This window comes from Colius striatus, chromosome 1 (assembly GCF_028858725.1).
Source record: "Colius striatus isolate bColStr4 chromosome 1, bColStr4.1.hap1, whole genome shotgun sequence".
Taxonomy (NCBI): domain Eukaryota; kingdom Metazoa; phylum Chordata; class Aves; order Coliiformes; family Coliidae; genus Colius; species Colius striatus.
The window spans coordinates 170285237-170357325 of record NC_084759.1 but is presented as its reverse complement, the minus strand read 5'-3'; the positions used below and the strand labels follow the sequence as shown (position 1 = coordinate 170357325).

Genomic DNA, 72089 nt, shown 5'->3' with positions numbered 1-72089 from the left:
AAAGGCACTGCTGGAGTAGGGGCTAGCACATAGTTCTGATCCCAACAGAGGCAGACTGTAATCTGGATTCACTTCATGCTTTCTCCTCTTCAGGATGCTGGGCAGTGATTTGCAAGTTCAAAGAAGAGATGTTGCTCCTCTCTCTCCTCCACCCTCACCAACCACTAAAGGCCTCAAAACTGCCTCACTAGCAGGAGTGGTGTCCTTTTCATGAGTGCAGGTGTGGGAATGGCTAGGCTATCACCTATGGCTCTGTACCTCCTGTGAAGGGAACCCAGAGAGTTTATGAGTGGTCCCTGAAGGAATAAAAATAAAGGTGCACTGAGCATAACCTGATCAGAGACCATGTGTGGTTGAACTCTGGACCCAAAAGATAACCTTTCAGAGACCAGCCTCCACTCCTGGGTCTCAGAAGGCCACAAGCAAAAAGGAAGAACTGGCTCAGGCTCTTTGGTGTCAACACATCAGTGTATTCATTGCACTCAAAGTATTAGCACTATGAGATCTGAAATTTCACCGAATCTCATCTCTGTGGAAGTGCAGACATACAACTTGGTATTATTTTCATCACCTAAAGAGTTTCTTCTGGTAAATCTTTAAAAATGTGGGAAAACTAGAACTCCATTCTGTACTATATGAAAGATATTTTGGAAACCACTATCATCATTTGAGTAACAACTTCCCATAAATCTCTGCAACCATTTTGGTATCCTAATCAGAGGCATTCCGTTGATTGTGTTTTATGTATTGTGTGATCTCAAGTAGAGCATGTGACATCTGAAGGTTGTACATGAGTCATAGACCAAAGTTTTGACATTATTTGGAGTATGTTTATTAGGGATCAATTACTACCTTAAATTACTAATAATGGTAGGCGGTACGTAGTTATTTGTCTTATTTATATATAGAATGGCTTGTGCATACTGTTATGTGCTATAACAAAAAATAAAAGAAGTAGGGCTTAGGGGAGGGATTTTCAGAAGTCATCCTCATTGCTTTGAATCGTAAACACAGAGAGCAGCACAAGGCATCACTAGAGCATGCTCATGACATGTGTGACATTGTGTTCAATCCACACTGTAGCAGACTTCAAGTTACTCTCGTGGATTGTGTCCAGGGGCTGCTGTCAGGCATGCAAAACCAGAAGGACATCAGCATGCTGAAACTGCCCCAGAGGCTGCTCAAACACTGCAGGACGGGCGTAGCTGCTGTGCCAGGCCAACCATGAAAGCTCTTGAAAACTCCCTCTTTATGCCGCTGAAGGCTCTCCTTCACTGGGATGGAGGTAGTGCCAGGCCTGTTGTATGCCTGGCTGAGCTGGGTTAGAATTTGTTCTTAGCACAGCATGTTGTCTGTTGCTTCCTTGTTCTTCATACAATGGTTTGTATGTAGGCCTGAATCCAGGGAAGGAGAATATCCAGCTCATGAATGGCCTTGTAGATTCCCTTCTCTCCAAGCTGTTAAGAAGGTAAAGACATTAGAAAAGAAACCCCCCACAGCCTTTTAACAGTGTGGCTGTGAACCAGCACGTCCTCATCTTACCTTAAGAAACGTTTTCTTTACTTTTTTGACAGCAGAAGTTAACCTTGTGGATGGAGCACATGGAAGCTGAAGGGATGAAAAGAAACCAAAAAACCTTGTTGCAGCAAAGGTGCTGATAACATAGTGATGAGGAAGACTCCAACCCACAGTGTGGCACCATAGGACTACTGATAAAATGTGTGAATTCAGCATCATTTCAGTATCTCCTGCTACTATATAAGTGCTATTTTACCTGTACACTTCATAGGAAATTTTCTTTACAGCACAAAAAAACTGTAATGTGAATACCCCCAAGTCTTCTTGTTAAACATATGTTGCAATTATAGCTTTTGCACAATGCATCCTAGCTCTAAGACCAAAGGCCATTTAAATTTGAAAACGCAGAGAAGGTAAGGCTAAGGGCCAAAGACCTTTGCAGAGCACAGAGTACAATTTTGTTTGTTTCTAGAAATCCTTCAAATTTGTTTATAATATTAATTTATGCTTCCCTCTATTTTCCTGCCCATTTCTCCACTGTCTGGCAAATTACAGGCTAATCCTGCAATCTTTTGTCAAGCCATGTTTTCCATTGAGATCACCGTGAATTTTGCCAACAAGACCCTACTGAGCTCCCAGACATCCCATCTAAACCACTCTACAATATCTTACTTGCAAATTCTACTCCTACTCTAGTACCAGAAACATAAGACTCTATTATTACTACAAGATTTTAGTTGAGAGCTAGTTTGGGGAAGGAAAGAGACAAACCATTCATCCTACAGGACCCAAAAGATGTACTTCAGGTTTAACCCAGCTGTGGCAGGGCTGGATGTGTCAGCAAGTCAGAGCTTCATCCCAGAGGATCACCAGGAGCAGGAATACCAGGGAACCTGCAGCCCTGCACCCAGCACTCTCAGGGCCCAGCTCAGCCTGTCCCCACCACCTAACTCCCGCAGACCAGAACTGGACTGCCAAAAAGGGTTTGGCTGTGGGTTTTGGAACTACCTGACTGAGCTTTCTGAGCAACACGGTTTGCTGACTCTCCAGATTCCCAGGGAAGAATCATTATTTCGGGGAAAAAATAGAAAAAAAACCCAGAAGTTTTCCCACCTACCAACAGAACATGTTTGAAAAGGAAAAAGGCAAAGAGTCTCAACTTTTAGGAAAAGAGATGACTTCATTGAAATTGATGGTGAGTCCTTCTTTACTCACAAGGTGTACAAACACTTCAAAGTTACCTTTTGTGCTTCTTAAACTCCTGTTGGAGAACGAAAGTGTAAATAAAAGCTAATATGTGAACCTTTAAAAACCTTCTAACTATAGCAGTTCTTTCTGACTTGGAGCTTTTTTTTTTCCTAAGGTCAACTTGTATGATGTAGATTTCCACAGAAATCATTTGGCAGCCCAACTGACTTTAAAGGTCCATGCTGGCTTGAGTGGTAATACACATTACAAATTGTTCTTCCTGAGTAAACAGCAAGTAAACAAATGAGAAAACAAGCTCATTGCAAGTGATGCTGGAATCTCTGCTCAAGGTCTACACGCTCTGCCTATGACAATTAAAAATCCTGCAGTGAATTTGTTGCCTTTCCCCAGTCAAATACAAGAAAAAAAACCTTAGATAATCTACTACTGATGTAGGAACAGAAATCTGGTCTAAGAAGCAACTTCATACTTTCATTCCGTTTGCAGTAATGGACAAGTGAGCAAGTAAACAGGTAATTGGTGCTGCAGGCAGATGCTCCCAGTATCTGAAGAAAAAGACCTGTTCCTCTTACCATGCTGTCATATTGTAAATGAAAGAGACAGATTTCACTGCAGAAGAGGGATTTAGAGATTTTAGTATCTATGTTGTTTTTGAAAAACAGGACCTGAGCTTTTAACTTGTTGCCAAAGATTAATCTTTCCTTGTGTGAACAAAACCAGGAACTAGTAGAGTGACAGTAACAATATCAATAATATCAATAATATCATTAATAATCATAATAGTAGTAATAATAATAATAATAATAACGTTAAAAGTCTTTGAAAGTCCATTAGAGACAAATGCTGTTTGTATTTTTAAATAGCATGCATGTCTGTAGCTGACTGAGCCTGAATTTCCAAAAGAGTATAGAGTGGGTAAAGGTATCACTCTTTCCCTCAGTTGTATAAAGAACTTTATCCTTGAAAGGTAGCAAATTCATTACACAAGTATGTTGCCATAGCAAAAATCCCTTCTAATAAACATAACCCAACTAGATAATTAAAATTAAAGAGCTTATGTAGATGGATCAATGAGTTTGCTAATTTATTGAGAAATAATATGATGGAGAAATCCCAGACTTGGTATTAGCAAACAGTTCATTACTTTCATTCTGTTCACAGTTTCCATTATTCTTTCACGTGGTTTATTATTGGCTTTGAACTAATACAAATACTTTTAAAACATTGGTTTCCAGAAACAAGATGTCTCCTAGAATATCATGATAAGCCATCATTTCTCAAAGAGCTATTGTTTTTCTACTTCCAGAGGAAGTCTTTTCTCTCCTACCAGTATTTTCTAAGAATCTGAAATGTAAATTGTTATGTTTAGACTGGTGTTAGGTAAAAAAGTGGCACTAATTATGAAAAATAATGTGGGAGCTTTGAGAAATCTGCAGCATTTTTTCTACATAAAACACAAAAGCAAATGTGTTAATAAGTTATATAGCAAGCTCCAGTCACTGATGCTATTTCAGAACAACCGATATTCCGATTTCAGTCCCAACTGACAGTATGAACTCCTCAGTGTCTACTGGCACTTGTATAGGGGGTAATTGCTTGGTGAAATATGTCATGACATATAATACCTGGAACTCTAACAGACATAGATAACCACATCCCTGTGTTGAATACTGTCAATAATGACTGTAAATTGAAACTGTTCAGCATTGTTTTAAATGCAGAATCTGAAAGCTGGTAGAGTTTTTCTCCCATTGAGATTCAAATCTTTTTGCATTATACAAATAATCTGGTTGTGTTCTGAGCTATAACTCTACAAAGAGATTTCTGAAGGTGTTTATTTTTTAATTGCAAATATTTGTGTTCGTGTAGAAACAATGTCCTTTTCTTTTATGCTACCATACAATTCAGAGTAGACAAAGATTTAGTACATTAACACTTTGCTGACTTCTTATCCTGACTTCACTTTTCAAAATTAACGTAGACGTTCATCTGGATATCCATGGCTGTATTTCATCCTAAGTCACACTCCATATTTTGTACATTGTACATTAGCATGTATGTTTGCATTTAAAAAAAGTGTGCTTTAACTGTTGTCTGGTTGTTATTTACAGGGTGGGAAGTTGACGTGGTGTTGGTAAAAGTGTCTCCTCCCTAGATCCCCTCTAGGAACATTTTGTCAGTGGTCAGTCTCACTCCCTGACAACCTGCTCTGACTTCAGGCATAGCTAACACGTGGCAACTGCTCCAATGTGCTTCATAATTGCAGTCCCTGCTTACTCAAGAGACACCACTAGCTCTTTCAGTATGGAGGAGCAGAGATGACATGTGAGCAAAGATTAGACACGTCCAGTGAGTATGCTGTTGAAGAAGGAAAGCATAACCAGAGTTAATGTTGCGGAAACTTGAGGAGCCATATTTCTCACTGTGATTACCCCGTCTCTCTGCACCTTTGGTGCTGAAAGAGCAGCACAAGGTGACATCACCAGCAGGGAAGTGGCTTTTCTCTATGGTGTCTCCACCACCTTGCCCACTTCCCACAGGCTCTCTCTGGGAGGAAACGTATGGTGTTAAACCTCCCTGGTCCCAGTGGGGAAGCTCTTGGGAAGTTGGGTTTTCACACGTGAGGTACATTGTGTCTCTGAATCACACTCTCTATCTGCTAAAAAACTGTGATGGAGTCCTTCCCTATCCTTTCAGATGGACAAAGTTAGTTTGGCTCTCAGGTGTATACTCACACAGGCGTTCATGTTCGCTTGTAGGACCTGAAAGGCATTAATAATGTACAACTTGTCACTTCCTACTCCAAGATGACTAAAAACGTTTTTCACGTAGAAGGAGAGGAGCTGGTCTCGAACACTGCAGTTTGTCTGAAAACAAACCAGGTAAAGGGTTGCCAAATGAAACTTTGCAAGTTAACTTCAGCCTCATAAAAATATGCATGTTTAGAAAGTGTACGACCAGTAAAAAACCCGTTTTCATGAATTTTAGTATTCTATTGGGTTGCTTCCTTTTTTCTTAAACAGCTCGATGTACCCCTGCAGTTTCTGAAGGAAAAGCAGGAGGATACCATGCTGGCAGCCAAGCAAGTATTGGTAAGATCAACCATGAACTGAAGTGACAACAACAAATCTATTAAATACACAAAAAATAAATGGAAAATAAATTGGGGAGTTGAGTTAAACCATCTTGGCCAAATCATAGGAGTCATTGGGTCATTGTTCCATTCCTCCACATCAGCGTCTCATACCATTTAAGATACTTTAGGATATCCTGCCCATCCCAAACTGCTGCTCCAGAAGAGACCAGTCACCCTGTACACTCTGTGTCATATCTGTCTGGCCTGTGCCATCTCTTGGGTACCCAAAGGTATTTCAAATCCTATAAGCCTGTTTTCAGCAATGGAACCAATTATTAGGTGTGAAATTCCCACCAGGAGCTTAATGCAGTTGCAAATTAAGCAAAAAAAACCACAGGTGTCCATCCATAGGTCCCACAGGCGAGTGAAGAGCTTTCACTCCCAAGGTAATCAATGAGATCCGTTAGGTCTCAAGGATAAATTGACTCAGGTGGCTGACTAGATCTCCGCATTAAGGTGACTAAAATATCTCACAGGCCTGTAGTCATTTACAAATAGGCACCTCAAGTTTAGTGTCTCATTCCCATGCTGAATTGCACTGAGAACTCTCATCTCATGCTTCCAGTGCACCAGCAGAGGTCAAAGTCCAAAGCAGCTCCTTGGATGTTCCAGCTACTCTGCAGCATCCCCTGCAGAAGGTCCTTCAGCTTCCAGGATAGTGGCTGTGGCCTGAGACCTCGTCTGACTTAACTGGTGTCTGAAAGCATTGCTGGGAAAGATCACACTCAGCCAGGTGCTCACATGAGGAGCAACTGCTACAATGAGCACAATCCTCCCCAACACAGCAGACATCCTCACCCCAGGTCTCCTGGCAGACCACCACTATAACTGCCTAGAAAATCTTCAACTAGGCTTTCAAATCCTTCTCTACTCACCCCTTGTGTCCCAGGAGAATATCCCTTTCTATGGAGCAGAGATAACACTCATCCAAGTGGAGGACTTTGTTAAACACATTGTTTGCATAAATATAATGTCCTTCCCAATTAAGCACAAGTTATCTTTGTCTCAGCTGTTACTCCTTTTGACCATCATTCCTACCTCTACTGACTAAAGGAAAATCAAAACAAGAAAATGGAAAACCGGTAGTATAATTCTTACCATAAAGAGCATTTTTGTTGTCTTTTTAAGCAGTCTTGTGTTCTTGATGAGATCCTTCTGTAAAATATAACGTGCTACTATTAATTAAGAAGAGGAAGGGAGCTGGAGTTTTAAGTCTGACTTGTACAAAACTTACTAGTAATCATCATCAACATCATCATCTTATTCAGATACAGGATGAGGACTCAGCAAAACTTTGGCCCAATCCCAGTCTAGTTACAAACTTCTTCTGTGGTAAACTCCTTGGCAAACTCACCCCACCATCTTCTTTTTTCCCATCTTTACAATAGGAGTAGCGGCATTACCCTGTCTCTCAGGACTGTAGAGATCTTATTAATGTTTCCAGGTGCTCAGTAATGAAGCTGGTAAAGAAGCATCTATAAACAAGATAAATTTTTCAACTAGTGGGATCAACTTACAGGAACGGATGATTTTAAACTAGTTGCCTTGATATACAGGTTCTCTGTCACTTGGGAGAGGAATCCTTTTCGGCAGATATGCTTTCCTGTAGGTGACTTTTTGCCTTCCGCAGTGAAAAGACAAAGCAGAACTAAAAAACGCCCAGATCTGAAAATAGAGTATACTTTCATCTTCACTCCCAAATCTTCGTGCTTCTATAGTCACAGCAGCGTATGTGATACAGCAAGACTGGTTAGATGACAGAGGTTAACCTAATTTTGTTAACCCTCAAAGCAGCTTCTGCACTGAGATGCTCATGTAGATAACCTATTGCTCATGTGCTGCCTGATCAGTGTTGTTGCTGTGCGTTTTTATGCATCTTGCTCCACTTTCAACAAATTTGACCACAATTATCTGTGACGTTTTTCTAAATGCTATCTCCATATTTACTGGCAGCAGGGTCAAGGTTTCCAAGAAAGAAGAACTTGCCTCTCATGTGAGAATTCTTCTTTCATTTAAGTGGCAGTCAAGTGAGGAAAAAGTAGTTGAGCTGCTCGGTTTGGTTTCGTAACAAAAGGTACTGTGTGACTTCTTTTTTTATTTTTCCACAAAACCTTATGGCAGCACTTTTCTGAAAGGTAATGGCCCTGAGAGAAAAAAAAAAATCTTTGCTAGCTTATCCTAAGAAGCATTAGAAAGCCAGTTATCTATGAGGAAGCTGGACTGCACCACCTTTAAAATATCCCTTTGCAGTCTTTGAGAAGTGTTTTGTTTGAGGGGTACAGCAGCTAGTAGCAAAGGAGTTTACTGTCCATTGTAATGTCTGTGATTATTCTTTTGCTGGGGCAGGATTTGGCTCAGTAGAAGCAGTGGGCTGTTTAATGTGAAACAGAGAGCTTCAGGGAAGGCTCTGTTCAAGGACCAGGCCATGCCTGGGTATCATGTTGCCTCATGAACCTACTAGGAGCCACAGGCACTCAGAAATAATGTGCAAGATCCCAGCGTACCCACCACAGATGTCAGAAAAGTAAAACCATAGAATCGGATGATCACCCTTCTGCAGAGCTACTCGAAGATGAGACAGTCTATATCTCTGGCCTTGTTTTGAGATGGCCAGATGTTGAGGGTTTCTCAGGTACCACTGCAGACACATAAGAAACATTACTCGGAGGATAGATTTGGAAATGCTGAAGTGACACCAGCAATGTGAGTCTGCTGAGCCAAAGAAGGTGGTAAATCACATGTCAAGACACCTGGGACTTGCTGAGGTATATGCAAGAAGATGGAGAAAGCAGCCATTGGTCCAGCATAGCAATACTGCAGCCTACAGCTATACCACTTGTGGTGGAAGTAAAAGCAAGATCTTGAAATGGTCACCCAGGAGACAGTTTTTTAATGCTTTAATTTCAAGAGAAAGACAGAAAGACTGAAACACAGGAAGACTTAAACAGAGCAGAGGAAATCATTTAAACTACAATAGATACCACTCAAAGGGACTTGCCATAGCCATCAGCACAGCTCTTTGGCACCATCAGCATGCCCATGCCAGGAACATCAACTGGCTTTAGGAGGAAGCAGCACAATGTGAGCTAGAAAATAAACTCACCCAGCCTTGATCCCACTAGTCATTTACAGAAAAAAACCATACATTCACTTACATTCTGAATTCACTTACATTCTGAATTCACTTACATTACTGAACTTACATTCAGCTTCAAGGATCTCACCTGTAATAGCTCTGGAAAAATGCTCTTTACCAAAGGACCATTCACAAATTCCAGTAGCTCCACCAGCACTGGTGGGGTCCAGGGCCAAAGAGGACCAACAAGTAGAAAGCTTAGACTTTTGGAAAGTGGAGATGATGGAAACTTGAGGCTCTATGTGCATTTTAGTGCTGATTTGAACCATGGTCTGTACTTAAGTCCTCTAAAAGATGTCAAGCTCACCAGATGAGGTGCACCAAACCTCAGAGTACAAGATGTGTAGACAGCAAATTAGCCACTTACTCCTACTTTGTTCCTAGAAGAGGATCTCAGGTGATACCAAGAGTACAGTCAGAATGTAAAACTACCTTGGGTTCCCCAAGGTGTGTTACTCCCTGGTCAACAGTTTTCCTCTGAATGGAATAAATGGGTCATGTAGCCAGTCTGTAGCAGCTTTTCACAAGACAATAAATAATATTCAACCTCTCTGAAACTTACAATGTTGCTGGAAAACCCTTGAGCTCACAAGTTTCATTTTGGCTGTTCTGTGAGCTCCTATTGCTGTGCTTATAGGGCTGTAGCAGTGACACTGTTGTATTTGGCTTTAGAGACCTCCACACGTGAACCAGCAAACATCATACTGATGTGTGGTGTGAAAGGAAGCAGATGGATGCAGATGCATGGTGATCATATTTATTTTAAAAAAGTAAACAATTAAATTAAAAGGAAATGGGACGTTCCTGTCTTTCTTGTCATAGAAGGGTGGTGGGTACCATTTAATAGCCAATCCTCTAAAGTCGGTTACAATTCCACCTTTTTTGGTATGCTGACTTAATTACTAGTCAGAGAATAGTCAAGTTCTTTACATTTCTCATCCACTACTTATTCAGAACAAAGATGACCTTTTGAGGTCTCATATATCACTTTGTACATTGGGTTTTAGTGCCACTTTGGCACTCAGACATAATTATTCTATGAATAATGTAGAACACTGAAGAACTGGTATTACTCAGTATTTAAAAGTTATATGAAGCAGAGGAAGAAACTAATTCAGAGACCCCATCCCTTTTAGCAATGAAGATAGGAAAGATCTGCAGAGCTCTGTATAGCCAGTGGAATTGATCTATCAAGAGTCAGTCTAAGGACAAGAAAACACACCACCAAGGGTGTTGACTTGCAGAACTAGGCTGGGAACCGTGGGAATTCAAGGAGCCTGCACCAAAGGAAATGAGGTCTTCAAATAGAAAATTTTAGATATACAAAATCAATGAATGCCTTAGGAACACTACAATATTGATAACGCATACATTACATTAATTACTGATAACACATACATTACATTAATATAAAATGTGGAATGTTTATGAACATAAGAATGAAAGAGAAAGAAAATAACTAAGAAGAATGAATAACTAACAGAGTAGCCAACTTATCGGAGAAGAGAATCTTGAAGAAGACTATCTTGAAGAAGTTTCAAAGAAGACTATGTGTGACCTATGCTCCACATGAGTCACCAGCCTGAAGAAGATCCTTTCTTCATCATCCTATTGAAAACCATGGAATTGTCTTGATCTGTATTACTTCAGTACATAGTATTAATTTGTAGTTCTCTTGGTCTATATAGAATGGATACATCTGCCAACGCTGCCAGGTTCCATTAGTCTTTTTAGGTAAAAATTGCATCTACTTGTTGTTTTGTGGCTTAATTGGCTGATTTTCATCCATAAAAAGCCTTGTCTAGTTTCTTACTTCTGAATCATCTCACCTTTCACATTTTCTGTTTATTTCCTGTTGGTATAGCTAGAACTAAATTAGCTATGTATTTCCTATAAAATTTACTCATTTTTGCTTATCTGCTGCTAATGTTACACTGTCTCCTAAGACCATCCTATCTCTTTTATTCCCTTATCCTAGTTAATTCCCTTTGCTCTTCTGAAAAATAGTAGATCTATGTGAAGAACTGGAATGTTTGTGCTCAGAAATGTACTTTGATAAGTAACAATGAAGTCTTGTGAGATTTTACAAAAACTGGGGGTGACAATACTACTGTAGGACATAAAAGACTGAGATACCCTAGTGCCTCCATTTGAGAAAGAAGTTTAGAGCAGAGCAGCTCCTAGTATCCAAAATTGATTCTGCAATTTTCTGAACATGGTTGTCACGAACATAGGTTCATAGGTAAGTACAAAATACCTACCAATGTTTAAATATTGTTTCTTGTAATCTTCTATTATTATAATAGGAACCCTTAGAGCTGCTGTAGGTTTTGCACAATTACTGAACAATTATGAGTCAATTTTTCAGACATAGCTACCCATGACCTGTTCAAATTCAGCACATAGGTACTCAATGATTCACTGCCATCAGCTTCAATAGTCATAAAAGGCAGGGGAACAGCAGAATACCACAAACAGATGTACCAGTAGCTCCGGTTTAAATATTGTACATACATTGCTCTGATTAGGAAAAAATCCTAAGCAGTTGAAACTGGGACAGCGACAAGAAGGCTAAAAACCATTGGATGTCTTGTATTGGATGTCAGTCTGGTGCCTTTCTCATTCCTAACTATGAAACCACCATACTTCTTCCCATCATACAACCACAGTACATGGTGAGTTTTCAGGTTCTTCTCTGCTGCCCTTGCTGAGGAACAACAAAGACTGATATTCAAAGGAACTTCTGAAAGCCATCTTGTCCAATCCTCCTGCTCAAGTGGGACTATTTAGAGTTGGTTGCCCAGGGTTGTGTTCAGTCAGGTTTTGAATATCTCCAAAGATGGCACTTCACAAACCCCCTGGTCAACCTGTGCCAATGTTTGGTCACCCTCATAGTAAAAAAAAAAAAAACAACTGTATCATTGTGTTCAGATGGAATTTCATGCATTTTAATTTTTGTTTGTTGCCTCTTGTCTGGTCACTGGGCACCACTGAGAGGAACTTGGCTCATTTCTTTACTCTCCTTCCCCTCGCTCCTCGCCAAGTATTTTATATACATTGATAAGATCTCCCTGACCTTTCTTTTCTCCAGGCTGAACAGTCTAAACTCTCACTGATCCTCCTCAGATGAAAGATTCTCCAGTCCCTTAGTTATCTCGGTGACCCTCCACCACGAGGGCTGCATATCCACCACATCCAGAATTTTTTCACTCTACACCTTAGACAAACTTCATAAAAATTTTAAGGCATTAAGTAAAGCAGAAAACAGACTCAAACCTAGACAAGGATGACAAACCAAACCAAAAACAAAACACCAAACCCAATTACATTTCCTTTGGACATTTGCATTTTTTTTCAGTTTGTGAGTAACATCTTTTGAGTAAGCCTCAAATGTGAATTGCTATAAAATGTACTTTTAATCTGCTCCCATCTTCAAGAACGGTCACAACACAGACTGGTTCAAGTGGTGGATTACTCTGTGCTACTGGCCTGGTTCTGTATTTTGGTTCAGTGACAGAAGGCTAACAATAGTTTGCCAAACCTAGCTTTACTTCAGCCATCTGATAGGAAGATCTTAGCACATTCAGTCTTCTCAGAAGATTATAGAGTATATTCAGGGTCCTATTTGAAATCACCAAGGTACTAAAACTAAGATTTTGCTTCTGTGTACAGAAAATAGACAACAGTTTCAATTTTCAAAGCAGTAGCAGTTTTTATGGCAAACGATTAGCTGCTTTGAAAGAATGCTTGGCACTCTGAATATCTCAAGATGCCTTTCAAATGTCTTCAGCTGTGTAATTAAAAATCAGTAATCGCTTCATAGCTAGACAAGGAGCTGAGTTTGACATAAAACCTTTATGTATATATAGCCTTACTAGTCACATTCTTGTAATCTCGTATTTGAGATTATGAAAGAGAGAAATATGAAGTGTTTGAGCATGTTCACGTCATTCTCATCAACCAGTCAAGTGATCTTACTTAACAACAGTGATTCAGTCCCCAAACTCTTTAAAAAACATTTGTCTGCTACCACTAAACTGGCGGTAGGAAATCTCTGTACAGCAATATTACTGCAGAGTGTACAGATGTGCTTGGCACTAACAGACAGCTCAGCTTGCCCATGTAGGCAGACAGATATTCCAAACTCTTTGTTTTCTCTTGCGACACAGAGGAGTGTTCAAGAGCCTGTGACCTGCTTTCTTTTATAATTTGATCATGGCTTTCTAAAAAGGTTGTTCTAAAATTATGAAAGGAAAAAGCAAACCGGATGGAAACCTGGGCCCAGTTCTGGGGGAGGAAGATGCTAGGCTGGCAGAAGTGGGTCAGTTTGCATGCCATCACCCTTATACTGAAAAGCTTCCCTCTCCTGCCTTTTTGCACTTTTTCAGTTTTCTCTCCCTGACTTTTTTACCCTTCTTACTTGCTTCTCTTTTCAAATTTAATTTTTAACGGCTTTTTTTCTCTCTGTTCTCTAAACCCAGGACATCCCTGAGCATCTTGGCAATGCCAACACTGGGTGATTTCCATTGGAGGTGCCATTCTCCCTCCAGTGAGCTTCAATCTATTGGTAATAAATGTGTTCCCCTCAGTTACCTTTCCCTCCGAGGTAGTCTTTTAGCCTTGAGAAGTATGTGACCTTCAGTCAGAGATTGCTGCCATGGTGCCATCTCCCTAGCTTTCGTTCAACTACCCCTTCACATCTCTGGAGTTCTTGGCCTCTCACTGTGTTTCTGTTGCTTTTGTGAAGTGGTGCTTTCAGTGATTATCATCAGTAGGGACATTTTTGTGAAAAATTTACTTATTTCATTATCAGATATGATCATATCTGGCATGTGTTTTCAAGAGAAGATACAGGAGCCAAATAATTAATTAATTATGAGACACTACTTTTCCAAAGCATGTAAAATCCCTTGACACAGGCCATTGGAGAAATAACTGGAGGTGCAGTAAAATCTGAGTTTCTTGTTGGCAGCATTTATGAAAGTTCAAGAAAAATAAAATATCACAAAATATACATAGCACTTAGAGACAAATAACAGACATCACATATCAAAATATGCACTGAGTTTTTCACTTCAGGTTAGGGACATTTTGAGGCTTTTTTCCAATGACAATAATGGGAAAATTTGGTTAATAAGACAACATTGCTTATTGCAATTAATATAATCAAATTTAATTCAGCAGATATTAATGATGATACTGGCTAAATCTAGAAACCAAGGAGATAACAGTGAAATTCACATTTCCAACATTATTTGTAATTTATTTTAGAAACTTAGGAAAAAGTAAAATATTGGTTATACCATTAGATATCTTACTTACCTGAAGTGTCACTCTTTAGCCTATTTTTAGACTTTATTGTGTAGCATAACACATAAAAATATGCACAATGTTTTAAATTATAGAAGAGATGTTTTAACAAACATCTTCTATAAGAACTTCTTAAACAAATCAAGTTCAACAAGGACAAATGCCAGGCCCTGCACCTGGAGAGGAACAACCCTGTACAACCAGTACAGGCTGGGGGTTGACTGGCTGGATAGCAGCTCTGCAGAGGGAGAACTGGGAATTCTGAGTGGTAGCAAGCTAAACGTGACCAGCAATGTGCCCTCATGGCCAAGAAAGCCAATGGCATTCTGGAGTATATCATGAAGAGTGTGGCCAATAGGTTGAGGAAGGTTCTTCTCCCCCTCTACTGCCCTGGTGAGGCCTCATCTGGAGTCCTGTGTCCAGTTCTGGGCTCTCTTGTTCAAGAGGGACAGAGAACTTCTAGATACAGTCCAATGAAGGACTGCAAGATGATCAGGGGACTGCAACATCTATCTTATGAGGAAAGGCTGTGAGATCTGGGGCTGTTTAGCCTGAAAAAGACTGAGGGGGAACCTTATCAACACTTATAAATAGCTAAAGGGCATATGTTGAGAGGATGGGACCGGTGTTTTTTCTATAGTGCCCAGTGACAGAACAAGCATTAACAGGCAGAAAGTGGAACACAAGAAGTTCCACTTGAACCTGAGGAGAAACTTCCTTCCTGTGAGGGTGAGGGAGCCCTGGCATAGGCTGCCCAGGGAGGGTGTGGAGTCTCCTCTGGAGGTTTTACAACCCGTCTAGATACGTTCCTGTGTGACCTGATTGAGACGAACCTGCTTCAGCAGAGGGATAGAGTAGATGATATCTGGAGGTCCCTTCTAACCCCTTCCATAATGTGATTCTGCAAAATCAGAAATATTCAATTTCTTAACATTTGTAGATTTAGTAAAGTTTTTAGTGAATCTTTACATGCAAAATTACAATTAATGACCTGCGCATTGATTTTACAAACTCCTGGACATCTGATTAACTTTGTAATCTTGTAATATTCTTGTAGGAGTGAAGTGAAACTGATTAGAAAGTTGTTGATATTCTCCATATGAAAGTAGCTATATTTAATTTTTCAAAACACAGACTCAGTTTTCTGGAGAAAATCAATGAAAAGTTTTGGGTTTTTTTTTCACAGCTGCAGTATTGGCCTTTCCAGTTTTTGTTTTACAGGAGAAAAATCAACACTTAAATAGAAAATCAGCAAAACCAGTAATTTTCTCACAAAACCCATTTTGTGCCAGCAGGAAAAAAAATCAAAAGGGAAGGGAAGGGAAGGGAAGGGAAGGGAAGGGAAGGGAAGGGAAGGGAAGGGAAGGGAAGGGAAGGGAAGGGAAGGGAAGGGAAGGGAAGGGAAGGGAAGGGAAGGGAAGGGAAGGGAAGGGAAGGGAAGGGAAGGGGAAAAGAGAGAAGGGAAGGGGAAAAGAGAGAAGAGAAGAGAAGAGAAGAGAAGAGAAGAGAAGAGAAGAGAAGAGAAGAGAAGAGAAGAGAAGAGAAGAGAAGAGAAGAGAAGAGAAGAGAAGAGAAGAGAAGAGAAGAGAAGAGAAGAGAAGAGAAGAGAAGAGAAGAGAAGAGGAACTTTTCTCATCATTCGTCAAATTACTTGTATTTGTTATATCAGTGGAAAGAAATTAAATCTATATCCTACTATATGGGCTGGGAAAAACACGTGTCAGCCTTGATTTTAATAACTTCCCCATCTCTAATAAAAACTTAGAGTACTTTTACCCATTTGGAAAGAGACTTTTATCAGTCTCACTGCAACTTTGACCCAATACCGGACACCAAATAAGCTCTTAAGGGATTGTAAAATATTTCCTCACATTTCTAGGTTTATATTAGATTATCTGAAAGCAAGTTTTTTCCACGTGAGAATTCCTTTCCTTAGGAAAGAACATTTTTCTAGCAGATTTCCCTTCATTCAGCTTAGCCGTTCCATTCAAATCAGAAGATTTGTTACCTTGATATTCAGCCAATCTCTGTCAAAACTCTCAGGCAAGCCCAGAAAAATATCCAAAGCTGAAACATTCGGCCAAATCTCTGAACATACTGAGGTTTATTTTTACCAACCTGCCACTTTTGAAAAGCATTTTATTTATTACATACTGCTATAACCACACGGCAAAGAACAGGAGAAAATTTATCGATCTGTAACCTCTCTTTTATCTCAGTTCTGATAATGAGGTTACAGCATAAACCCAACCCTCCCAGCCAAAACTTCACACTGCAGCTCTTAAGAAATTTTCAGGTTTACTTTTCAGAACTGTAGAAAAGATGAGTTGCTCCCTTCTTCCTATTTTCAGAGAAAACTCACATTTTCCTCACCTAAAACACATTATAATTTATTCATTTCCCGTGTCACTGGGTTACCAACATAAACTGAAGCTCATAACTGCAAGTAGTGTAAAAAGTACCAATGGAAAATGATTGAGAAATTAAAACCAAAATCTAAATTTACATTCTTACTGCCAAAAGGTTTTCAGAGTAAATCAGCATAGATGAAGCTGTTTGTTTCTGGTTCTTTCTCTTGCCAGTATCTTGACCTGTGAGCAACATAGCACCCTGAAGTCCACACCTGGAATTTGTCACAGCCACTGGAGGTTGGATATCTGAGTCTGTGTTCACCCAGGGCCAAGGGAAGGGACTGGGTCCTCAGAATACGCCTTCCCTCATCTGCCTAAAATCCTTACTGCTGAGGGAGCTAGAGGTGGGTTCTATGGAGGCCTGTGGGCAGCACCTCAGACTTGACTAACTGATTTTCTGGCACCAAAGCTAGGGCAGATGATTCATACAAGTCTAGTATCAAAATGAGGAAAACTTGTGGTGCTTTACCAATTTGCAGGATCAGAGTTTTGGCCACAGATTTGTTTTGTGTTCCCAGTCACTGCCTATAAGTACTTATCATGTAACAACTGACTCATTGGCAAATTAAAAATGAGAACACGAGGCCAAGGTTAAGCAGTTCCCTGCTTTTGAGGCTTCAATCTTACCTGACAAATTAAACCAGACATCTAATGTGCCAGTAAGTGTCTTGTATTTTATGAGACACAAAGGGGTCCCATCAAACCAAGATGCTTTCCTAAACTTAATGAACCTCTATTACATATAGGACCAATGATCACTGTGTTGAGGTTGACGTGTTAATACCTACAAAACAATTCTCTTGTTTGGCAAAGATTGACAAACAAGTATTCTCCATTTTTTAGTTATCAGAGTAAAAAACCATCAGAGTTGATAACCCCTATTATCTGGGATTACCTACTTACAATTTTACAGGGCTGTGTGTGTGTGTGTGTGTGTGTGTGTGTGTGTGTGAAAAAATATGAAAAAATGGTAAACAATCTGAATTTTCTTTTCCTACTCAGGAGACTGACACAAGTCACAGCATAAAGCAAAACTGCTAAAGGAGAAAGGTTGGTTAAACTACAAATTTTACAGACAAGTTTGATAAGAAGTATTAACCTAAGGGAAAGTTTGCACTGGTTTAGACTAACAGAAGGAATGTAATAAACAGAAGTTCATTTCAATGAAAAACATTATCTTATCTTTATTTTGGAATCTCTGCTTCTCAAATAAATGTCAATATATTGGACTTTGTGGAACAATCCAACTCATCACTTCCACCTTAACATCTCTGTTGAAACCTTTCATCTTTGTAATATAATTATCTTGACACATACACAAACTACAAGCCTGATCTTACACATTTTGAAGTCAATAGGAGTTTTCTTTCTATCTTCTGTGCAGATACATGATTAGCTATTCCATTGGTGAATTCTTACCTAATGCAAAGATGAAACAGAAAGTTCATCTTCACAATTGCATATTTATTAGACTTTACCACAGATACATGATCCTATGATTGCCACATTCCTTTCACAGTTTAAGAAACATCATCACCACCAATTAAATGTGTTGTAAAAGTCAGAAGTGATCCCTTTTTAGAAACTGCAGGACAAAATAAATTTAAAATCAGTGAAATTTTGTAGTTTTTAGAAAACAGTCTGATTTTTCCTTCAGTCATTTGAAACTAGGGGCTAAAATTTCCATTGAAGAACCTTATTGTTTCTTTAAGAAATTACCTTAAAATAGTTTCAAGTCAGCTAGTCAAGGGCACATTTTGCAGTCTGTGTTTTTTTCTAAATATTTTGATTCATAGTGCCCTGAGTAAAACAGAAAAAGTTTTTATTTTGAAAGGTTTACCCTTTCTCTTCTTTCAGTCCTAGAGAAGAAAAATGACCTGATCTTAGAAATAGTTAATGCTGTGCATTAATCCTTCTTAGTCAAAAAACTTTTACATTCAGATCTCGAGTTAATTTCTGAAGATAAATTGACAGTTCCTCTCAAAATATTTTTTAATTTCTCCTTAGAAGAGGAAAAATATAAGAATATCTTCTTTTCTACACTGTTCATCAGTGAATTCCAGAATAAATTACAGCAATTGAAATCTGTGACTTTGACCAGGGATTTAAAATTTGAAGTTTCAACAGAGTGGTTTCCTAGACTTCAGAGAAATCTTTTAACTTACATAATTGTTTAACACTTTTGCTAGTGGTGAGATTCATACAGTTTATCTGATAAGGTCTGCAGCTGTGTGTTAACCAAGAAAAAGGAGTTATAAATGGATATATGTTGAGACACATGTGTAGCCTCATGTGTTGGAAGCATTCTAGTAATGGGGAGGGCCTGCAGTGAAGGCCCCTTTAAGAAATTTCTCAAAACTTCTCCCATCTCTAAGTCAGACCCACCTCTGGGACTGAGCCAGTTGGGCATCTGTGAACAGTTTTTGAGGAGAAGCTAGAAAGGGAGAGGTTAGAGATTATGAAAGGAGAGAAATGAGAGAGAAATTACCGTGCAGATGGCTGTCCCCCTGCATGGAGGACAACAGTGGAGCTGAGATCCACTGGCAACTTATGGAGGACTCCATGGCTGAGATTGACTGTAATGTCTCTGTCAACCCTGCTTCACTTTAGATGGCCAGTTCTGCTCCAGATTACACCAGTTGTGCAAATATCCATTGAATACTGATGATGGCTGTATTTGAAAAGATTTTCTGGTATGTCCATACTTTCCTCAGAACAGATAATTGCTTAATTAGCTGTGCTTTAAAGCACAGGCTAATATAATCACAAGTCACTGGTTTACCATCAGGATAGGTTCAGCTTTTTGCATTGTCTAGAGTATACTCCCAGCAGCAAACTGGAAATATCAACCCTCTATTATTCTAGGTCACTTAAGTAGTATATATTCAGGCATGTAATATGTAAATCTCACAACTGAGTAACACTCCATGCAATGTACTTAAGAAACGTTTCTTAAACTGTCACCAATACTTACTCAGCAGGATGTGGAAACTTCTATTCATGCTTTGGGTTCCTCTATCTTCACAATATGAAGTTTCAGAGATAGTTTAAATGTTTTATAATTATCTATGTAGCAAAAACAGTAGCTGTTCTGGTCACTTACTTAACATAAGCAAAGGGGAGAAAAAGCCACATAAATACAAATTTGGAAGTAGGAAGTGATCCAACCTCAACAATGAAGGTGTCCTTGATGAAGGATGTGAAGCAGGTGCCTTCCCAAATCGTGCTAGGTCGAGGACCTCTGGGAATCACAAATAGTCCACAATTTGGTATCGGGCTGAGAAGAGGAAAATAGGGCAACGGAAATTAGAATTGCATCAACAACAGAGTTTCTCTTTGGTGACCCAACTGAAAACTTAAACCAAAAAATTCTTTTTGGGTCAGTCCAAAGCACTTGTCCAACTCAAAATGAAACAGCTTGGTTTGCTTTCAAATATCTTTCCAACCTTTCAAAGAAACTGCACAGAAAATTCTAAACCAAAACATGATTTTGAAGCATAAGATTGAAATAGTCTATTTAGAAAATGTCAGAACAAAACATTTCAGCACAATTTTGCTTTTCTGAGTTGTAACTATCGGCTAAGCTGAAAAACAACCTGCCTGCTGAAAATTTGCCCTGCAAGAAAATCTATGAAGGAAATTCTGCAAAATTTGCTATGTGGTATTTCCAGGGCTCCAGCTCATGAGGTTGCCATGGTAAAGTCTTCCAGTTGGTGGTTTTCAGGGTTGGAGAAGTCAGTAAAAAGTTCACTTCATTTTTACACTTTTGTGGACAAAAGGGTTTTCAACTAAGATTAACCCTAGTGTGGAAAGCTTGAGAGATTGGTTTTAAATTTATGGGTTGGGGGAGCTCAACAAGGACAACATGGAAGAGGCCTAAAGGACATAAGAAATAAGTTAACTATCTATTTGGGAAGAGATTATATTAATGAAGTTCACAGTTCATGTGTGGTTCATAGTCTAGTCTCTATAATCAAGGAACAAAACAAATACTTTTAGGGTAATGTTATGCTATTCTGTCCAAAGGCACAAACTCTATAAGCCTCTAATGAGATGAATTACACCTGGACACTTCCTATTACCCTGCACTGATTGTAAAGGGAACCAGGTTTAGCCTATTGACAGTGTCTGCTAGAGGTCAATGACATGAACTCCCTGTTTGGTGCTTAAAAGCCCATCCTTTGCTGTCAGCTGATGCAAGTTTGAGTGGTAAGAGAAAGATTGGCCAACAGCTCTTGACAGCATCTGTGTTTATCCCACAAGAATGAAAACAAATATCCTACTGAATACAGCAAAAGATTAAACCCCTAACACTGTAATGTGGTAACAAATCCTAGCTGGCTGTCACTGCCGAGTCACTTCTGCCTTGACTGTGAACAGGCATGTAATTAATGTGTTGGGAGATGCAAATGAGAGTGTGAAGCAAAGTAAACCATGGCAATTACATCTAATTTGACAGATAACAGACATCCATCACCCAGGTAGATCATTTGCCAGTCTAGTATGTGAATTAGCACAAGAAAGTGTTATAATTTCAATCCACATATACCTTGTTCAAATTAGGTTTAGATGGATGCATTTATCTCAAAATCACTGTTGTTCAGAAGCAACATGAGATGGTTTAATCTCAATTCAATGCCATCTAACTTCAACAGCTGGTATAAAACTTGTTGACAAGAACTATTTTTGGACTAATTTTAATTTCTCTTTGAATTTAATAGTTGAAGCTACCAAGGTAGATCAAGGTAGATTTCCTGCCGACGTTTGTCCCATATTAGAGTATCTATCCTTGGAGTGCCTTCTAGATATGCTTTTAGCAATTACTTTTGCATTTGTATATCCCTGATACACTGTGCACAAAACTTTACCCTCCTCACCTGCACTGCTATCCTGAGTCCTTTGAGAATTCATGGTGCTTTTCTCTTTCTTCAGATGTGGACAGGCAGCCTGTTGCCCTAATGAATATGTGGTAAAGCCTTGCCCAAGAAGTTTTCACTAGCGGCCAGTAATCTGTTACTACATTTTTCCTCAGGCTTTCTTACTTGTTGGATGCTTTTCACCTCTTTAAGTTTGGTCCAACCACCAATTCTACAGTCCACACTAGAGCAACTTCTCTGTCTTTGCCCAGGGGACACTGCTGAAGGCCATGATAATGGTGGATAAAATGGCACTTCAGTGACTTTTTTTTCTATCTGAGATTTTGAGTGGAGAGCAAGCACCAAGCACTTCTGGTCTGAAGTACTTTCAAGCCTCTGATGCTGAAGAGTACTGTTTGTGATCAGCATGCCTATGGGGCAATGAGAACATAGCTCTCTGAGTTTTCAGTAGCTACTACTGACTTATTGTTTGTCTCCATCTCATCTGACCAGAGGGGACAATTTGGGACTTGTCACCAGCAGCTATTCAAAACCTTGTCTATGGATATAAATGACTCCCAGGAGTGATGACTTTTTTCCCCATCTCCTCTCACTCTGAGAAAGGCTGACCCACGTCTTCTCTGCTATGCCCTGGCCTGTAATAAGTTGAAATTGCAGACTTATGTTGAAGCAGCTTGTCCCCAGACTGAGCCTGCATTCTTTCTGGATACAGAAATACACACGCTGTAGCCACATGAGCAAAATATGTGTCATTTCCCTTGTGTTTGAGTAAATGAGAAAAGCTCTATCAATGGCAATATTTGAGGACCAAAATGTTTATTATAATAAATTAAAGAGTAAGCATGTATAAAACAATACATCTGCATATAAATATCACAAGCAGTTTTAATTTCATAGTTTACTTAAAACCCTTGGCTACAAGTTTCATAAATACATTCCCTTGGATATTTTTCAATGAATCTATATAAATAAAAGTATTGTATAATTATTACCTTAAAATAAGTTACCATTAAATATGAATGACGACAAATAATTCTGAAATACCAGCTTTTCAGGTAAACGTCAGAAGGGGGCAACATACACAAAAGAGATTTCCATGTAAAAGGCTCAAAACAGCCTAGGTAGGTATCACTGCCTATCTGCTGATTCATAGGTGTCAAATCTCAGCATATAAAATACAGAGAGCTGCCTTATTCCTATGGAGATGAGGAGGACAGGAGTATGCCTTTGAAAATAACTAATGCCTTGTGTTAAAATGGAGCTGCAAACACTATCCTGGAGTTTTCATTTTCAAAGAAGGCAGCAATATGTGTCCTATCTGCGCCCACTTAGTTTGCTATTTTTGGCTCAAGTGAAAAATATGAGGGATGCTGTTCCACAATAGCCAATTTCAGTTATAGCAAGAGTTTTTCGGAGACATCCCTTCAAGCCTAATCTGAGATTCTTTCAGTTTCTCTTCTTGTTGCCTCTCTTCCTTGGGGCATCAGTACAGGCATTTTCCATGTAGTCAAACAGCAAATCCAGTTCTCCGATGGCTTTAGTCTTTCCATTCTCTCCCAACTAGGAAAGAGCAGAATGTGTTTTAGTGTCTCTTTATTTCTCAAAAAAAATCCAATTATACTCATCACAGAGACTGAGTAGAGAACTTACTCTCTATATTCTCTCAAATAGTTCTATTAGAGTCACTACAGCATAGATATAAATTAGCATGTTCAAATCTAATCTAGCATATGCAGTTACCTGCAATCTGTCTTCCAAAGTTTCAAACCACCATAACGTGTCCAAAGAGTTAACAGGGCAAATGAAGGAGGGTGGGAAGTGGAAATATCGCTATGATCTCCTTTTTGATGCCCCTGCAGGCTTTACCTCCTAAATAATCTCCATAATTTGTCTTATGATTAGGTTAGCCTTAATGCAACTAAACAATTGGAGTTTGGAACTGCTCTTTTTAAGTGTTAGAAAAATACGTACCTGTTTCATTTTAATCTTCATTTCTTCCAGGTTCTTCTCAATGTGCTCTCTGTGTCCTGAGAATTTCTGAAAGAAGAAAACATCCAGACATAACATTGTCAGCTGTATGAAACAATGTGCTTTCTTTCTTTTTCAAACCTTTCTATCAACCTCGAGTTTGATATCTTTGATCTGAGATTTCCTTTCATATCACTGCCTTTTGCCACTGTTTGCGGCATTCAGAGATTCAGCAGCAGCGACAAGAGTCACAACTCAGAGAAGGGAAAGGAATCCAACACTACTCACACATCTGCTCAGCTCTGAGGTCAGGGATGCGAAGAACTGTGCCACCTCCTCGGCGTGCGGGTACTGCTCCTTGGCCTCGGTGAGGAGAACATCTTCCACTACAATCTCCGCAATCCTCTTCATCATGTAGCACCGGTTGTTTTCCTATGTATGCAAGTAAGAGGTCACGTTAAATCGTGGCAAGAGATCAATGAGTGCTGCAGAGGGTTGCAAAGAGCAGCCTCCTGGTGCAGGGCTTACCTTAACATTAACATAGAGCTGCTGCCCAATGAACCTGTTGTCTGTGTCCTGGTCAGATACCCTGGCCTGAGAGGTTAAAACAGGAAAGGTCAGGTGGGGATGGCAATCTTACCTAAAAATTAACAATGAACCCCCAGGTTTTCATCAATAGTAGTGCAGGTGAAATGAGGGAGTGGACATCATAGACAGTCTGTTACAGGTAGATAAGCTTGGACATTGTGTTTGTTTCTTCCCTTAACTGGCTGAGATTCAAGGTCAGTGTTACTGGCCAATAAATCAGCAGAAGTCTGAATTCCTATCCCCCTCTTAAACATCAGATCTTGTGGTGGTTACGATGACTCAATCAGATGCCGCAGGTGGCCAACTTCACGGTGCTCACAGCACTGCCGGGAGGTGCTGCAGCACTCCATGGTGTGCACCAGGAGGGACTCACCCATGCCCAGAGCAGTCAAGAAAGATGCCCAAGTAGAGGACTGTAAGATGCCTTTGGGAGCTCCCTGGCCATGGCTGGAGCCATAGGCAGGCCCAGCTCCAAACGGACTGGGCAAACAGAGAAATTTAAGCTCATGTTTCACGGTTCTCCCAGTATACCAGCAGCTGCTAGAAAAGGATGTGCTGTGCTGTGCTGTGCTATGCTATGCTGTGCCAGGGGCTGCCTTTGCCCTCTGGAGCAGGAGGAGGAGAGGCAGCAGCTTCTGCCAGCAACCAGTAGGCACAAACCTGCACCACACACCCCAGCTCTGCCTTTTTACAAATACATGGGCATTTTTTTCTGTACAAAGGCATGAGAAAGAGAGAAGAATGCTGAAGACAAGAAGCCAGTGCATTGGCAGAAGGGGGTGTCCTCAGATCCCACCATTAAGGATATATGGGTTACTGTACCAGTTTAGCCAAGGTGTAGGTGCGATTCCTGATGTAGGGCTGCTGAAAGTTGATCTCCCTGAGCCTGCAGACATGATGAGAGGTAGAAGCCACCCCTTTCGGAGGCACAGGGCTGGTGAGAAGAAGAGGTAGGCAGCAACAGCAGCAGCAGAAGACCCATCCTGAGAAGCTTTTGGTCAAAGTCCGCAGGGAGGCCATGGCTCACGATCCAAAGTTGTCTGTCTCAGCAGGTTGCAGCTACAGCACTGATGAGAGAGAGAAGTGTTAGCATCAGGGAGAGGCAAGGCAAAGTGAGGGAGGCACAAAGGCTGCAAGCCTTACCTTTTCTGTGATTCTTGATGTACTCTGCAGGAGGTGAGGTGCCTTATATAGGGCCACCAACATCTCTCTCAGCTTTTTTTTTTTGAGGGGGGTACTAGTGGTAAAATAAAAATGACATCAGCAAGTCTCTTACTTTCCAGTATCCTCTTCTGAGAACTACCTAACCACTACAAAACCCACAAATCCAACTTCAAGGCCATTGTACTGTTTAGTTTCTTATAAAATAAACCAAATTTTAATGCGAGGCATAGCAGGGGCATTTACCAGGGCAGGAATCCTGAATCCTTTTTGCATAAAGATATGTGAGAAATGTATAGGTTTGTGCCTCCTGTCCTGATTGTAACACACTAATTGTGTTGGTAACTTGATGGCAGATAATGTAACTTACATACCTATTTGCTCGTTTTCTGTGGTAAAAGACTTGTGCTCTGCTGGTGCTGTCTGGTATACACTGGCCAGAGGCTGCACCAGACCCAAAGCACTGACCACCTATGCAGTTCCTAGTCTGCCAGTAGCCTTTCTCACACAATGGCCTACTGCAGTGACCGGCCATCTGCCCATCACTGTGCACTCCTCTCAGAGATCAGGAGCTGTGTAGGAATAAAGCTGCATTTATCACATCCCTGATCTCCAAATTCACATTCTCAAAAACATTATTGACATTCCAGGCTGCAGCTGAGTGTCATGACCAGAGCTGTGGTCATGCACTTTCTTATCCAGGTGATTTCTGTGTTCCTGCACCTTCAATCTGAAATATTAAGCAGGGTGCAAAATGGAAATTGTGCCCTCTAAAGAGAGTAATTTGCAACTCAACTGAGGTGGTAATGCCTGAGGTCACAGAATTGGTACAAACTCCTGGTTCTCTAATACCCACAGGCGACACTGGTGGCAAATTTGAGAAATTGACCTGGCAAACCAAGGCTCCAGCTCTGACTCTGAATGAGAACAGGGGCACTCCTGAGGCTGGGCTTCATGCCTGGTTGTTGAGATTTTTGGGATAAAAGCCATAATCAGCCTTATCCCATGGGCTGACATGCCCAGGTTTTTTGTGCTTATACCTGAAAGGAAGCAGCTAAAGGCTGTCTGGCACCAGGTTTATGCTTTAGCCTCCCCTCATGCATCCGCAGCACAAATGTATCTCTCCGTACCTCAGCCCTGCCTCAGTCACTGTCAGATACATGCCACATCAGATTTGCACAGCGGTGTGACTTTAAACCCACACCCCCTCACCCGGGAGCCATCATAACCATGTCCCTTTCTGTGTTCCTCTCGGGCACCAAATTCCATGCCCAGCCTACCACAGCATCCCAGCTGCAGAAACAGCAGAGAGCAAGCCTGGACCCAGGATCTCAACAACCTAGTTCACAACCCAGATACATCACAAAACTATTCAAGAACGTGTTTATAAGCTCTTTTCCATGAACTTTTAATTTGCCAGGCTAATAGGCTGTTACACTTAGCCAAAAGATAGACATTAAAGACCAAACTGGGAGAAATCCAGACAGAGGCTTTTTTTGAAGGATTGACCTCTCCTCAGGTGCATTCCTATGAACTCCTCTCCCAGTATTAAACAGTGTGATAACCAAAGTCTGCCTCTAACCGAGGCTTCTTGCACTTCTGCACCAGTTCATCCAGAACAGTAGTCCCAAACTCAGAACAAAAGCTGTGAACTGGCCCTCTCTGGTCTAGACCCCTCTGTCCTTCTCCCTTCTGGCATATCACACTTCTCCACCATCACTTTGGTCACTTACCCTTGTCAGACATGGATCCAGCTTGCCTGACCTCTTCTTGTGGCTTCAATCTCATGGAAAGGGTCCATGACCCAGGTAAGTACGTGCTGTGCCCACTCGCACCCTGGTGATGAGCCTACCTGATCCCAGGCTTCTCACACCTCTGGATGGATATTTAAACAACATCTGGCAGAGGGACAAGAATCTGTCTTCTGCTCTCTTTTCTGCAGTTATTACAGGATCTCTTCTGCTTTTTCTAGTATTGGAAATCATACACTGAGACATCGAAAACATAGAAAACGTTGTTAGTCTTGATAAGGCTCTCTTTCTCCCATCTATATTGTTAGCCACCTCTCAGTTTGGCTGTGCTCCTTCTGAGGCTTTAAAAACCTTTATCTTAACCATTTCATTTACCTCCCTACCTCTAGTGTTCACCTTTATTTTCCAGAAACTGAAATGCCAAAATGCATTTTGTAAGTTCATTAATTTGTATTTCACAAATGCCATTTTTATTACATCCCAAAACCCTTCACATTATTTAACCTTTGGTTTGTAGTTGTGCCTTCTAACAACCTCTCTTTCATCCTTCTAGCTTGCTGTGAGTATAGTCCACATCCTTCTTCAATATAATCTCATAACAGTAGTACCAATCTGTGGGAATGGGAGGCATATCTCTTTGAGATATGTGACTAGTCACAGCTACCTCTTGTTTTGACTAGCTCACCACACCCTGGATGGGAGATACACATGCAGCACACATCCTACAGAAAGATGGGGTTAAAAATCTGTGCTACTGCGGGATCCTACTGTAATCTTCAGCTGAAGTCCAGAGAAGGAGGAAGGAATTGGAAAGTTTTCTGCTACAATTGAGAAAGAGTTTCTCTTTCTTCCAAAGAAATAATAAGGAAATAAAATAATCTTCTGAAAAATAAGGCCAGGAAACCACTTGTTTAGACACCCCTCCCCAAACAGGCTGAACAGAACTATGGAGCTGGCAGAAGAGATCAGTGGGAGGAAAGCAGCACGTGATTTAAAACATGGTAGCTGAAACCATCACTGGTGGGTCTCACTTTTTCCACTTTTTAAAGCAAAAAAACCACATCTGAAGAATGTGTCTTAAAGGAACAGTCTTTCTCACTCTTTCCTAGGTTAACATGGTCAGACATTCTAGCAAATGGTACAGAAACTTGCAATTTAGTAATTTCTCCTTGAGCCTGAACTAATAGTACCTTACGATACGTGATAGTACCAAGCTTTTTCTTCATAACACAATATTGTCTTGAAAACAACCAAAAAACCTAACAAAACTGAAACCCTAAAAAAACCTCTCCAAGATGAGGGGGGGGACTGTTTGGTAAAAAAAGGTAATTTTCCTTTTTATTTTTTCTTTTTCTAGGTTTAATGATATTTTTTATGTTTAAGGCTAGTAACACTTTAAAATACAAATTCCCGCATGAAAATATACCTGCTCTAACCAAAGACCTCTGAACTTCTCTAAAGTACTTCTCTGAACTGAACTTCTGTGCATTGTTTCTTAAGTGTAATGAAGTTTAATAATATTTTTTAAAATTGTTCACTGATCACACTTTCTCACTGGTGCCTTCCCAAGAGTTAAATGTCCATCCTACTGCTAACCTCACCAATTAACTTTTAAAGCGTGATGACATGCAGTTTCCCTAATTTGTTAGGAAACCATAGCGGTTGAATATTCTCGACAATGACTTCTTGACCCATATTGAAGGCAGAGGATTTTTTGAGGAGGGCTGGAACTCTACATCATATCTGCCTCAAAAGCCACAGACACTTCCTTCATACTTTGAATGAGGCCACAGGTTAATAACCAATACTGTACTTTGATGTTCAGCTGTTGTCTATCACCACCAGCATGCGGGCACACAGAAACGTTATTGAGCTTTGCCTTGTTAGACACAGTCTCGGGTTCCAACACTGGGCTGGAAACATTCTCAAGAGTAGGCATGTGGAAGACTGAGCCTGTGTATTGTTCTCTTGGGTCTTTTGCCTGGCGATGAAATTCTTCCCCCTAAAACATCTGTATGAATGGGCCACGTGTCACAAAATGTCTAAAGCTGAACATACAATGTATATGGAAACATTCTCAACTTTCAGGTCATGCTTATCTTCTTCATTTTGCTCCAACTCATTTGAGAGAGAATTCATAGCATTTTATCCCAGTTCTTCTAGGCTTTTGCCCAGACTTTCAAGCTTGAAAAGATTAAAGCAAGCTTTTAAATGTTTCAGCTCAAGCTCGAGTGAAGCCTTATTTGAGTCAGATTTCTGCCCAGCAATGAAAACATCAGTAATGGAAGCTGATTCTTCTTGAAAATTGTAATTCAGATCTTCATTATGTCTGAACAATACACAGGCAAGAGTCTTCTGGGCATGGTTATCAGGAATGGCAGAAGGGATTCATTTCCCATGGAGGAAATGATATCAAACACAGAGACTGGAAAAGAGGACCATCATCATGGTTTAGCAAGGAGCCACTTTTGCTTGGTAACAAGGGGAGCCAGTTGCAGTGAAGACCTGGTAAAAAGTTCTTGGACTTCCCCCCGGCTCTTGGGTTCAGATCCACCTACAGCCCAGGTGGGCCAATCTGGCACCTCTGCCATCACTATTTAGGAACAGGAATTTGAAGTGCTTGGGAGGAGGTCTAAGAGTGGTACAAGACAGAGGCGACCATGTGGATCCCACAGTCAGAGGAGGAGGAAAGAAGAGAGGGTGCCAGACCGGAAACCCTTCTGCAAGCCACGTTGAGAGCACAGGCTGTACCCCTGCAACACATGGAGGGCAATGGCAGGCCTAAGAGCCATCAGCAGCTCCATGTGAGTGCACTCAGATGGGCGAGAGACTGTGTGAGGAGACGGCCATGGCGCAGGCCGTGCTGGAGAGCTGCACACTGCAGAGCAGCCCCACACGAGAGGCAGAGAGGAGCTGCAGCCTTTGGGATGGACACACGTCAGAGCGGCCTGTGCAGGGCTGCCAGGTGTTTGAGGGACCCCACAGAAGAGCAGGGAGGACGGGTGCGGAGGCTGCCTGCCCTGGGGAGAGACAAATGGCAGAAGCTATCAGGAATAGACTGACTGAAACCCTCATTCCCTGCCCCCCGAGCCGTTTAGTGGGGGAGAAGATAAAGACACCGGGATCAGGGCTCTGAGCCTGGGAAGAGGGAGGGGTGGGGAGGAAGTGGTCTTAAAGGGCTGGTTGTGGTCTTCATCACACTGTGTTGTTTTGTGTTGGTTATGTTTTGGGTTTTTATGGTTATTCTTTAGTTGGTGTTGGATTAAATTATTTTCTGTTTTCTTCCCCAAGCCGAGTAGCCTGCTCTGTTTTGTCCAGGATCATAAGCAGTAACTAAGCCCTCCTTGCACTTTGGCAATTCTCAAGTCCTTATTACTTGAGTCTAATCGTGGTCTTTTGTTCCCTGATGGGCCTAAACCACGACAACCATACAGCATTTGACCGTTATATATTTGATATTTCCATAATAGGTTTAATGCCATGTAAGACATCATGAATCCTTTGGAAGGAGGAGTAGGAGTAAAATTAAAATTGCTTAGCTTGGGAGTGTTAGGTAACTTTGGAAAAGACACTTGTCAGATCACAGCACAGACACTGCTGATTCAGGCTTTCACAGAGGATGTGCAATTCACCTATCTCCTCTGACAGTAACACTTTTGTTACACAGTGAGTAACACGTTTCCTCTGGCAGTAACACTTTTGCTTATAGATCTCATATTTCATCAAATAACTTTGTCTCTGACCTTCACTTGGTTTTATTACGTAGTTTCTGGGTCTCCTAATTATGCTATATAATAAACAGCATAAAACTAGTATATAATATCATTAAAAGTCTAAGTGGAAGGGAACTAATAGTTCTGGTCTCAATTTCAAACTACACTCAGGGACAAAAAAACCCTAAAAATTTTTGTTTGAATAACTTTATTCTCACCTGTGAAACATTCATGTAGTGGAGACCCAAGAGAAGGCCACCCAGAGACACACTAAGACAACACCACACAGCTGCTACCAATGTTACTGCTGCCACTCCAGCTACACTAATGTTGTAACTTTCATTGCAGTGACAGGAGGATTCAGTATTAATATGAAAACAACAAAAAAAAGACCCCAAACCAGTGTCAATGGACATGCAATAGATGTTAGTGCTGTGGTCCTGCCTCTGCAGACAACTGCTGCCAACACAGTAGAGCATAAACAAAAGCTTTCCTAAGACTTGCTGATAGAAGCCATCACTTAGCTCATGCAGGCAGGAGAAAAAAGAAGAGAATTTAAACCATCTCAGTGCAGTCTCACACCACCAAAGGCATCACTATTAACCCTTCCACCAAATGACTATTCCTTTTCACTCTTAATATAAAATCACACATGTATTATGAGACTCCACCACTTTACATAGTGACCTACATATATCCAACTGTGCCTCGCAGTCAGATCAGGTGAAATGAAACGTCTGTGCTTCCTGTTAACGTGGTGTGGTTGCAGAGCAGTTACTCAGTGACATGGCAAAGTGGAATTACTGACATAAAGTACCTCAAAGACAATCACTCTAACTGGGAACAGAATTTTGCAGGCTGGCTTATAATCCAAAATTCAGTGACAAACAGTTAAGGTTAAGAAATAACCCCAACATTACACACCTTGATTTACTAAGTACCATCAGATTTATGTCATAAATCCATACCATCTTCAGTAATTAAACACAGTCATTCTGAAGGCAAGTAGCATTATTTAAGGCAAAGTGTGTCTAGACACTTCTCATTCACCAGCACTTCCACTGAGGCTCAGAGCTCAACACCATCTCCTGAAGGTGAGGCCCTGGCCACTCAGTTATTCTGCGTAACAGAGCCTCTAGACAAGAAGGGGACAGTTCCCATGCTGTTAACGATATCCTTCTAGTTTGTATCCATCCCTAGGAAGTCAACAGCCCATGCCCCAACCCTTCCTCAGCCTGAGGTTATACTACTGCTCATGTCCCAGGAGAGCCTCTGACTCAGCAAGTTTCCTGTTGGAGTGGGACTACTGTCAAGGATGTGAGATTTATGGGGCCAAAAGGAGACCAAACAAAATAGCGACAGCCTAGAAATTACTGTGCTGTTTTCTTGGTTTATCTGTTTTTAGCCACATGTTGTGTAAGCCAAAATATGTAAACATGCTGGAGCCAGCTTCCCACTGGGAACACAGAGAGTGTGCTCCTCACGGCAGCACAGTTCTAAGAACTCACAGCCTCCCTCTAGCCAGGGACAATGAACCTCAGCGGGTTTCCCCCATCTGCACGTGAGAGCTTGGGGTGAGACCTGAGCATGCAGGTCTCCAGAACAGAGTGCATCTACAGATGTCTGTCTATGTGTGTCACACCTACCAACCCAGCAACCAGACACAGACATAGGAAAGGAAAAATCCAGAAGTTCAGGCCTTCTGGATTCCATCAACCACTCTTATTCTATTTCAGGTCTTAAAGTAGGTACTTTGGAGACACCCTGACACATGACAGTATTAAACAAAGCCTCCTTGAGCAACAAAATATTCTCTCATTTACACACATACACAGAGACAATATGTGTGCATATCCAGTATGTGTGTATAACATATATAAACAGTGACAAAGAAAAGCTTTGAGGCCCACTTGAAACGTTCACCTTAGCTACCTCTGGAAAGGTAAATTGGTGTAAATGTAGATGAGTCACATTTACAAAGCTGACACATGCTTTACCAGAAGACTTTACCAAGACCTCTGAAGAAGTCAGGAGTAAGGAGGTTTAGTTGTCTTTTTCTCCTCCACTGAAGAACAATCTGCTCTAAGGAGGATTTGCAGTTACCTAACAGTACCACCAAACTCACTGCAAAGAGCAAGCTCATACTAGCAAATGAGTGCTTTCGCTCTTGCACTTTTAATCCAGCCCCACACCTGGAATAAATGGTGTGTAAGCTGTAAAAACTATCAAGCCCTGCTCGCCTTCAGAAAGGACTGACAGTCTCCAAGTGAACCTTCTGCAGTTCTCAGTCCTCCACCCTGAGAAGATGCTGCAGGACCATCAGGCTCTGTCCTCCAGAGTCTCTCAGGACTCATCCCACATGCAGCACGTTTGGCACGCACAGCTTAGATCTGCTGGTAGGGCTCAGCTGCTCCACAAGCTCCTCCAGAGCACAGCCTGCAAAATAGAACCCTCACACGGTCAGTAGACATGCCACAATAGACAAAAGGCCACGTTTCTAACGTGGAAGTCCACATGTCTTTCCTCAACATAATATTAAACTCAGATCAAAAGGCAATCCAAAACCTTCATTTCTATGAAGCTGGAATTTTCTTGTTAGCTACCATCCATTATCCATGCTCGAGGTTTTGCTTTCAGTGAGATCACTACTACATGATTTGCACCTGCTGACTGGGTTTCCGTGCAAAGCAAAGCCAACAAACTGATTGCACCCCAGAGTTACCCACAGCTCTACTGTCCTCCCCTCTCTTCTTGAGGCTTCTGTCCGCAAAGGTCTGAATAACTGCGGGAATCAGGACATTAATGTAGGTCACTTCATATGACAATTACCATTTTTTATCAGACATTTGTGTGCATCTGGATAATGGAACAATTTAGCTTTGAGTTATGTGAAAAATTGGTCAGTGAGGGCAGAGAAAAACTTCCATTTGCATCAGAGGGTGATAGGGTTCTTTGCTGACAAGTTCTATCAGATAGTAAGAATGGCTCTGATACCAGAACATTAGGTGTCAGCTCAGCCTTGCAGGAATAGATGTAACGAAGCAATTTGGCATTATGCAAATAAGCACACACTAAATTGTTCAAAGCAGCTGTGCTTCCTGCCCCATCTTCAAGTACTACAAATTTGCTCGTTGAGTGTTACAGACAGTATTTGGAAATCCCCTTTTCCTCCACTGACAGCAACCAGAAAGCGGTGACACCAAGAGTCAGATCAGGAAGACATCTTGGTGCGTGGACTCAAAGAATTTGTGAGTGAAGGAGAAAGCTGGTGGTTGGTAAGTAATTTTGCTTGCTTTGACCTTTCTGCAGGAGACTGGGTTTCAGGTTGTGGCCTTTAGGTCTAGGGGGAACTCAGGCTACCTGCAAGGCATCAGTGAAGGCAAACTCATTCTCAGGAGGTTGTTACTCACTGCAGAGGAATCCGTATGAGCAAATAGAGGACATATGGGTCTATTAATCTAAAAAGGCTTGAAAACTCCCTATATAACACCACATCTATAGTGATTTTAAAGTATCACTGGAAGAACACTGAGTGGCTTTAGGACTTGGTCCAGACTTTCCTTAAAAGCAATGTAGCTCTGATGGCTAAAGAAACCAGATTTGTAAATTTAATGACATTTTACATTGTGTTTCAGAATTCACCTCAGTAATGCTCTAACATGTGAAAGTAATAGCAAAATGTTATTGCAAAACTAACATGTTTTAGCAGGATATTTGTGAATTGGATGGGATTATCCACAATTCAAGATGTTCTCCCGAATTTCCCTGCAGAGATAGAAAACCCCAAACAATTCTTCTCAAACTGTTCAGCCCAGGGTTTCAGGGGTAATTTCAGCACTCTAAGTAGAGAAGGCTGATGCATCATGAAAGACATGGCAAATTGAGACTGGTGATGGTGAGTGAGTGACACCTTATTTTCTTGTACAGGCAGTTGTAAGCTGTGAACTCCCAGCAGGAAGATTCACCCAGCAGGTCCACCCAACTTGGGAACAGCAGCTGAAGACATTCAATTCAATACTTATCGATTGGGTCCATTCTTAATGTGCTGGCTTTGTAAATCTTGACCGTAAGTCAACAAGCTCCCAAAGCTGTTTATTCCTTAGCTGTCTCCTGTTGGCAACTACCTGCCTCCTTGTTTATCTACTTGGACTCTCCACTTCAAGGCTTCTAAGATTTCCTTGACAGAGAACAATACACATTCACTGTACAGCACGCATTTGTAATTATTAATAAAGAGTGCACTTTTGAACCTTTTTTCTATGCTCAACTTGCTGGAAAACACAACAGGAAACATGTTTGAAGGTTGGTCCAAAACATTCAGAAAAACAAAACAAAAAACCCTCTTGAATTAGATAAACAGCAGTAGCAGAAAGCAGGCATGAAGAATTTTATATCTGCTTTGAAGACTACAGAAGAGCATCCCTCAGAAGCTTCCCACTAGCATTACTCAAAAAAAGGTACTTTGTCTACATTTCCCTTAATTACTTCTGTCCAAAAGCAAATTCAATTAGAACATTTCAGGCAAAAGCTGTAATTTTGTTCAGATAAGAAATGGTGTCATGATGACCTGCCGAACAGCAAGGGCTTCCATTCTCATCTGGGGTTTGTAGCCCCATGCAACAAAAATGCCTCCCCCCTTTACCATATCTCTTGTACCCCTGGCAGAAAACAATACACACGTACCATATGGCAACATCTATAAACTCAGAACTACCCAGATGCACCAGACTCATGGTGTAATACTGTAAACAAAATATGCTGTTATAATATCTGACTTACAGGCCTCAAAATCAGGCCTGCACATAAAGTCTCACAGAGCTGTCAGATAGCCAGGCAAACCTACAAAAAACCCCAAACCTTAAAAGATTTAAAAGGGAACACAGTTCATAAAACTCAAATTACATATGAACATAAGAGCTCTTGGCCATGAGAATATGTTGAATATGAAGAATGTAGAGAGAACACACACAAATTAACCCAGCCACAACACATTCCCTCCTAAACAAAAATATTTCCTTAGCCATTAAGCTTTCTGCTGTAAAACTATTATTTTAGAGGAAAACTGGCACTTTTCCTACAGGCTGTTGCAAACAGTTTCCCTTTCAGTAGACACTTGCTGATCCACTGTAAGTTATATATTAAGTGCATGCCACAGAATAATCCCAGAAGTCCTCCTGATAAAATAAAATTCCTTGATTTATTTCAAACAACCTCATTGATAGGAAGCTACTTCAACACACAATTCCTGGAAGACGTGGACATTGTTTTCTAACATGATCAGTGCTGAATACTCACTCTTTAAATCACCACTTTATTTGTGGGGAGTAGCCCTTAGAGTATTGCAGCATTCCAGCCTGCATAGCATCTATCTGCTCTGGCTCACGATTCCAGGTACCTGTGGCCAGTCACAGTTCCAAGTATCAACATATCCTGCTTTAGTAATTTTTTCTTTCTGAAGATCAGTTCCAAGGTAACATCCTGTCTTTCAAAAGTCAACAGGTGAAATATTCCAACTGAACAGGTGAAACAGAGAACTAAACAGAGAAGTGACAACATAACAGGCTCTGTCAATTTACCTGCAATCACAGAATCACAGTATCTTAAGGGTTGGAAGTGACCTTGAAAGATCACATAGTCCAACCTCCTGCCAGAGCAGGACCACCTAGAGTAGGTCACACAGGAACTCATCCAGGTGGGTTTGGAATGTTACCAGAGAAGGAGACTCAATGCATCTGGGCAGCCTGTTCCAGTGCTCCCTCACCCTCACAGTGAAGAATTTTTTTCTTGTGTTTCCTTGGAACCTCTTATGTTCCTGTCCATTGCCCCTCATCCTATCATTGGCTACCATTGAGAAGAGCCTGGCTCCATCCTCCTGACACCTGCCCTTTATGTATTTGTAAACATTAATGAGGTCACTCCTCAGTCTCCTCTTCTCCAGCTAAAGAGCCCCAGCTCCCTCAGCCTTTCATCATAAGGGAGATGCTCCACTCCATCATCTTTGTGGCCCTGTGCTGAACTCTCTCCATCACTTCCCCATCCTTCTTGAACTCAGGAGTCCAGTACTGAACGCAGTATTCCAGATGTGGTCTCACAATTGCCCCATCAATCACAACTCTCTGCCTTCCTTCCTTCAACCAGTTAACAATCTACCTCACTACCTGATCATCCAGCCCACACCTTCTCAGTTTTGCTGTGAGGATGCTGTGGGAGACAATGTCAAATGCTTTACTGAAATCAAGATAAACCACATCCACGGCGTTACCACCATCTATCCACCTGGTTACATCCTCATAAAAGGCCATCAGGTTGGTCAAACATGACTTCCCTTTGGTAAAACCACGTTGAATGCAGTAACTTGAACAGGAAAAAAAAATCAAACAACCTTTTTTATTTTCCATAATGATTGTAAGTAATTGTTTACAAAATCCAAATGTAAGCAAATACGTACAAAATTCAAATTGTTCTTGTACAAAATTTCCAAATGAAGTAGTATTAAAACTTGAAGCCACACGTGAAGAAACAAACGGCCTGCTAGACACCTACTTCCTCAATTTCCTGTTAACTTGTTTGTATCACTTGGAAAGATAAAGAAGCTGACAGCATAAATCTCAAACATTCTTCATGGTGACAATCGTAACAGTATGTCAGTCTCCCAGAAACAGGCAACTAGGAGGAGAGGTAATAAAAATGTCACTCAAGAAAAAGCATTCTTTTGAGTTTCCTTTGAGAGATCAACTACTCCTAAATACCTGAGTTTGAAGTGGGGCTGGGGAAGGACACTGCTGCAGGTGGCTGAGGTTGCTTTTTCTAGACAAGTTGAAATTAACACTAAACACTAAACAGAGGTCTTGCCCACAAAAAAACAAATGTTCACATCAGTACATCTGAAAAACTGCAGTAATGTTCACATTGAACTCTAATGGCCATCCTGGACAAAAAAACTGTGGACAAAGAACAAACCCTATCACTTAGTGTCCTTTTATCAAACTTCCATGTTAGTGTCATTAAGAAACAGTAAGAATTTTTTGGTAACAGGTTAAAAGTACTAAGTAGAAAAAGTAACTTTTTGTTACAGCATTGGGTTGTACTGACAATTCATACAGTAACATAAAAACTATACCACAGTTGCCCTTAAGATGGATGGTTAAAATCAAGCAACTGAGGTGTCTGGTGAAGGATAGTGCTCCCCCTGAATACTGTCCCAGGTCATACTGCATGATTGCAGAATACCTTGAAAAGTAATATGCAGGTTCCATAAAAATGTAATTATCAAGAGGTGCCACTGTAAAATAAAACAACAACCCCACACACACACATGGTTGTTGTCACATAGTGAATTAAGTCATAACTCTCAGATATAAAGGATCTACATTTTCAACACTGATTTAAATAATGAAATTATATTAGGATGACAAGTCCCAAAAGTTGGGCCATATTAGTGATAACTGAAAGGATGCTGCATGATATCTACATTCTCAATCTTTTAAAATTTACACTACAAACCATATCACTTTACAGAACAATTTCTGTACAAGTGGGAGAGATTATGTCTTGCCCCAGAAATCCTTCCTCTTCTGAGCTCGTTCCAGTATCTGAGATGCAAGTGAGCTAGATGCTGCCGAGCGAGCAGAAATCTGAGACATCCTGTCATCTGTGGGCAAAGCAACAAGGGGAAAAGTAAAAAGGAAGATTAAATATACACATTAAAACACAGTCAACATTCACAGCAGGCTTCAAAGCGCTAACATTTTTAAGGTTTCTTTCAGAATGGATGCTAAAATAGTACCACAATACATTTCAATTCTATTACTTGGTAACTGAGGTGCTGGAAAAGAACGTCACTGGAAAGTTTCTAGGATGCTAGGTAAGTTTGAGAGCTATATGCCCAACTCTTGACAAACTCCAGAATGAGATCGCTGCTGTTGAAATGGGAATTGCCCAGTTCTCCAAATCATCTTTACATTTACTCTCCTTTGTTAGAAGGCCTCAGAAACTGCTCCTTTGCCACTGAAGACTGTACAGACTAGACTGACGACAACACTTTAATGAAAGCAACCCACCACTTCAAGCAAAGCAAAAGACCTTAGAATAGCACGACTGAAATACCAGAACCTAGGCTGCTGAAAGAGCCCTTCTGTTCCAAACCCAGCTAGCGGGCCACTAGCTGTTGAAAGAAATGTGTCTTCTGAAGAAAACAGGAAGTTTAACACAACGGCAACAAGCAGCATGCTTTAAAAAATGTATTTTGAAAGGTCTTGCTCTTGAATACAGGGTCTACTTCACACCCATCAGAACTCCTCAAATTAAGCCGCCTGGATGCTGCATCACTGATAAAGCACAACATTATATTCCTTTAAGACCTTTATTAAAATGTTGCTGCAGCTCTGTCAAGATGCTCTCTATGAAAAATTACCTTAACTACATTCATGCTCCTGCAATGGATTAAAAAGAACTGTATCACTACTTTCCAGTCCCCACTACCAACAAAACAAAACAAAAGAAATCAACAAATTCCCCAACTCTTTCCTCACAGGCCCTGTACTTTGTCAGTGCTTCAATTAACATTTCAGCAGTGTGTCTCAATTCTTGAAATACAGGGGTCCAAACAGCCCGTAAGAGGCTCATATACTATGCATAACAGCTGTATGTCCATGAACAAATATGGGCATCAAAAGTATCTCTGAGCTGGCATGTTGCACCTGTATCTGAAAGTTTACACACCATAACTCTGCTTATAGGGGAAAAAAAGAAGGAAAAGAAACAACAGTTACAGCATTTAATCTGTGTGCAACAAGCTTGTGGGAAGCTGCAGAGTACTATAAGATTTTGCAGTTTTTACATAGACACACACATGCTTGGCTGAGCCATCTGCACAACCCACACATTTTCCAGCCAACTGCAATTAGTAAAATAGAGAATTGGTTTGAAGCTCTGTTAAAACCAAGGAGTAAACAAGTATAAAAGGTACAGAAAAAGTCTTTTGGTTTCTCTGGGGTATATCTATAAACAAACTGCAGTCAGATATAAGTTTGCTTTGCCCATATTCTAATCTGAACCAAACACAGGTGATTGCAACCACAGCAAGCTCAACCTCATACACCATGAAACAGAGTTCAAGCTAATAAGGCTACAGTACCCTTGATTGACTCACACTACTGCAAGAGTTTATTTGTGTCTGTTCACAAAAAGGCCAAGAAGATGCACTAGTGGGCTATGTACTGGCTGCTCCCCTAGATTAACTTTACAGTAAACAGGAAAAAAACCAAAGAAGGCCAAAACATCAGTCAGAGTAACAGAATGCCAAAAGCACCCCTAATACACCATGCTGAGGAACAGCTGTGAAAATCGAAGTTAGGAGAACTGTCATATGTTGCATGTCTGGTGCTGAAATCTCACAAGCAAAATCTTTATCTTAAGATTTTTGGTTCTTTTTAAGTTGCATCCAAAAATTACTGCAACTGCAACCTGAGCTGTGATCATTTTGCAGTTTGCTTCTGTTGCTATCAACACAAATGCTTAAAAACTGTGTGGGGAGGAAACGATTTTAAGCATGAAACTGAGCAAGCTCTAGTAACCAGATTGAACCACAATGGTCTATTTAATCTTCAGCCGCATTTATGGTTTATTCATACTAGAATATACCTTCATATTCATACTTCAGGTTACTAGGATTCATATTTTCAAATTATTTTGATGAAATAATGCAGCAGTTATTCCTACAAACACATAAACAAGCATTACTTATTGCATTCAGAAACCTCTTACATTAATGCAAAAGTTAAAAATGCACAATAATAGTTTTGGACAATAAATACCTTCATCATTATAGTTTCTTTCCTGAAGGGGTAACTGGAAAGATCTCATTTTTGGATTGCCAACATTCCCTAAGACAAAAAGTCAAAGGCACAATTTTGAATCGTTTCAAAATAGACAAAGGATAATATTTAATTTTAGAACGTTTAAAAACATTCCAACTTTAGTTCCAAAATAAGAGTCTTACAAATAGCAAACATACCAAAAACTCTACTAGACTCCTTTACTCCCCTGTTCTTCTCCAGGGATCTGTCTTCACTAGATGCTACAAGTCTCTTAGTGAATTGTCTTCAAGGTGCAGAGTTAGAATATAGCACCAATTCCAAAATCTTTTCAACAAAAATCTCCGATTTTCACCATCTCACATAGCCTGACAACTACTCTTTCCATTTTAGAATGGAAACATTACTTCAGTGTTTGATAATAAATCTTGATAATAAAAGGACCAAGAATTGTGGGATTTTAAGCAGCTACAGAAAGTCTTTCTGGAATGGAGACTTAAGCATATCAACTTTGTTTTGACTATGAGGTGAAAGATTCTTTTTTTATCAAATTTATGTCCCCAGTACTCCTAAACATTGTTTAAAATCTTTGAAATGCTCCAGCACAAACTTCTCCTCAGCCAAGAAATGGCTTTTCTCAACATCCAATAACTCTTTTATAGACGGCTTTTTTGTTCCCATATCCTGCAGAAATATTTAAGAAGCTTCTCTCTCAGAAATCCACAACTCATGCAGAATAGTACACTTACAGAAGTGCCCAGTTATACACTGCTGTTGGAAATTAAAGCTGGAAAAGTGTCACGGGATCCAGGTCTAGTCTAAAGATTAAAATTCCTATCTGTTCATACTAAATCAAATTATTCTCACTATGAGTAAGTACTTACTGACATTAGTAAGGCAAAATTAGACAACAGACCACTGGAATACAATCACACTAGTGGAATCTGAAACTAAGGTGAAGAGATGTGCACATTTCCTCAGTAAGACTACACATGTAGTAGGAGAGTTTTGTTTACAAATAGTAACACATTCTTTGTAGAGTCTGTAAGGCAGAGGCTCAGCACTCTCTTGGCCTGAACACTGCATAGTAGCCAATTCCATCCTGCAGTACTCTAACACAGACAGTTACTATACAAAACCCACCATTATGCTGGAATTCTGGATCCTTGAGAGTCCCTTGAATACGAGGAGAGGGATTCCAGTAAGGCATAGAGTAGCTTTTGGTTGACTTCAGCACAGGAAGTGTAGACAAATGCTCTTGTTGGGCTGAAGCAAGAGGAACTTGCTCATCAGAGACATTCTTAGGAGGCCACTGATCCTGCCTAAGTGGCAGAGGATCCAAAGTTTCCAGCCCAGCAGGTTGAGAGGTAAGGAGTGAAATATCTTCTACTTCTGCATTAGGCTAAAACACAATAGGAAGAAAATAAACAACAACCACCACAAAAACCCAGCATCTCATATACAGCCTTCCATTACAGGTCCTCACATACGTAGTAAATGTTAGCTTTACACTGTCACACTTCTCATGAAGGTACCAATATAAGTATTTCCAGCTTGTGAGATAGTTTAAAGAAAATCTATTCCTAATAACAGATGTTTAATTTGGTCTGGAAGAAATTGCATTAGGTCAACCTAAAAGAGTATTTTCTCCACAGCAGAAAACTCTTGGATTTTGAACCAATATAACCAACAACTCACGCAGTTCTGTCTGCTCTGTTATACAACTTACTACAGAAGGTAGACTAGCTGTCTTTGTAGGACGTAGACTACACACAATTTGACAAAACCCCACAATTTTGAGGGGAAGACTGTTAACTCCTAAAAATTTCTATTTTTTCTTTTTCTATTTTTCTGCAAAGCAGAAGCAGCAAAAAAGGAAAGAGAGAATGAAACTACTCTGGCACACTTGCCTAACCTGTACACAGGCACTCAGCCTCTCCTTGAATTCGTGCCCTATGTCAAAGGCGAGCTACAGGAATGTTAATGGGGAAATCAACAGCTCCTGATGGCAACTTTAGGGGTTTTTTTAAAGAAAAACAGATCCTGTGCATTTAGCAGAAAAAGCCAAAATGGAGTTCAATCAATCTCACTTCAACAGTCTCAAGTCCTTTGATTGATATCCCCGAAAATTTATTTAGTCAGACATCAGCCTTTTGTAGTCACAAATGCTGTGAACTTTAGAATAGTAAATGACAGCTCAATAAAAAGATTTATTAAATAAACTATACACAACTACTTAAAAAGTACATTCCCAAAATGCAAAATGGTAAGTCTCTTTTCTGTCTCACCTGGAAGGACCTTCTTTTTGAAAATTCTCTTGCACCTTGCTTAGCTGAAGAAGGGTCTGTTCCTAAACCTCGTGTTCTCTGCTGGGAAGATGAAGGCTTGAATTTAGGAGGAGACACTAGAACCGCACCTCCTATTGTAATGGAGAAGACGAAAAATGCTTTATTACCTTATATAACCTAACAAATTACTTCATACATGTCTCTCTTTTTCTTTAGTTCTTGAAATACTGATTGGCATTTAAAGATCTTTTTACCAACAGCTGGGGTAGTGAGATCATGATGAGTCCTCGGTGCTCCACCAAGCGCTCTCAGCTTTGGAGTAGGAAGCCTGCCACCTGTCCTCGAGGATGCAGAAGAAGAATCTGACACAGCTGCAGAAGGATTCAAGACTAAGGCATTCTCACTGAAAAAAAAAAATTGATAAATGATTAAGGGATTAGCTGAGGACCCCTGAGTCTTGCACTCAAACTTTTCATTTCTAGTACAGTCCTACAATGAAGCCTAAGGCAAGAATGTTAGGGCCATAAAACACTAACAGTCTATTGCTAAAACATCTGCTTGCAATGAAGAGGCCTGGATTCCAGACTCTGAGCCTCAGTTTCTGTATCACTAACTTTTTAAAATGTAATTGAATAAAACACATAAATAGTCTCAAGCTGCAAATTCATGCACGCTCTGTCTCGATAAACGCTGAATGTATTTCTGCATGGTAGCAGACTCAACAGGAGGGATGGAAAGAGCACTCGCCCAGAAAAACCTTGAACCTGGTTGCCATCTTACAGGCAGGAATGTGGGTTTGACTCTTATCAGTCAATGCGGTGGAACCGAAACCAAGTATCCCACATTTACTTAACCGCTCTAGTCCGCAAGTTATTAAATAAATCAGCACTACCACTTCTGTCTTCCTCCTCCAGGTGCATTTCAAAAGAAGGTGGCAGCATGCCCACACTCTGCAGGGAACCTCATCCTATCAGTGCAAACTAGACACGCTCTGAGGACACGTAGGCAAAGAACATCTCATTTCTAGCTCTCAAGCAAGCTTAGATAACATGCAAGTGTTAAGCTGCTCAGCATGGCCAAGTCCAGAGCATATCTCAGCACACACATAATCTCGCTACAGGATGACAGAATGTCTTCAGTGTCAGAGACACATCTATGAAGTAGAGTGTCTCTAGAATTAGATAGAAACTTTAGAAGATTTTCAGGATGATGGTTTTGAAAGCTTGTATTTCATTTATATTTGAGTCTAGCATCTCAATCTGTCTTTGTCTGTTATCGCTGAAGGAGACAATTACAATTCCTCATTTTCCATTCCTGCTGCAAAACCAAAGATAAAACCCAATGAGAAATCCAAAATGGTATGACAACCAGGGCCACAGTTATTCAGATTTAAATATCTAACAAACTGAAATATTGTTCTGCCAAAAATGTATGCAAAACTTGCACAGTAAAAAGCCACAGACTTCTGTAACTGGATATAATTTGGGTCTTTCAACTGTCAAATACTACGTACTGCACTACGCACATATTGATCTTTCATTACTTCTAAGTACCCCTTCACCTTTTGCCCAGATAAAGTCTTTGCCCACGAATATTTTTAAGAAAAAGAGATCCTTAAATATAAGACTAGCATGTACTCTATCCTTTCAGTTCTTCAAAGCAAATTGTGAACTTCATTTTTCACTACACTTGGATGCTGTGTAATGAACAGTCCATTCTGAAAGATCTATACTGTAAATTTTATAATTTGGGAAGTTGCAAGTTAGAAATCCAGTTTTCTTAGTGATAGATCCATTTCCATCAACCAATGTCTTGAACTTTCTCATTCCTTATTGCAACTGTTAAAAACAAAAGTGTGTTACACACTGTCTTAAGTAAATCTGATTTAAAGATCATAAGTTAGCTAACCTACAAATTTCCAAGACATTAGAGGAAAAAGAAATACATATACACCACAAAAATGTTTAGTTTTACCCTTCAATTTTCTTATCTTCACTGGTATCCTTATTGTTTTCTCCTAAGTGCTGAGCCAGGACTTCAGCCGATCTGTCTTGGTTTTCTTTCCCTTCCGTTGATGGCTGATTCTCCCTTTCTTCAGTATCTTTTTGTTCCCCCCAAGCTAAACGCCTTTTGACTGGAACAGTTAAAGCATCTGACAAGCCATTCTTCTCAGTGCTGTCCTGGTGTGGCTGTTCTCTGGAGTCAGGCTGCTGCAGCATTTTGGGGCTTGGTGCAGTCTCTCTTTCTGAAACTCTAGATAAGAAAGAAAGCAGTGTTTGATACCTTTAATTTGCATGATATACACGTCTACGTAGAACACATCTGTCCAATTTCAGTCCTTTGCCAAAAGTACAGCTGTTAAAAAGTGGTACAGTTGACACAATGAATGGTTAAATTTCCACTGAAGTTTTAACTGATGTTTAAGCACAATCAATTTTCAAATTAGATTCTACGAAAACTCTGAATTACCATTTCCAAAACTGTAAATTAAAATTAGAGTTCCATTTCCAATTTAAACAACAAGTTAGATTATCAAGGGGCCCAAAAATAACCAGTTCCATACACAGGGACCATCTCATGGCACAATTTTGAAAGCCAAGCCATTTAGAAGACTCCCCTTCAGGCACAACTTTTGAGTCTTAAACTCTCAACTGCTCACAGAAACCAGTGCAGATTAGCCCAGCGCACAGAAATGAGATCATTAAGAGGATCTGTATTTCACAGGCAGAAAACCCCAGATCAGTAAACCAAAACATTTCCACTATACTTAATATTACACATTGTAGTGTAATAAATACTCCTTTATGTGTCATTTCCCAACCCTTATTAGTGCTAGACATGCAAATGGATAGACCACTCCTACATCCAAAATTAGTACACACAGAGTAGTTTAAGTGGGTGACAGAGGTATTTAAGGTACTGTTTTTAAATATTAGATGTCAGAGATTACAAAAATGGCTCTTTTTCTCCCTTTTTCGCTTCAGCAATAGCTGTCTGTACATCTTACTCTGAATTTTACAAGCACAGGATTTAATATCCACCAATTCTGCGGCCTTCAAAGGGAGAAAATGGATGTACACTGTCCTACGTCCTAAGTCTTCATCTCAGAACTAAACGATGTCAGACTCAATCACAAGATTAATCTTGACAAGAAGATTGATAACATCTGAACGGGCAAAACGTATTTCGTATCACTCCAGTGGAATGAAGCGTATTATTTCAGTATGACTCTGTGAAATACTTCCAGCTTTGATGAGACAAAGGCTGCCACAATAAACATGTATTTGTGGAGACTTATAAAGGAGTAACTTTCTCTCTGTGCCTTGTTTTCAATTTGAGCACATATCAACTGAGGTACCTGTGAAAGTGTAAATGTCCTCATTCGTTCTGGAGAATTTACTTATCACAGAAACACAGAACAGCCCAGGTTGGAAGGGTCTTCAAAAGATCATCTGGTCCAAACTTCACCAAACAGAGAAAGGGAGCCTACATGACATTATTGAGCACCCTGTCCAATCACACCTTGAATACAGTCAAATATCCAGGACGTCACAGCTACACTAAGCCTGTGCTCAGCATTCTGCTCTGCTTCAAAGCTGCAGAATAGCAGGCAGGAAATCACAACCTTACCCAGCAAGATCCAGTGCTCTGATGTTGTTGCTGATGCCTTCGTCTGAACTGGAACTTGAGGACACATCCCAAAGACTGTTATTATCAGACAAGATCTGATTGAGATGGTATCTGGAGAAGTGCGTTCCCTCTACTCGCTGCCTGTAAGCCTTTGCTCTCTCTCGAAGTTCTCTCACCTGCATATCAAGGTTTCATTAAGTTGCACAGTTGTCTGTTTAAAGTTCACTTAATAGGCTATCATGAAGTATTTGCATTAGCTAACAGCAGCTAGAGGAGAAATGCAAGTTACTCCTAATACAGGGCCACCCACTGCACAAACATTGCATGCCACAGTAAATGCAACAGAAGGAAAGCAAAAACAACTGAAGTATATATTTAGTAAAGCACATTTGAGCCATGAAGCCAAAGCAAAATTGTCAATTATTCATTCAATGAGCACAAAAAGTTATGCAGCAACTATGAATAAGTTTGGTGCTGGATTCTAGTTTTTCCATGAGCGCTCAGACACGGTGCTGCAAACACTGAAACAGAAACTTAAATGCAACCAACCTCCATATACCACATGGAATTTAGGGTGTTTTGAGATGCCTAAGGAGAGGAATACAGAATTATTTTTAAGTTTCTTACTTTTCTCTCAACACTGTACTGTTATTACCACCCTTATAACTTTATTTCAGTCTAAGTAAGAAATTAAACACTAAAAACCTGTCAACATAGCTCTATGCTGCCTCCCTGAGATTCAATAAAAAGATGTAAACCAAATCCATCAGTACTGCTATTTCATCAGTTTTTGCCAAGCCTGAGAAAATAAATTTCAGTTTCTAAGCATTACCACTCATTCCCCACCAATTTGTGATTACTTCAAATCAACAAATCTATGTGCACATGTAGTAATGAGTTTGTGTGCTGTGGACACTGCAACTGTCTCTGAGCTACATTAATCTTACCTCAACAAGGAGCTGATGATTACATTACAACTTTCGGTGCTATTTTATGTAAAACATATAAAAATCATTCCTTCTAAGCTATCAGTAATGAAAAATAATGAAAAATAAAATACAACAACAATAATAAACTAAATTGTGGTAATTTTAATGAAAATTCATATAACAAAAAAAGAGAGAGAAATAAAACCTAGCGGGAAACAAGTGCTGCCCAATGCAATTGCTCAGCACCTGCTGACCAATTCCTGAGCAGCAACCCATCCCTCCCCGCCAACCCTCCCAGCTGGTGTCTCCAGTTCATCATAGTGGGCATGATGCTCTGTGGTATGGAATAGCACTTTGGCTAGTTGGGGTCAGCTGTCCTGGCCATGCTCCCTCCCAGCTTCTTGTGTATCCCCAGTCTGCCCACTGGCAGGGCAGGGTGAGAAGCACAAAAGGCTGATGCACTTGATGCTGTGCAAGCACTGCTCAGCCATAACCAAAATACAATGATCATCAACAACTGTTCACAGCACAAATCCAAAAAGGAGCCTTGTACCAGCTTCTAGGAACAAAATCACCTCTATGCAGCTGAAATCAGGACAATGAGATACAAAACTGTCCAGGTGCCAGGTTTTGTCTTAAAAAAACAGAAGTGATAAGCTCTCACTTTAGACAGTCCACTGCTGATTAGATACTATCATTTTTATGGTTCAAATTACTTAAACACACACACAGTCTTGTGTCCTTCACTCAAACACAAAGTGCAGGAACAAAAAGAAACAACAAAACTTTTATGCTACTAAAAATAACTTTGTGATATTGTTGTGTGAATTCTGGCTCACTAAAAAACAGTTCACAGGAAATAAGTATTTTGTCAAAGAGCAGGAAAGTAATACTGATACCTCCTCTAGCACATTTTCATAGCTTTTCTTATTTATTCTTCTTTCACGATAGGCTTTGTACTGTTTTTCCTGTAAGGAACAGAGCCAGAGGGGCCAAATTCTGCTAAACCCACTAAGAGTAACTGCCTGCACCAACTACCAGCCCACAATTTGACCTGCTAAACTTCCAAACAGTAGCCCATTAAAAAATATACGCTTGTTATTTTAAGAAAAGAGTTTAAAAGTCTGAGGTGCAAGTGATTTACTGGATTATTTACTTGAAGTAGAAGAATGAAAAATTAATTGTGATAGCCACAACAGAAGGAATACAAATCCAGAGCAACAGGACACTGCAGGGGGAGGAAGAAATACTTTGTCTCCAGTGAATTGTGAAGAACTACAGAGGACAACTGTCTCCTTCAGTGACTCAGCGGGCAGCATTATCTCAGCAGGACACAGGCCCCAGAGAGTCCCACTGTGCCAACATTAATTTTTCAAAAGCATAATTCAAAGAGATTTTTTCATTAGACTGCTGAAAAGCAACCCTTAATAATATATTGCTGAGTACCAGACTAGGAGTAATTACTACGGCTGCGGCCATATAGGGGTTCTATTACAGTATTTGCCTGCTTAAGCTCAGGACTTCTGAAAGTCTGCTTTGGATCCAAAGTTACCCATGTGCTGTCCTAACTAAGGGAGAAACCAGACTGACCCAGTCAGAGCAAGCAATGTTCAGTAGGAACCTTTACCAGGGGTGAGTCTCAACAGCCCAGGACAGGCAGAGGTCAGCTAGAGCTCTGAAGAACATTTCTCGTCATGTCAGTGCATGAGTATGGGAACAGGTATGGAATCACGTAGAACCCAAACTGGCAGTTGGGCAACCTATACTGTGAGTAGCCACAGTAGCTTTCTTGCTTTACAATAAAACCAACACACCTGACTTTTTTTTCAAGTTATGCACACTTTCATTAATCTGCTGTTAATATAATTTTCAAATGGCTAGATTCTTTCATACATCTCAATTGTGAACGAAATATTTTATTCAGTCCTACTACAGGCCACGAGTTTCCTCATTTTTACGCTTCCCTCCTCCATTCTACCACAGGGGAGTGAACACGTGGCTGTGTAGGGCTCAGCTGCCTACTGGAATTTAACCATGACATGCTCACAGGAAAGTGATTTAAAGTCTGACAGAGACAGGAGAAATTCAGGTAATTGGCCAGTCTTGTTCTGGGGCCAGTCTTGTTCAACATCTTCATCAATGACCTGGATGAGGGGACTGAGGGAACCCTCAGCAAGTTCCCTGATGACACCAAACTGGGAGGACTGGCTGATTCCCCAGAAGGCTGTGCTGCCATTCAGCGGGATCTCGACCGGCTTGATTGTTGGGCAGAGAGAAACCTCATGAGGTTCAACAAGGACAAGTGCAGAGTCCTGAATCTGGGAAGGAACAACCCCATGCACCAGTACAGGCTGGGCATTCACCTGCTGAAGAGCAGCTCTGCAGAAAGGGAGCTGGGAGTCCTGATTCATAATAAACTAACCATGAGCCAGCAATGTGCCCTCATGGCCAAGAAGGCCAATGGCATTCAGGGATGCATCAAGAAGAGTGTGGCCAGCAGGTCAAGGGAGGTTCTTCTCCCCCTCTGCCCTGGTGAGGCCTCATCTGGAGTCCTGTGTCCAGTTCTGGGCTCCTTGGCTCAAGAGGGACAGGGAACTGCTGGAGAGAGTCCAGTGAAGGGCCACCAAGATGATCAAGGGTATAGAACATCATACGAGGAAAGGCTGCGGGAACTGGGGCTGTTTAGTCTGGAGGAGACTGAGGGGAGATCTTATTAACATTTATAAATATCTAAAGAGTGGGTGTCAGGAGGTTGGGACATCCCTCTTTTCTATAGTAGATAGCAACAGGACAAGGGGTAATGGGATGAAGCTGGAACACAAAAAGTTCCACTTAAACATAAGAAAAAACTATTTCACCGTGAGAGCGATGGAGCAGTGGCACAGGCTGCCCAGAGGGGTTGTGGAGTCTCCTTCCTTGGAGGTCTTCAAGACCCACCTGGACATGTTCCTATGTGACTTGATCTAGGTGAACCTGCTTCTGCAGGGGGGTTGGACTCTAAAGGTCCCTTCCAGCCCATACCATTCTATGATATTATGATTCTATGATAATTGCATTTATAATAGTCACTCGTATATGGACTCATACTAGGATAAAATGTAGATATGTGTAGATCTGCTTGAGGGCAGGAATGCTCTTTAGAGGGATCTGGACAGGCTGGAACAATGGGCCAAGGCCAATTGTATAAGGTTTAACAAGGCCAAGTGTTGGGTCATGCACTTGGGCCACAACAACCCCATGCAATGCTACAGGCTTGGGGCAGAGTGGCTGGAAAGCTTTCCTGCAGAAAAGGACCTGGGGACGTTGGTCTACAGTGGCTGAACATGAGCCAGCAGTGTGCCCAGGCAGCGAAAAAGGCCAATGGCATCCTGGCTTGTATCGAAAATAGTGTGGCCCGCAGGGCCAGAAAAGTGATTGTTCCCCTGTACTCAGCACTGGAGAGGACACACCTCCAATACTGTGTCCAGTTCTGTATAAGGACACTGAGGTGTTGGAGTGTGTCCAGAGACGGGCAACAAAGCTGCTGAAGGGTCTGGAGAACAAGTCTGATGAGGAGCAGCTGAGGGAGCTGGGGATGTTTAGTCTGGAGAAGAGGAGGCTGAGAGGAGACATGATCACTCTCTACAACTACCTGAAAGGAGGTTATAGTGAGATGGGGGTTGGTCTGTTTTCCCCAGTAATGAATGACAAGACAAGAGAAAACTAGCTCAAGTTGCACATCGGGAGGTTTAGATTGGAGATGAGGAAGAACTTTTTCACCAAGAGGGTTGTTAAACATTGGAACAGCAGTCTGAGGAGGTGGTGGAGACATATAGAAGCCATATAGATGAGGTGCTGAGGAACATGGTTTAGTGGTGGAATTGGCAGTGTCAGGTTAGTGGTTGGACTCAATGATCTTAAAGATCTTTTCCAATCAAAATGATTCTATGATTCTATGCATATATAAAAATGTATGCAATCAAAAATGTGTACATAATCAACATATGCATGTCATCTAAGCACGTCATCAGAGAAATATTTATTACAGCTTGAAAATTAATTTGCCTCTTTCAGCTACCCAGCACAACTCCTTCATTTAGAAGGCCCTAAAAATCCCAATTAACTCTTCTTCGAATTCTTCATACCTACTGCCAAGCAACTTCTTTCTGGTTTCCTGCTACTCCCTCATCAGCAAGAAAATCTTCACAGAAAAGTCAGACACATCCAAAACACTTATCTGCAGTGTGGGAATTTTAGTTTTTCACACTCTCTCATTAAATGCCACATAAATTTACTTCCTACATCTCCATACGCTAAGGCAATGTGAACCTTTCCTTGCTCATCAGTTAGTTGCTCTCAAAGCTGAGCACTGCTCCTTACTGTTTTGAATGTTACTGATGTAACACACAGTCTCCAAATGAAAATCTTACAAACCAGAAAAATGGCATAATATTCTACAGAAACATTCTGTATAACACTTAGGCTGCATGTAGTAGTTCAGAATATTCTACAGCCTTAATTACAGTAAATCTAGTGCATATATCAATAAATATAAAAATAAAAGTATTGTTTGGCTTTAGTCCTCCAACATCCTCTTGAGGCTGTTTTCACAGAATGGATTATCTCACGCATGCATACACAAAATCTGATTATGAATCACTGCATACTATGATATATTTTCACCTCTGAGACCTATTTCTCATGGAGTATTTGCATATATTTAATATATATTTCTTTTTGCCTAAAAAGATAATTACTTGCTAGATTAAGTCCAGTGAGAAAACACAGAACTGAATGCTACCACAATACTGCAATTCTGAGAATGTTATTTCCAAAATCTCAAAGTCCAGTGCCCCACAGTCATCCGTTCCACTTCTACTTTCTACATCAGCTTGGTCCCAAATGATGAGACTCACATTTCCAAGTACTTGCCACACATTTAGCAGCATATAGTGTCTCACAAAGGCTCCCTCTATCAGCTGGGAAAAGCCTCAGCCAATTCAGTGATATCTGATAGTTGCAAAACTAACTCTAGCAGTTTCTTAGCACACTGGTAACAGTTTTGTTTTACTTGACTAATTGAGAAAATTATACTCAATAACCCTAATAAGAAAACCTATGGTCCTGAAGCAGTTCAGCATTTTCAGAGGTCTGTCAAATGAGTCCCTATACAGTATAATACTGATCACAGTTCCTGGTAAGAAAATATTTTGATTGGCTGAAATTTGCAAGAGAAATTCTCATTTTCATTTTGTATATGACAGAATTCATCTGACTGCTTTGAATGGATTCAGCACGGTAAGCGAACAAACTCTGTCTGACCATCAAGCAGACCAAGGTTGATACATATGTTGGCCTTTTCCTTTTATTCCCTTGGAATCTCATATAATCCAATTCTGCATTTTGAAAACTTGGGGCCAGTCTTGTTCAACATTTTCATCAATGACCTGGATGAGGGGACTGAGGGAACCCTCAGCAAGTTCCCTGATGACACCAAACTGGGAGGACTGGCTGATTCCCCAGAAGGCTGTGCTGCCATTCAGCGGGATCTCGACCGGCTTGAGAGTTGGGCAGAGAGGAACCTCATGAGGTTCAACAAGGACAAGTGCAGAGTCCTGCACCTGGGAAGGAACAACCCCATGCACCAGTACAGGCTGGGGGTTGAACTGCTGGAGAGCAGCTCTGCAAAAAGGCACCTGGGAGTCCTGATTGATAATAAAATAACCATGAGCCAGCAATGTGCCCTCGTGGCCAAGAAGGCCAATGGCATCCTGGGATGCAGTCAGCAGGTCAAGGGAGGTTCTTCTCCCCTTCTACTCTGCCCTGGTGAGGCCTCATCTGGAGTCCTGTGTCCAGTTCTGGGCTCCTCAGCTCAAGAGGGACAGGGAACTTCGGGAAAGAGTCCAGTGCAGGGCCACCAAGATGATCAGGGGACTGGAACATCTTCCTTATGAGGAAAGGCTGCAGGAACTGGGGCTGTTTAGTCCAGAGAAGAGGAGATTGCCTGTGGATCTCATTAATATTTACAAATACCTAAATGGTGGGTGTCAGGAGGTTGGGGCATCCCTTTTTTCTATTGTAGCCAGCAATAGGACAAGGGGTAATGGGATGAAACTGGAACACAAAAAGTTCCATTTAAATATAAGAAAAAATTATTTCCCTGTTCAGGTGAGGGAGCCCTGGCACAGGCTGCCCAGGGAGGGTGTGGAGTCTCCTTCCTTGGAGGTCTTCAAGACCCGCCTGGACATGTTCCTATGCAACCTGATCTAGGTGAACCTGCTTCTGCAGGGAGGTTGGACTAGATGATCTCTAAAGGTCCCTTCCAATCCTACCATTCTATGATTCTATTAACTTCAGCTTGTTATAACAGAGGTGAACATGAACGCTGAGATTATCTGCTCCAAGAGACTCAATTCTATGTTATTTCTCCTGTAAGGGAAACAAAACTTCCCTCTCACTTTGCATTTCACATTAATATATTCTTTAAGTCACACCATCTCTTACTTTTTCTTGATATATATTATACTGACTTATCGGAACTTAATTGTCTTTGTATACTCACCTTTGGGAGCTTGAGTCGTTAGCGTTACAATCTAAAAACTGTATCTTACAAACACTACAATTCAAAGTTTTTTGCAGCTAAAAAAATCAAAATACAAAGCATACTCAGGCTTCAGATATTTTAAGAATACTCACCTGGTTAGGACCTTTACTCCTAATACGAGTCCAAGCTCCATCTTTGTAGAAATACTGGGCTGGAGACAAAAATTTTGACCTATATTCAGTGTTCACTTTCCTAAGAAATTAAGAATGAAGGGGAAAAAAAAAGACAGAAGGAATAAAGCTTGATATCCAGAAAACTCTTGAAAAGCACTTTTAAAGTCATATCAATAATCACAAGTATACTTGCAATTAAATGCCAGGGCTGAGGTGTGAAAAAAGCCTGCTTTAAACACAACTCATCCGTAGCAACATAACTACAAGAGCTATGAAAAAGTTCATTCACAGTTGATGGCTCTTCAGGTGTTGGGTTTTCCTCACAACCCTTCTTCCAGAAGCTTTTGCCCTGACGGACAAATCAGCAGAACACAATATACACATAAGCCTCAATTATTTCAACGCAAAGTGCAGCATCTTGGTTTGAGACACTGATGAAGGTGCATTTAAGTAAAAAGTTTGGTACTAATGTGTCCAGGACATTTTCCTCTATAAACTTCACTCTAAAGGGTCTCTGCATATAGGTGGGGTGAACTTGGGGCCAGAAACCTACCAGAACAAAGGTCAGTATACTTCACGTAACTATATCCTCCTTGCTTTGATCTTCAAAAGGCCTCAGAACTTGAAAAAGACAGATTCATTTTCCCTTCTGCCACACACATACATACACAGAAAAATTAATATAATCTAACTAATAGCAGACAATAAGCAATACTTCAAGTCCTTAAGCACTGAACTCTAGATTTATTAGCTTAAAGAGGTTTTTGGGTTTAATCTTTCTTCAGAACATCATCAACTTTATTTTAAGGTCCCTTCCAACCCCTACCATTCTATGATTCTATACTCAGCATTAGGTGAAAAAGCTCTCTCTTTTTCAATCCTTTTTCAGAAATATATCATAAAAGTCATAGAACAAAATGTACCTTGTCTAAAGAAAAATACAAAAGCAAAAAAAAAAAATCCCTTTATATTGAACATTTCTTTCCATATGTCCTTTTCTTTGACAGAATTTCTTCAGTTGTGGTTGCAAAACTAATGGATTAGCTCAAAAACTACATGACTACTGTGCCTTGATCCTAGTCCTTCTGCTGCAAAAGCAGGTCATGAAATGCAGCTTGTATACAAAGTGACAGTCCAGTCTGCCTACAAAGGACTTGCACATTCTGACAGTTATTTGTCCAGTGATTGTTTTGGAAACTTTTGTTTTGTGTTACCACACTGAAGGTATAAGATGCAGGAATTTGTCCTAAAATGAAAAAGGCTGTAGCAAATGATGAAGAATTTTACACACTACTCACTGCAAGACTGACTACAGTTAACTACATGAAAGAGTTATGAAAACCAAAGAGTTAAAGCTTTTAACTACACTATACCCACTCATTTTTTTCATAAAGCAGTTTTATTTCATAGAATTTTGTGTGAGCATTTTATAACTCTCTCCCAATATCCAAGAGCATTCAGACCTAGGTAAGCCTCCACTCCATCTAATGCCTTAAAACTGTCAGAAGGTCATGTGAGCAAAAGCAAATCACTGAGACACAGATCAAGCACAAAGACAGCAGTGATGGATTAATTTATGCATTTTAAAATCTGCAGCCATTTTGGGCTTTTATTTCTATTGGCATATCTGAGATGTGTAGAAAATGGAAACGTGAGTTCAGTTCCTTCAATGTAGGTATGTGGCAGAAGAAAATGATACTTAAATAGCACTTGGTAACATGTAATTTCTTTTTTTTTTCCATGTTTGACAGATTACCCTAAAATGGGACAGACTTCTTTGTTTCCCTTTACCTCATGTGTTTGCTTTCGCTACACTGGGACAGAAGGTGGTAGAGGCTAGAAAAAGCAGACATCAAGTACAATCACCACAGTTTCAAGGCATGCAGCAAGCACAGGAGAGTAGTTTGAAAGGTGACTACAACTTCCAAAGCACTCACAGAATGTTTAGTAGCAGCACTGCATCAATTTAATGTCATTCACGTTAAATTTATTCATAATATTATGATAGCATCAGAAGGTTCAGCTGAACAAGTGTGGTCACCAAGCTGCTACTTCCACTGCCCAGAGAAGGGGCTGGAAATTCACACCAGCTTCAGATGCACCCCCAGGAGGCCTAATCTCAGCACTGCAAGAGGGCATTCCCCCCTGCAACAGTATGGCTAAAGGTCCACTGTCCAACATTCTAAATTTTAGGACATTCTATATGTTAGGCTCTGTACACCTATTCACTAGGCTAGGTTTTCCTATTTTATACATACCCACGACTTGTATGTAAAGAGAGGGGCTTTGGCCTGACATGTTGCTTATTTTTTTGTTTAGGATGTTTCTGTTCTGATTTCCCTTGTTTTGCTGCATCTTCTGCTGGCTTTTGAAACGGTTCTTCCCTCTCACTCTAAGGCAAAGATAATTTTAAAAATACCACATTAGCTGACAATAGGCAAACCCTCATATTCCTTTTGACATCAAGCTTTTGTAAAGAGTTCATTTGATTGTACTGTTAGCCATCTTGCATATTTTAAACAAACAAGAATATTACATTACAATGTTAACCCAAAATTAAATTAGCAAAATATAAACAAAAAGTGGTTTAGACATTTTCACCAAAATGCCCTTCTCATGCTTTCTCTTCCTTCATTTTATTAGCTCTCTTGGGAAAACAGAACCTGAATCTCCAATATTAAAAACTAATCAATGCTTCCTGAAAGCCTTTCAAGCTTTCTTCACATCCGCTGAAAGAGGCAAAAGGGAAAATAAGATTCCTTATTCACAGACTAAATTTAAAGTACTGAGATCTGAGTACTGGCAGATCTGAGTTTTAAATGATAAAGCCTCCAAACTAACAATCACCTTTAACAATCTCAAAAGTACCAACAGTTTAAACTAAGCCACAGGCCCCCTATGTTAGGTATGTGTTTTGCTCAATATAGTTCCCAGTTAACATGTCGACTGATAATGGCTCATTCTGTTTTACCAAGGAACAGAGGTGGGTACTGAAGAGACTCATCTGTGTTCCTTCCACCTGAAGGATAGTGAGCTAATCTGCATGAATTTAGACAACACTACACTTGGCAGCTTACTACAAAAACTGACATTCATACATCCACCTTGTAAAACAAGTTAGCTGTCATGCAGTCTAAATTGCTCTCACCTATTTTTGGAAGGTCTCAGTCAGAAACAATTCCATTTCATTAAAGTATCTGCTAAAATAGCTGTAGACACGTTTCCTAAAAGTCCACTAAAGTTTGTCCAAGCCAGGAAATGCAAGGCCTCAGACAAAGTACTTTCATAAAAGACAAGTGTTGAACTGAGTAACAGAGCCTGTGAAGGATACACAATATCCTGTTATAGTCCTGTGCTAAACAGAATTATTTACCTTTCAATTTGTCAAGGCAAAAGGAAAGGAATGGTAACCTTTCCTCCCTGTTTCCTCAAATTACAACTATTGACTGAAAATCAGTTCCAAATGTGGCATCTTCCATACATCAAAATATCATTTTTTAAATTCACACTGTGTTTGACTTCTGAGATATAAAAAAATAGAGACCTCTCATCCTATCCCCTGCACACCAAGAAACTACACTGATACCCATGAGGGTATAAATCAGAGATTTACACTTCAGAGACTATCCTAACAACTAAAAAAAAAGTGGTTGGTTTTTGTTTAATTTTGTTTTAAATTAAGAACCTATTTGAAACTTCATAAATTAAGGTGACAAGAAAAACACACTTAAAATGCCATTGTAAACTGAACAATTAAGTCCAGTGCCACTAGCAGCAGCGCTCTGAAATGTAGCTAGAAAATTTCACAATAAATCCACCTCTATATTACAGAACAATCAAAATTACAGCAGTATACTAATGCCTTTATTTTAGGGGAAAAGTTTACTTGTTCACAAACTGGCAATTCTTTATCTTCTGAGCCCTCTCTCTCTTGTGGACCCTTAACAGGAGGAGATCCTTTGGAATTTCTCTCATTTGCAGTTTCAGAAGTAATTGCAGGAGATTTAAGCTGAGGTACAGATTTATTCATGTTGCGAATAACCTTGAGGGGAAAAAATAACAATGACAAAACAAAAAAGAATGTGATTTGCTTAAGACTAAATTACCCATTCACATAAATATACTCACAAATATGCAGAGATGTTCATGTGTACAAATACAGCATGAGCAGACAAACTGAAACCTGTGGTCAAATGCTGTTCTTACTGAAGCTGATTAGCAGAGGTTTTGTTTATATGGGAACACAGCTGATCTTCAGAGTTGCACGTAGGATTGTATTCTTTAAAATGTATATCCTAAAACTTCCCTACAAGTCCTTACTACGTGTCCAGTCTGTAAGTAACAGACAACTGTTCTGTGTCTTACAAATGGATATTATGGGCTTGGGTAATTTCAGTTACCCACTATTTCCCAATCAATACTATATTTTAAACCAAGGTAGAGAATTTGCCTAATAACGTGATCAGGTATCATCTCCTCATGGTTGCTGAATTAAAAAACCATGCCACATGTCACAAGGATAAATTTTCCCCAGCTTTCCTACAAAAGCTTAGAATTACAGAATGGTGGGGGTTGGAAGGGACCTTTAGAGATCATCTAGTCCAACCCCCCTGCTAAAGCGGGTCCACCTAGATCAGGTCACACAGGAATGCATTCAGGAGGGTTTTTAAAACCTCCAAGGAAGGAGACTCCACAATCTCCCTGGGCAGCCTGTGCCAGGGCTCCATCACTCTCACAGTAAAATAGTTTTTCCTTATGATTAAATGGAACTTTTCTTGTTCCAGCTTCATCCCATTGCCCCTTGTCCTGTCACTAGATACAACAGAAGAAGGGATGCCCCAACCTTCTGATATACACTATTCAGATATTTGTAAATATTAATGAGATCCCCCCTCAGTCTCCCCTTTTCCAGACTAAACAGCCCAAGTTCCTGCAGCCTTTCCTCATCCTCCAGTCCCCTGATCACCTTGGTGGCCCTGCGCTGGACTCACTCCAGAAGTCCTCTGTCTCTCTTGAGCTGAGAAGCCCAGAACTGGACACAGGACTCCAGATGAGGCCTCATCAGAGCAGAGTAGAGGGGGAGGAGAACCTCTGTCGAACTGCTGGCCACACTCTTCTTGATGCATCCCAGGATGCCACTGGCCTTCTTGGCCACAAAGGCACATTGCTGGCTCATATTTAGTTTATTATCAACCAGGACTAGCTTATAACCTAACTTGGGTACCTCTAATATTTTCACAGAATCTCTTTAAGGGAGAAGTATTGTCATTATTCAGTATTCAGGTATTTTCTTCATCATATCGATAGCAATCAAAAGACTATCAGTTTGCTAATAGGCAAAACTTCACCACGAGATACTAATCTTATGTTTAGAATCTGAAAATATTTATATATATTTGAATTTTCTCTAAATTTTATTTATCTAAGGATTTCTAGTACCTACAGACTTACAGCTTCTTACTCTGTATAAGCTATGAGAAAAAAAAAAGTTTCCTATTTTAGAGTTCACAGTCTTTCTTCTGAAACAGCATGATGTTCACAAGTATCAACAATGAAACTATCAAACTGATCTCTAATAGAACCAAATGGAATTCTCTATCAAATTCTCTATAGAGTTACTTTCTGGGACCTGCCTCTTCCTCAGATAGTCTTTTGGCTTTCACACTATTGTCTCGTATTTCAGTGAGTTTTCCTGGGATACAGGACTGCTAGGAAACAGGTATCTTACAGCAAATTCACCTGCTTTGTATTCCAATGGAAAATGACAGGATAGTGATTGATCCTAGTTACCAATATTTATTGCCCCTGAAAGCTGTTACTGAACAAATCTGCTACGTTTGGGTAAAAAACAGTGGGTACTAATCCCACTAATGTATGTGCTCCTAGTGAAGAAACAGGAGACAAAATAAAAGCAGAAGTGCCTGATTTATACTGTTAAATGACCAAAAGATGGAATGATTCTCCCAAGTCCAGACCCCAGTAATAATGAATTGAAAACACAAAGCAGTCTCACAATCACAGTTCCTCTTTTGTGGTCTGATTAGAAATAGCAGAATTTCCAACCCTACGAAGTTAAAAAACTCACGAGTTGTATTAAAATGCCACAAGAGTATCTTAAAATCAGAAGACTCCACTTTGAAATATAAGTAGCTCTCATGAAAGAAAAAGCACTACAGAGATGCATTTTAGGGCTTAGAAGTATTTGCGCACAGAGATGGAGACTGAGAATAAGAAACTATGTTGCCCGTAAAAAAGACCATGAGAATGAAGAGTGAAACCTGAATAATTTCAGTGGCAATATATGTTGTCGGAATACAGGACATCTGAACACTCCTCTGTTGATTAGCTGTACATAGGCTAACATTAAAATGACAAAAACTAAAGGTAACATTGAGTAGGCTCTTAGAGTTCCTGAAGTAAATTAAAGCAAACATAAGAAAATGGTCCTGTCAGAAAGGATGGAATACAACCAAGGATAAGGAGAAAAAGTAATTAGACCTGACTACAGCAAAGAATCACAAAGAAACAAATATAATTATACTGCACTTTTGTATAAAGAGAGGGGAAAAGATGAAGAAAGGAAATCTTGGAAGGTAAGCAACATAACTGATATTTCCTTTTATGTATTAATTTACTTTTTGGATTCTTTACAGTTACCTGTTCAGCTGCAAGTATTGGTGACTTTTCATGAGGACTCTTCCAAACAAACTGGCTTTGATATTCAGAATTTCTAGGAAAAGTATTTAAACGTGAAATATCCATGCCTGCTTTCCTCTGGAGGACTCTGTGAAACTGACAACATCAAAAAGAAAGAAAGAAAGAAAAAAGTAACACTGATTGTTTCCTTTCCTACCATGTTTTGCAAGTCAGACATCTATCAATGTAGACTTTCAAACCAATGATTTTGGGTATGGACATACAAATTACATGAATGCAAAGTACATTTTTTCATTACAGCCAATCACCCCAAAAGTCTACCTTTTAGTAGCTAAATCCTTGTTAAACTGAAATCAATAGTGATGGAAACAAAATCTGGTATGAAATGTACTGTTCTCCCGACATAGAAGCTACAAGGCAAAATATCAAATTACAGAACTAAGGAGAGAGTTAAACAACAAAGGCTGATGCATGTGCATTAAAGTACTGTATGTATGAGATTAGTACATTTTTATACTGGTCAATGAAAAAATAAATCTTCCTTTACCTCGTTACCCATTTTTTCTGATTCTTTTTTTGGAGATGAAAATGCTTCATTTTGATTTGGTGGAGCTGTAGAGGGCAACCTCTTCATGTTGTTTTCTGCAAGGGCAAGGGCTGTTTCACCTCTGGAACTTACTGGGCCTGACCAAACTTCTGGGGAGACTCTGGGTCCTTCCGGCGTTTCAATTTTGTCCTGATTCACATCATTGTGATTGTGGTCTGTGTGCAACTCTGTCGTCCTAAGAGCTTCAGTTTCAAGTGGATCACTCAAATCACAATCTGCTGTCCATTCAAAAGACTTTGAAATCTGTGGAGTACGGTAAGGTACCCTTCTCTTGGAAATGAAGTGCGGCTCTCTTGTGATTCCTGAAAAAGACATAGTACAGAAACATTCTAATGAAGACATAATATCACTCAATTATAAGAATAAACTTTATCATAGAACTAACTGTTAGAAAAAAATATTGTCTTTGAGCAATGACAGCCTCTGCATTACGGGTATGGTTGCAAATGCCTTTCCTTTTGACTAAAGGGAGACAGGAACATGGTCCTCCAGCTCCATGTTGGATAAAACCCTAGAAAGCAAATATGATCACAAGACAACCTTTTGCAACTTGATTCCAGGAGCTGAAGGACAGCAAAAAAATTAACACACTGAAAAGAAGGTGGTTAATACAGACATAGAATAACCAATCTGATGCCACAAACACTTCTTATCACTCATGCACAATATACTGTGCTAAACAGGTTCTCACCAACTGTGACAGGACAATGACAGATCCCTATCCATCTAATACAATCGTGACTTCAAACCATCTCAGGTCGCTGGTGACTTTTAACAGTACAAACATAAAAACATTTCCAAAGACTATGGAATAAAATCAGGTATCAAGTTATTTTAAATAACTTCTGGCTTTTACACATGCAGATGAAAATAAAATCACCCCATCATTTTAAGAAGATTCAATGACTGAACACACTGAAAGTAGGAAATCACAATTCAACTGCAAAGTGCTCAACTGTGACCAAAAAAACAAGTGCAAGTCCCTAAATAGCCGAAAGAAACATTTTCTAGGAGAGAGAGAAACCCGTCTCCTGAAAAAGCAACATAGAAAGAGAGAATCTATGCTGAAAGGTCTGCATGTGAAAGGTCTGAATGTCTGCATGTCCAACTGCACATAACAGGTGGTAGGAAACCACTCCAGTGGAAAAACACTGGAAGTGTGGCAGGAAGGAAATCAGCAGCACCTGCAGCTTGTGAACTTTTTGTGGTGATGTTCCAAGTCATTCTTAAAACTGCCAACTATGTTTTTCAACAGGAAGAACCATAAGTGAATTATCAATAACAATCTTTAAGTCCTATTAGAACTGCACAATTTTGTTAATCAGTCTTGGGCCACTACAATTCCTATTTTTTCACTGCTCATTTTCAAAGCCCTGCAGTTGTCATTACTCTCCATCTTACCCCTATTCTACAACTCCCTAATAGGCTTTTCAATCCAGACCCTGTTTGCTTTGTCTTCTACTTCCCAACCTCACATCTTCCTGCCATTATAATGTCTACAGCCCCTAATTCCTGGTTGACAGCATCACAAGCTTTTCCACTTAATGCTTTTTTTTTTTTTTCAGTTATCTGTCCCTGTTAGTCTTCATAACAATTGTACTTTGTACCAGACTTTGCCCCAAGTTAGTCTCCTCTTAAATACAAAATTTTACATACTGTTTTCATGCACCACAGGTAGCCCATAGCCACTTTCTACACACTCTAAATGGGCTAACACTGCACCTGTGCTTCATGTTTGGGACTCATGTTACACGTCAGAAACCAAGTGTTTTTCAGAATTCATACATACAGCGTTAACATTAAAAGAAAGTTTCAGTGTAGCCAGAAATAGTATGCTGTTCAAAAACATATTCTAAATGATATATGTGAACCGTATGAATGTATCTAGGTGGACCTGCTTTGGCAGAGGGGTTGGACTAGAGGATCTTTAAAGGTCCCTTCCAACTCCTACCATTTCTATGACTCTAAGTGTACGAACTGCCAGCGCTACCAGCTGACAGTCGCCATGCACCCAGTCACTGCAAAGCTCTCCAGGCTCACTGAGGCCCAGGCTCGCCTTTGCCAGCGCCAGCCTGCACAGCGCCGGGGTTTGCAATCACGGGGACAGCTCTCAGGCGCCCTTACCAAACTGATCCGACCGAAGTCCTGCCCACGAGGATTTCTGCTGTCGGGATGGGCTACAAAACTCTGGGCTTTTCCATTTGAAGTTTCTCTTATATTCGCTCAGTCCCTGCAGCAGAGAAAGAGGTGTCTGTCAAGCGACCGGTGCACATCCTGCTTCGTTGCTTCTCTTGGTAACAGATCTCCATGGGGAAAAACACCAACAACGCGGCTGCAGGCTTCCGCTAATCGCACAGCTTGACCTGCAGCTTCCAAACATACCCGTATTGAAAAGCAAAAACTACTTGATTGCTCTGCAGAAAGCGCGTAGAATAATTTCATGCGCCAAAAAGTATGAGATTATTTATATCTTTATGTGAGCAGTTTCAGGAACAGCCTGAGCCCTCTGTCACATACACAACCGAACACTTTATGAGCCAGTGCTCCTCAGCGCAAGGGTCTCCCCTTTCCCGCTTCGCCGGTGGCAGCCTTCACCGGCTGCACGCCCTTCTCCTGCGGGATGCAGCGCCCCGCCGGGACCGCAGCCCCCGGGCCAAGAGTCCGGCCCCGGCCCGGCCAGCACACACACACCGCACACGCCCGCCGCGGCCCGCCGGCCCCGCGCCGCCTCACCCTGAAACGCACGGGCATGGCGCACCGCACGCCGCCGGGCCGCGGCCGCCAACACCGCCGTTCCGCCGGCAAAGCCGCTGGGCGCCTGCGCGGCGACGGCCCAGCAGGGGCGGGAGGCCCAGCCGCCGCCGCTTCCCCTTGCAGCCCTGCCCCCGGGGGCCATATTGGCGGGGGGCGGAGGTGGCCCGGGGGCGGTGGCGGCAGTGTGCAGCCGTGGTGTAGTCTGCGTTAAAATTCTCTTCCCTTCCGTGGGGCAGGATAAGGGAGATTTATCGCCAGCGCGGCGTATCTGGAGAAGGAGGGCTGGGAGGCGTGTGAGCCCACCAGCGTGTCGGGCAGTAGCGCCGGGCACGGGGGCTAATGCAGTGCGAGGGCAGGGGAGTATTGGAAGACTGATTAAAGAAAAAATCCCAGGCCCACGCTGGCAGCTTTATGTTAGTACCCGAATAGCGTTTATGGAAAGGAAGAATCAGTTCCCTTACCTTTGCGGAGCCTGTGCGCTGGCGGGCAGCTGCCAGTCTGCCTTGGCCACCTCGCACGACCTTGCAGTGCAGTCAGGAGACTCTAATCCACCTTGTTCAGATCGTCCCCTGGGGCTCGCTGTTTCGCCTGCCTTCCTACAGCTAATTTCCATCCTAACTCTCTTTGGCTATATCAAATGAAAAAGAACTGAGATGGGGGGGAAAAAAAGATGTAAGAGAGATAAACAAAATGGCTTAAGCAATCTATTTGTGCTCCGTCTGCCTGCAGCTCCTGATGCTTCCAGTCATCTTGCTAGGGCCTGTTCATAGAATCATAGAATGGTAGGGATTTAAAGATTGAAAGGATTGCTAAAGGTCTTCTAGTCCTACTCCCCTGCTAAAGCAGGTACACCTTGATCAGGCCATACAGGAACACATCCAGGAGGGTTTTTAAAACCTGCGGAGGGGACTTCATACCCTCCCTGGGCACCCTGTGCCAGTGCTAGGTCACCCACTTATGATTAAATGGAACCTTTTGTGTTCCAGCTTCATCCCGTCACCCCTTGTCGCGTCACTGGATACACAGAAAAAAGTGATGCCCCAACCTCCTGATATCCACTATTTAGATATTTGTAAATATTAATGAGATCTCCCCTCAGCTCCTCTTCTCCAGACTAAACAGCCCCAGTTCCCGCACCCTTTCCTCATAAGGAAGATGCTCCAGTCCCCTGATCATCTTGGTGGCCCTGGGCTGGACTCTCTCTCAAAGTTCCCTCTCCTTGAGCTGAGGAGCCCAGAACTGGACACAGGACTCCAGATGAGGCCTCACCAGGGCAGAGGGGGAGCAGAACCTCGCTTGACCTGCTGGCCACACTCTTCTTGATGCATCCCAGGATGCCATTAGCCTTCTTGGCCACGAGGGCACGTTGCTGGCTCATGGTTAGTTTATTATGAATCAGGACTCCCAGGTCTCTTTCTGCAGAGCTGCTCTCCAGCTATCAACTCCCAGCCTGTACTGGTGCATGGGGTTGTTCCTTCCCAGATGCAGGACTCTGCACTTGTCCTTGTTGAACCTCATGAGGTTCCTCTCTGCCCAACAATCAAGCCGGTCGAGATCCCACTGAATGACAGCACAGCCTTCTGGGGAATCAGCCAGTCCTCCCAGTTTGGTGTCATCAGGGAACTTGCTGAGGGTTCCCTCAGTCCCCTCATCCAGGTCGTTGATGAAGATGTTGAACAAGACTGGTCCCAGAACTGATCCCTGTGGAACTCCACTGGCCACAGGCCTCCAACTCAATTCTGTGCCACTGATTACCACCCTCTGGGCTCTGTCATTCAGCCAGCTCTCGATCCACCTCACTGTCCACTCATCCAAGCCACACTGCCTGAGCTTTCCGATGAGAATGTTATGGGAGACGGTGTCAAAAGCCTTGCTGAAGTCAAGGATGATGACATCTACTGCTCTCTCCTCATCTAGCCAGCCAGATTTGCCCTCATAGAAGGCTATCAAGTTGGTCAAACAGGATTTCCCCATGATGACTCCCCCTGATAACCATCTTTTCCTTCATATGTTTATTATCAACATGGAGGACAAGTTGTTTCATCATCTTTCCAGGAATGGTTGCTAGCTGACGATGACTCTAGCACAACATAAACTTTATGAGCGAGAGTTTTGTCACCTCTGTGTTTGCAAAGCACTCTGCCAGATACGGGAGGAAAGATTCAATGACTGACTTAAGCAGAGTTGAGGTCCAGTTGGACCCAGTGTAAAAGGTGTGCAACAGGTTTTACCATTGATGTGAGGGAGAAGAGAGCACCGATCTAATGAAAGGCTTGTGAGAAAAATAAGATGTTCTTCTGCAATGTAAACAGCAGGGATGGGGAGGGAAGGAAGAGATGTGCTGTGTTGATAGTGTTTGCAAGTTTCATACGTCTTTATTAATGAATTTCAATATCAAGACAGTTATTTTGTTATTTGCTTGCTGATTACATGTAAAGCTGCTAGGTCCACCAAATAGTTTGTTTTGTTATTACAATGGTTTATTTCATAATGTTCAATCAGCTCTAGTTCAGTACATTTTTTAAATAATGCACAAACTTGTTGCAGAATGTGAAAAGCCAGTTGGTGAACTTGTTGGTCAAAATACAGATTCCTGGTTTGCCGGGAATCTCTCTTCTTTGATCTGTATGGAAACCAAGCCAAACATAATTTCAGTATTTTTTAGGGTATTTTCCAGTTAACCAAGCTATAATAATGCCTTTGGAGATGGTTTAGGGCTGTCTGGATTCAGAGATGCACACACATGACATGACACTGCACCATCTTGAAATGCAAGGTATTATATTTCTTAACATTGTCTCTCCCCCTTTTTAAGCAAAATAAATTATCCTGAAACAATGGAATTCATAGTCCTCTATATGCAGTGTTTGATTTAAACTGCATTTTAAATCTTCTCCTTACAGGTAAGAGATGGGAATACCTAATGTGGAGAAAGCACTGTAGTAAATATGTCAACCACTGAGCTACTAGGATCTTTATCTCATGCTCTTTATCACTGCTGATGTATGCTACCTACTGGAAGCTCAACATCTACACATAACTAAACACAGAGTTATTCAAGGTAATATGATATTAGAATGCTAAAATACTTAGGCTGGTAACAATATTTTCATGTGACTTCTGAATAAATAATGAAATCATAAAAATGGATGCATGTGTAGAAAAAGTGACAGTGCAATCACAAACTCATGGTTTTGAGAAGAAAGAAAATACTATTTCCAGATTTCTGGAAAATAAACTATCTGGAACTGGTGTGAATGTACATCGATCTGTAACTGGTCTGTAACTGGGATCCCATTGTTTAAAAAGTAAGCATTTAAAGATTGTATCGCTACATTACACATTTAAATAGTTTTGAGTTCAAGTTACTTCATATTTCTGTAACACTTGACAGGCTGACCATGGAATCATAGAATGGTAGAGTTTGGAAAGGATTGCTAGAGATCATCTAGTCCACCCCCCCTGCTAAAGCAGGTCTGCCTAGAGCAGGTCACACAGGAACGCATCTTGGGGCATTTTGAAAGCCTCCAGAGAAGGAGACACCACAGCTCCCCTGGGCAGCCTGTGCCAGGGCTCCCTCACCCTCAAAGTAAAGGAGTTTTTCCTTACGTTTAAGTGGAACTTTTTGTGTTCCAGCTTTTGTCCATTGCCCCTTGATCTGTACTAGATACAACAGAAAAAATGTGTCAACCCATCCTCTTGACATACACCTTTTAAATACTTGTAAGTATTAATGAGGTCCCCTCCCAGTTTTCTCTTCTGCAGGCTGAACAGTCACAAATTTCACAGCCTTTCCTCGTAAGGTCCCTTCCAACCCCTACCATTCTGTGATTCTGTGACTCTCAGGTCTCTTTCTGCAGAGCTGTTCTCCAGCAGGTCAATCCCCAGCCTGTACTGGTGCATGGGGTTGTTCCTTCCCAGATGCAGGACTCTGAACTTGTCCTTGTTGAACTTCATGAGGTTCCTCTCTGTCCAACTCTCAAGCTGATCGAGATCCTGCTGAATGGCAGCACAGCCTTCTGGGAATCAGCCAGTCCTCCCAGTTTGGTGTCATCAGGGAACTTGCTGAGGGTTCCCTCAGTCCCCTCATCCAGGTCGTTGATGAAGATGTTGAACAAGACTGGCCCCAGAACCAATCCCTTTGGCCATAGGTCCCTAACTTGACTCGGCTCTGTTGATCACCACCCTCTGGGCTCTGTAATACAGATGATTCTTGATTCACCTCACCATCCACTCATCCAAGCCACACTGCCTGAGCTTTCTGGTGAGGATGTTATGGGAGAGTGTCAAAAGCCTTGCTGAAGTCAAGGTTCATGACATCTGCTGCTCTCTCCTCATCTAGCCAGCCAGTTTTACACTCATAGAATGATATCAAGTTGGTCAACCATCTTCCTCCTTTATTTCCTATAAAGCAAATATAAGTATTTTATTTTGCCTTGCTGCTACTTACTCCAGAATTAGACCTTGTTTTTACTGTTCTTCAAATGAATCAACAGATGTGGTTTCTCTTGCTAAACCACATGTGAAAATTCTTTTAATTTTTTATGTGTATCATTTCAAGTGGATAATTTGTTTGTTTGCCTGTTAGCTTCGCTACATCCTACTACATGTCTAGACCCTTATCTTTGACCTTCTCTGTCTCTTGACCCTAGCCTTCTTGAGTCCTAACTTCAAGTGCTTGATTAAGTTAAATTTTCCCTGAGCACCTTTCACTTGAACATCAGGCTGTGAATAGCTGTCTGTTACATCTAGCTAAATGGAGCCCTTTCTGTGACCTGTTTCTCACGCTGCTTGTAAACTTGTATACCACAGGCAACCCTGCCTCAAAGAGTCGGTAACCTAAGGTCTCTTTCTTTGCTTTTGCTTTAACATTGATGGTCTCTTCTGCCAAAACTCAAAGCAGGATGTATCAGCAATCCTCCCTCCAGTCAAAGAAGGCTAGATACAGCTTGCTAGGGACCCTGTCAACACCACTCCATGTGTCAGCCTGAGGGAATCAAATGAGAGCAATGAAACATGTTTTCTACCTCCAGAGTCTGTAGCCTCTGGCACCTACTGGTACAGGAGCAAAGGGGGAGCAGTAGCACAGCTGGCCTGGCTCGAGTCCCATGGTTTTACTCTTAATAGAAAATGTTTCTTGCGCAAACTTGTCCCAGCTTATTTTACAACTCACTTAGAAACTGTAGTGTTAAGAACTACTTCAATTTTAGTATTCAATTCAATTCCTTTTTCAAGTGACAGAGCTGACCCAACAGTCATTAAAGGGAAGTGTTTTATTGCTTACAAGAGTCTAGATTCTAAAATGTCCTGGCTTCATTTCTCAGTAGTGGTTCTTGAGCTTTGCAAAAGCACCAATTGTTACCTTCTTAAACTAGTCTGTCCCTCTGATACAATTTAATTCCAAATTGCAGAGAAGCCTATGTAGTTCATCTTTCTAACTGTAAAAGAGGTTGTAAAAATGAACATGAAATGTGGATAGACAGCTTCAACTCTCAGCCCACCATCCACTTTTTTGTGCATTGTGTGCTATCCCATAGGGCAAAACACTGTCACAAGTTACTACTGCCTTTGAGAACTTTATCTTTTACACACACAGGGCCAGGCACATAGAGCGGATCTTTCTATATCCAGGGGCTGCCAGCCTCTGTGGGTGATCTTGAAACTCCAAAACGTCTCAGATTAGACCACTTTTGAAATCAGCATCCTTAAACTTTCTGTCATTCTTCCCTCTCTAAAGCAAGGATAATATGAGATTCCTAACCATAGTACTCATCACAAGCTTATTTTTATTATAAAAGCACAAGATGTGGTTTTTTTATAGTGTAGAGTTCAGGTTCAGGAACAGAACAAAGTATCTCAAATACGTGTGGCTGATGCAAGGGCAGCAGTAGCTAACTTCATTTCTTACATTAGAAGAAAAAGGAAAGTAGGAGAGCATGTGTCATTTTGATCTAATGTTTGCCTGGAGAACACAGTGAAACCACAGCTGCTCATCCTTTAGCAAAGAGGCGAACACCCAACTCATGGCTATAAACAACAGTGCTCTCTGTTTCTGTAGGAAGTGTATTACGTTGTGATATTTGTGCAGCTCTACACGCTCTATCGTTACCAGTCTGCATGACTGTTCATGATGTAGAAGTAATCTCCTTTCTGTTCTCAAAAGTGCGTAAGATTTAGACACTGCGGTAACAAAATTGTGCAATGCTGGCATAAATAATCTGTTATGACAACCCCTCAGGGAGTAACTCCTATGGGCAGGATGTGTGTAAGCCCAGGATGGTCCAGGGCATTGGTAATTGTGCTGTAACAATGGAAATATGAGCTTGGGCTTGGGTGTCTTACGGCTCGGGTTAGCGGGCTCAGCTGTGTTGTCAAGGTAATGCAGTTCAACTTCAAAAGGGAAGGCCAAGAGGCTAACAGTCACTGTAGAGGGCCATCTGCTAGACAACCAAAACTCTCTATGATGTATTAAGAAAAGATTTTGTAAGAGACATGCTTTCTGTTAAATTAAACTTTTGTCGTCTTTCTTTGCATTTCTTACTTGTCTCTGCATGCCATCTGTAACAATAATCTGCTATCACACTATTGATGCTATATGCATACATCAGTAAGCGTGATACTGACTCATAGCCATTTAGAAGAGAAGGCTCATCAAAGGAATGGGAATTAGCCACACTGTCTGAAGGAGACTGGCCTTCATCTTTTGGAACCCAAATGCTAGCAACTCTCCCTCTTCCATGGTGCTCCTGGCAATGTCCTTCAGGAGGTGTACAGACAGAAGTCTATTTCAACAGCTGTGTAAGACAGAGCAAAAATGTTTGAACAGGTTCAGATTTTATATATCTAGATCAACATGGTTCATCTGGTAAAGGAACATCTAAAAATTGTTCTTGCTGTGGTAATAGTCATCTATCAGTGCAATTTGCTAACATGTCTGTCATCTGTACTGATATCTGTATCTTACCTGTTCTCTATAAGAAAGATGATAATGCCATAGAGACATGTTTTGAAAAAAAATCTGCAAAACTATTGGGTTTTATAGTACAAATATTGAAAGAGATGTTATTAGTAGCTTGAAATACACTGTACCAGTAGTGGTAGGAGTCTGGAGGATGGACTGGGAAGAGGACAACATGATCAAAGGGGAAGCAACTTTGACAGCCAGCTGCAGGAAAAGCCATTAGTGGTATTTACATAGATCATATAGTCTTCCTCCTTATCATGAACTCATTTGCTGTCGTTACCAGGAGCAGCTGGTTCCAGACAGGTAGCTTGTTACCCCCTTACTCCGTTAGTGATGGCATCCGGAGAAGTTGTGCATTTGTCTGTAGTTTGCCTTTCTTGGACCACCACAGCAGCTTAGGGTGATGGTTTTCTGTCACAGAGACAGACAGGCACAGCAGTTCTCAAGATCCCAAGTCATATCAACCTTTTTATCTGCTATTTTATCCATTAACTCTCCAGTAATTGCAATGCAAATGTTCTTGTTCTTCTTGTTTTCACTTTTTATTATCAAAATATCAGCAGATGGTAAGCCTTCACTGGTCATCTACCTATACTAAACACAGACCAGACTTTGATTCTTTGCACTTTTTCAATCGGTGCCTCTCCCTTCCTGAAGATTAAGAATAGTGCTCCAGCAGTTACATATACAAACCTACAAACTACACAGATCATTAGGTATTAGTGTACCAGTCTAGGAAAATGAGATTTGATGCACACAGTTACTTGACTGTCTCCACTTGTCATAAGTTGATTTGAAGGCATTGATTACGGTAGCATAGCAGAGGTCCCTGAGTTGTGTTCATACGTTCTGCTTAAGTATGTATACTTTGCAGGCAGGTATAGGACCTGCTTTCATTAGCAGTGGCACCAGTGATCCTGCCAGTGATGGTACCTGGCTTTAAAAGTTTGTGAAAATCAGATTTAGAAACT

The 72089-nt window shown here is 40.9% G+C and overlaps 3 protein-coding genes across 4 annotated transcripts; all 3 read right to left on the bottom strand.

Moving 5' to 3' along the window:
- Window positions 1-1370: 1370 nt before the first annotated feature.
- Window positions 1371-7551, bottom strand: IL26 (interleukin 26). Its single transcript, XM_061999197.1, has 5 exons — window positions 7381-7551; window positions 6962-7018; window positions 5463-5594; window positions 1543-1608; window positions 1371-1457 (listed from the first exon to the last, which is right to left on the bottom strand). The coding sequence occupies exons 1-5, from the start codon at window positions 7549-7551 to the stop codon at window positions 1371-1373; spliced, it is 513 nt and encodes a 170-aa protein (XP_061855181.1).
- A 15492-nt stretch (window positions 7552-23043) lies between these two features.
- On the bottom strand, window positions 23044-25173 carry IL22 (interleukin 22). Its single transcript, XM_010206059.1, has 5 exons — window positions 24976-25173; window positions 24094-24159; window positions 23854-23997; window positions 23569-23634; window positions 23044-23157 (listed from the first exon to the last, which is right to left on the bottom strand). The coding sequence occupies exons 1-5, from the start codon at window positions 25171-25173 to the stop codon at window positions 23044-23046; spliced, it is 588 nt and encodes a 195-aa protein (XP_010204361.1).
- A 12009-nt stretch (window positions 25174-37182) lies between these two features.
- Window positions 37183-64207, bottom strand: MDM1 (Mdm1 nuclear protein). Of its 2 annotated transcripts, XM_062007451.1 has the most exons (15): window positions 64134-64207; window positions 63525-63630; window positions 61341-61702; window positions 60794-60928; window positions 58023-58178; window positions 56395-56528; window positions 54116-54215; window positions 47061-47099; window positions 46512-46687; window positions 44856-45134; window positions 43136-43284; window positions 42882-43012; window positions 41737-41995; window positions 40594-40662; window positions 37183-38429 (listed from the first exon to the last, which is right to left on the bottom strand). In XM_062007451.1, exons 1-15 carry the CDS (start codon window positions 64149-64151, stop codon window positions 38323-38325), a joined length of 2220 nt encoding a protein of 739 aa, XP_061863435.1. In that variant the 5' UTR covers window positions 64152-64207; the 3' UTR covers window positions 37183-38322. The 2 variants fall into 2 exon arrangements, with proteins under 2 accessions (XP_061863435.1, XP_061863509.1); XM_062007525.1 differs by lacking the exon at window positions 47061-47099.
- Between the last annotated feature and the right edge of the window lie 7882 nt (window positions 64208-72089).

Coding starts and splice junctions, on each gene's coding strand:
- IL26 (XM_061999197.1), bottom strand. CDS start 7,551: ATGAAAGTATACTCTATTTTCAGATCTGGGCGTTTTTTAGTTCTGCTT. Junction 5,595..6,961: donor CAACAAAAATGCTCTTTATG/GTAAGAATTATA, acceptor GTTTGTTTTCAG/ACAAACTGCAGTGTTCGAGA. Junction 1,609..5,462: donor AAGCGAACATGAACGCCTGT/GTGAGTATACAC, acceptor TCATCCCTTCAG/CTTCCATGTGCTCCATCCAC.
- IL22 (XM_010206059.1), bottom strand. CDS start 25,173: ATGGCCTCCCTGCGGACTTTGACCAAAAGCTTCTCAGGATGGGTCTTC. Junction 23,998..24,093: donor AGCTCTATGTTAATGTTAAG/GTAAGCCCTGCA, acceptor TTGCATACATAG/GAAAACAACCGGTGCTACAT. Junction 23,158..23,568: donor TGAAGATTAAAATGAAACAG/GTACGTATTTTT, acceptor GCTCTTTCCTAG/TTGGGAGAGAATGGAAAGAC.
- MDM1 (XM_062007451.1), bottom strand. Junction 45,135..46,511: donor AGAGCACTGGATCTTGCTGG/GTAAGGTTGTGA, acceptor TTTCTTATCTAG/AGTTTCAGAAAGAGAGACTG. Junction 43,013..43,135: donor TCTCACTACCCCAGCTGTTG/GTAAAAAGATCT, acceptor CCATTACAATAG/GAGGTGCGGTTCTAGTGTCT.